The sequence below is a fragment of the Dipteris shenzhenensis genome, chromosome 12 (assembly GCF_047967505.1).
Source record: "Dipteris shenzhenensis isolate YYH24624 ecotype China chromosome 12, Dip_SZ_1.0, whole genome shotgun sequence".
NCBI classification, from domain to species: Eukaryota; Viridiplantae; Streptophyta; class Polypodiopsida; order Gleicheniales; family Dipteridaceae; genus Dipteris; species Dipteris shenzhenensis.
The window spans coordinates 43,834,624-43,895,571 of record NC_141607.1 but is presented as its reverse complement, the minus strand read 5'-3'; the positions used below and the strand labels follow the sequence as shown (position 1 = coordinate 43,895,571).

The window sequence follows — 60,948 nt, the reverse complement described above, 5'->3', positions numbered from 1 at the left end:
AATCTTCATGCAATACTATTGTTTCATCATGGGCTTGAATTGGTGAAGCACAACTTGCACCCACCATCGGAGTTGACACTCCTAATATGACAAACCTTGAGCTTGGTCTCTACACTTGTCAAGGATGTTCTTGATTGAACCTTCCACCTTCTACAGGAACTCTTCATAATGCCCAATTTGCATCATGCACTTCATATTCTTGTACACTCTTGGAATCATCATCCTCAAAACTCTCTGTTGCAAATTTAGTACTAGATTTTGGAGACATGGAGTATCTTTTCTTATTTGCATAACTGTACCCAGGGCGGTGACTATCATCCTCACATATATTTGAAGGCATTGACTTTGCCCTTTTCCTTCGCACAGTCTTGTCAAAACAATTGTTTTGGCACTAATGTTAATCCGAAATTTTGAAGATCTTTTTTTAAAGGTCTCTAGACTCGGTCTCCTTAGGCTTCTCATTTCGACTTCTACAGCTTGCTCTGTAGAGTCATCCTTCCAGCGTCTACATCGGATTTTAAATTCCTCTTGGCTGCCAACTTTTATACATGCCTTTGCATGGGAATGAAGACTTTGCTCCCAATGGAAAAGGCAAGAATGCTCTTTCCCTTCCATTATATTGTCAGGGCCACCATTGAAAGTGGCACATACAGCTCTCCAGTTGGCTTGGGCCTCATCTACCATGAACCCTTTGAAATCTGCATTGTCAAACCCTTCTGAAACCATTACTTTGTTGAGAGTATCCCAAAATATAATTTGTGCATCAGTATCTTCCACCTTAAAGTCACAAGTTGCAATTGTTTGCAACTCTTGGATAAAAGGATTATACACATGGCAAGCCATGGTAGTCCAATCTTTCATTCGCTTCACAAAGTCAAACAACACCCAACAATGACCCAGTTCTCCTCCAGGTCTCATTTTATTTACCAAATCAACCCCTGAACTAGAACCTTGGGTAGACATTTTAAATACATGACACCTGCTGAATGAACTATGTTGCAATTGTCCAGGAAACACTACACTTTGGAAATAATTATACCTACAATGTCTTTTCAAGTATAAAATTCCATCTAGCCCATCTGACATAGGTCAAGAGTCACGTCGACCCTCCTCAATCCATCTTGATAATCTATACACAGACATAAAGTTGGTCAATATTCATTGTAATAACATAATTTAATAAACCAATGCAATAACAAATATTATGGTAATTACCTTCTTTTGTCGAGCAAAGGTTCACATTGTTTTAGCAAATCTTGTAGCTCAACATCCGACATCTTAATCCCATCTTGCACTTTCTTAGACAATAAAGTTTCCATAATAATGTCTTGGACAATTATATTTTGTATCCCTTTAGGGCATACAGCACCACCAACCCTCACCATTTCAGAAACTTTAGTTTTAATGGCATCCTTTGTTCTCCTAGTCAAACCATCTCCAATGGGATGATTATGATAGCCATGGTGTATGACTGCACGAGTCAAATTCACACCATCTCTACATTCTGGCATGCAGAGTAACATTTCACAGTAACATCTCTCCAAGCAAATTAGTGGACGACCACAATGTATACATGATAAGGAGCCATATGATTCAATTGACACATTTGCTGGGGTCACTCTACTCAATCTCCCATCCCATTGTGTCTCATTCTCTATCCCAATTCTTGTTTTATAACCACAAGTTGCATTTATACAATGGAGGTGACCTCCACATTCCTTTCTATGAACCACACCAAGAAATACTATATTTGTTGTAATAGGATCACTCCAAACATGACCATCAAATTTTGACTCCGTACCTTTTGTGCGATGTTTCACTGAAGTAGTTGGTAACTCAAAGAAAACATCACCATCATAAGTAGAAGCAACTCATCCACAATGACGTGCATTTCAACCTTCTCATAGGCCTCACGCAATCTGTTCTTTATAGGTAGTTGCATAATAATCTCAATGACACTATGTTGTTTGTCATTCTCAATGTTGCTAGCTGAATCATGTTTCCTTGCCTCATTATTTTTGTTGCAAACAGAGTAGAAATCTTTTCTGTTTTCGTGCACTAGAGTCTTCTGAAGTTCATTGTCATCAAGCTTGAATCTTTCCCCTTTCACGGTGAAAATATCACCAAACTGCACATCAAGGTGAAACATTTTGTATCCATCGTCATGGACTTCGTACTGCAGCTCCATTGTCAAATCAGACCCATTATCACCAAAGTGCTGATGGACAGATATGGACCCAATTGTGAATTGAAAATGGCTAGTAAGCACCATCTCTGACAACACTCCTCTACCTACGAAAGTGCGAACAAACATATGCAAAGATCTATCCTCATTCTGAATTGTGACAGATTCCATAAGAACGGAATGGTTAAGCTGTGCAACTCAATGAGATGAAGTCTAAAGGGTGAGATCAAGAGTAGAGTGTTCGTTTCAAGAACTCATTTGAAACAAGAGTTTGGCACAAGAAAAGTTGCTCACAAATGCATTGCACAGCTGCCCATTGTTTATACTCACAACTTTGTAAGACATGTCTTGTGAAAGTCGGCACAAGTGTGATAATGGTACTGAACCATGATGTAAATTTTAGCCATCATTTGTTAATAACAATACTATAATACCATGGACTCTTAGACCTTTTAATCCCCAACCTTTCTTTTACACGTATGGGAGTTATTGCAAGCCATTCTCGCTAGCAATGACATTTCATAATTGCTACATATTCATTTCGACAATTTCATATAAGTATTTTAAAGTTGATAGATAGATATAAATTATAATTGTGGTGAACAAGAAATGGTTGATCAGTAATTTTCAAAAACAATTATGAAAAATTATCAACCTCACACAGTAATGATGTTTAATTAAATGATCACTCATCATTGCTGCATTCTCATGAGCAATCGAATTCATATGATAATCATTATAAGTCATGGTTCCTATTAACATCATAGTGCGGTAGCATTTCTATAGCCAGTATGTCATCCCGTCATGGTGAATAAAATAAGCACATTGATTTGTGTGTCATCCCGTCATGTGTGGTAAGGAGTGCTAGCTAATAAAGAGCCCTCATGAAAATGAAAGGCCCATAGACCCCTTTCGTTGAGAGCCCTTAAGAAATATAAAAGCCAATAGACCCCTTTCGTTGAGAGGCCTTTCATTTTCATGAGAGCCCTTAAACCCTTAAGAAATATAAAAGCCAATAGACCCCTTTCGTCGACGAAAGGGGTCTATTGGCCTTTTAAGCCCTTAAGAAATATAAAAGCCAAAGCCCTTAAGAAATGCCAATAGACCCCTTTCATCGACGAAAGGGGTCTATTGGCCTTTTAAGCCCTTAAGAAATATAAAAGCCAAAGCCCTTAAGAAATATAAAAGCCAATAGACCCCTTTCGTCAATGAAAGGGGTCTATTGGCCTTTTATTTTCTTAAATAAACTCATGAAATGAAAGCCCTTAAGAAATATAAAGGCCAATAGACCCCTTTCGTCGATGAAAGGGGTCTATTGGCCTTTTAAGCCCTTAAGAAATATAAAAGCCAAAGCCCTTAAGAAATATAAAAGCCAATAGACCCCTTTCGTCGATGAAAGGGGTCTATTGTCCTTTCATTTTCTTAATTAAACTCATGAAAATGAAAGGCCAATAGACCCCTTTCGTCGATGAAAGGGGTCTAGGGGCCTTTCATTTTCATGAGTTTAATTATCTCCCTCCCTCCCTCGCTCTCCCTCGCTCTGCCTCCGTCACCTCGCCTCCCTCCGTCCCTCGCTTGCCTTGCCTCCCTCCCGTGTGTTGCCTCCCTCCCGTGCCTTGCTCCCTTGCTCCTTCCCTCTGGCTCTTTCTCCCTCCCTCCCTCCCTCCCTCCCTCCCTCCCTCGCTCTGCCTCCCTCATCTTGCCTCCCTCCCTCGCTTGCTCGCCTCGCCTCCCTCTCGTGTGCAGCCTCCCTCCCTCGTCTCGCTCCCTCGCTCCTTCCCTCTCGCTCTACTCCCTTCCTCCCTCCCTCCCTCCCTCGCTCTGCCTCCCTTACCTCGCCTCCCTCCCTCGCTCCCTCCCTCCCTCGCTTGCCTCACCTGCCTCCCTCCCTCGCCTCGCTCCTTCTCTCCTTCCCTCTCGCTCTGCCTCCCTCCCTCCCTCCCTCGCTCTGCCTTCCTCACCTCGCCTCCCTCCCTCGCTCCCTCCCTCCCTCACTCGCCTCGCCTCCCTCCCACGTGTAGCCTCCCTCCCATGCAATGGGCCACAGTTATACATGTAGAAAAGGGTTCTTCCTTATTATGAGGCCATTTTTTGTTCATGGTTGCAGTGGTGGGAGTGATGCATCTGTGTATATGAGCTTTGGATGAAAGACTTGTATCCACACGATTTCATGGAGAGGTAACTACAGACTGTATTGCTGCATTTACACTTATGATTCATGGGATTCCTAGGACGTTAGCAACAAACATGAGACCACTACAAGAGTACTTCGAACACCACTACCCTGGCAAAATATATCGTGTTGTTGTGCCCCCAAATTTGTCTTTTTTTAGATGTCATGGTTGCAAGCAGAGCTTTTCGTGGATTACAAAGAGGATGCAAGTGGTTTTGTGAATATGGCAGGGGCACGAAGGAGTAGGTTTGCGGGGTTGAGGGAGGGTTGGCATTTATGGAAGCTTACTCTAGAGATGCTATTGGTTCGACCTTCCAGGGCTACAGGTATTCGTGATAACCAAGAAAGAATTTCAAGAAGGGGTTGGAAGGTTTTCCAAATTGTACTCTTGATCTAATACAATTTTCATTCTCACGAAAAAAAAGAAAGTAATGTAAAGCCAATTTTATGTTGAGCTCAAAAAAGGCAGTTCTGAGAAAGGCTTTGGAAGGGTGCATGAATTTGTCACTAGTTTCTTACCCCTGAAGTTGCTCCCATTTGATCTTCTTGTCCTACATTAGCCGTGATATGCTGCCAACAACCATCTACCTCCCTCCCTCCCTCTCTTTGTCCCTCTATGTGGCTCTCTCCCTCGCTTGCCTCCCTCCCTCCCTCACCTCTGTACCCTCTTTGTGTCCCTCCCTCCCTCGCCTCGCTCCTTCTTCCCTCGCCTTGTTTTCTCCATCATGTCGTAAGTTCTTCTCACCGATTTTTGTCACGTTGGCAGGATGGTAAAAATAAGAACTTCTGAGAGGAGGGGGAGAGGTGGAAGAGGAGAACAAGGAGGCAGGAGAGGTGGAAGGACAAGTAGCAAGAGAAGTTTGCAAGTGGAATCTACACCAAATTTAGAGATTCAAAAAGAGGTTGAAATTGGAGTTGAAGAGGATAAGGAGATTGAAGACTTTGAAGACACTACTATAATTGTGGAGGAATCTTCTAAGAAGAGAAAGAAAGAGGATAAACAACTGGATGAGGAGTTTGAGCAAGAGTTTCCTGCTGCACTTGATATTGGCCAAGGGAAGGATGTTATTGAATCTCTTGCAATCAATCTTGGAAAGACTGCTCCCTTGATCCCTTTATGTCATTGTGTTGTAAACACAAGAGTGAGAGGCCTACGAACTGATATGGATAGCCTAAAGCAAGCTCTAGAGGCAGAAAAATATATTCAACAGAAAGGAATGTTTATTTTATCTACAACATTTCCGGATGGTATTTCGCAAGAGGTGACAGATGAAATTGAACAATCATGGGATTCTTGTTGGAGGGATATAAATGCAGAATTTGAGGCACAGAATGTTGATGATGATGAATGGTCATTTTTGTCTCGAAAGATGTTTTTTGTGTGGGAGGGGAATCACCGTACTGTTGCATGGATGTCTCTAATTGAAGAGAAATTCAAGACATCAAAGGCATGGCATATTCAAGTTTTAGCAAGTTTTATTACTCTGGAGAAAGAAATAGAAATGAAGCTAATAGCTGCTCTTCAAAGGTTCAATCTGTAAGTGCGAGTTCTTGCTTATATGTGTTACCTTTTTTCGAGCTTTTAAGGGTTTTGTGAACAATTCTTAATATGTTTGAAGCTATGTATTTTTTATTTTTCAGCCTTAATGAAACAACATTTATTTGTGATGAGAATGAGTACTTATCACTATTTTTTGAGGAAGAAAAAAAGACACTTGAAAAGCATAGGGCAAATGAAAGCAGTAAAGGATCAAGTACTTGGTATCCTTTGACATCTCTGTGATGCTACGGAGAATGGTATTTGCAGTAAGTTTCATACCATTTGTCATGGATGTCTTTTGAATTATAACTAACTAATTCATTGTACTCATTCATTTCTTTGGAATATATTTTAGCCACTATATAAGCAAGATTATAAGGCAAAGCTAAAGGAACTTCAGCCAAATTTGAGTGTTGTTGATATGGAGAAGCACTTTAAAGTATTCGAAAGGATGTAAATCTCAAGTATGGTCAAAAAATGATCAAGGTATGGTTAATTTAATGATTCTTAACATAAAGTTGACTTTTTAAAGTGTTCAAGTGTTTTTTGAGATTGGTCATATGATGTTTGTTTACAAAATGATCAAGGTATGGCATATGCATGTATTGTAGGATTAAAAAATACAGTTGAGTGTGACGATTGCATGTATTGTTTATATGTAGATTCTGCCTATTGTCAAACCAACAAATGGTGAATATTGGTTTAATATCTTGTGGAGCCTCCCATTTGATGATAAATCATCCATTGTCACATTGGAAAAGTTGTATAACATCTCCATTGCAAAACTCTCAAAGGAGACACAACTAGCAACCCTCAGAATCTTAGGGTCAGATTCAAATTTGAGAACAAGTTATGGGATGCCAAAAGTTGATAGAGAATTCATAAAGTGGATGGCAAAAGAGGCATGGATGGATCAGTTGCTTTGTGAATTTGAGAGGTTACTCTCTTAGGTCTTGGTTGCTAGTCAACAAGCTAGCTTTGTGCTTCCTCAAGATCCTCTGTTGAGAGAGTATTTTGGGGAAATACAAGCAATGAACAGACTTGAACTTTATGAAGATTTAAAGGATTCAATGACTGTTGCTACAGCTACAATAGGACAAATGGAGATGACAAGGGCATCTTGACGATTGGTATTTAGGTAAGCAATACATGTTTTTTCCTTTTCAATTAAAAATCCATCCTTAAGTATTTTGCTTTTGTACTAAGACTCTTATTGTATGTAGATTCTTGCAATCCTTAAAAGCTATTGGTAAAATTGAAAAATTGTTGCCCATATGTCGAGTATGGACAAAAATTCAGGACTTAAAATTCTGTATGTACTCTCCAAACATGATAGAAAAAGAATGGAAGCAAGTGCTCTCTGAGTGGGAGAGAAAGAACTGCCCTTGGTGGCTCGATATGAAAAAAGGATGTTGTATCAAGGAGGAGGTAGAGTTGTACACACAGCATAAAAAGGGAGAGATGGGTTCATCAAGCTCAAATTCAGTCCACGAGGATGATGCAGTCATTGAGGTTCAAAAAACACTTGAGAAGATGACTAAAAAGGACAAAGATTCAAGTATGGAACTAAAGAAGGGTGGTAGGCCACCAAAAAATCCTGGTACTAATAATGGTAAGTTCTCTGGATCTTTTTTCAAGCTGTTATTTGTTTGTGTAACATATGTTGTTATCACTTTGTGTCTTTACATATGTGGTGTAGGTACAGATGTGCAGGTACTATAGTCTACACCCATTTTGAAAGGATGTAAATGGAAAGATAGGTCTGTCCACTTTTTGTACATTCCATTGACCTCTCTAACTTTGAATCGAAGTGGCACAGGTGACGCTTCACATTGCAAGGTTTGGTGCTATGATTATGTCGAGTTTGGGAAGCAATTGTCTGTCTCAAACTTCACACAAGCCTATATAGACATGAAGGAATACTTTGTGGGTCTTGGAGGTGAAAGAAAAACAAGAAATGATAAGAGTGTTGCTTGGGCTGCAGATTTTGTCATTATTGATCTGCCTACATAGCTAGAAGCTCTTGGAGTAGAGGATTCCACATCTCCATCTTGGAATTTATTAACAGAGGACCATGTATGCTACTCCTTGCTAGTAGCGGCCACAGTTGTTTCAGATTCTAGTTGGATCCTAGTTATGTGTGATCCTCATGTTCTTCATTTGGTTGAGCATTATGCTAGGATCAGTAGATTGGAGTTTGCATGTCGAATGTACATGCAATGCTTGGATGCATATTGTACAATTAAAGTTGGTGGTATTGATCATAAGGTGAGACAATTGTCATACAATGACCTGTTGAAAGAATTTATGCTCTTGTATAATGAAATGGCTTGTACTAAGTATATGTTTAATTCTTTTCTTGTCTTTAGGTGGATGTTGTGGTTTTATACCTTCTTCATTGGGCTTGTATGCCTTGTGTTTGTAAACCTAGAAATGCTTCCGTGGTTGGTACCAAATTGGGCATTGCTTTTGGAAGTAGTTTGTTTCATCATTATTTACCAACAAGTGAGCAGACTATAAAACATGGAGAGAGTATTCCATGGAGAGGTGCATTGGAGAAGGCTCCATGCATGATGTTGTACTTCTTGGAGTTCTTGTGTCCAATTTCTGGACATGTGGTGGACTTAGGTGCTGGGACTGGTTCTATGCAAAAAGCATGCGTGCATTCTGGGAGAGCATGCTTATCTATTGAGAATGATCCTGACATTTGCAATTATATATTGCAACCATTTTTGGATGGACAAAAAGGAAAGGGAAATGTGTTAAGCAACTATGGGACTCTAAATGATTCCAAAGATGTGCAAATGGTTGTTAATCTAACAGACGACTAGTAAGTATGTTACTCTCATGTTTTATCTTTTTAAACCTATTTGTTGGAGAATATTATTATCAATGATGCATTGATATTGATTGATCTATTTTAGCTTTTTGCCTTCTTATGCAGGTGCTATGGCTAAGATGATGTGTAATGACATTGCATTCAATGCCCCCATCAAAGGGACAAGGCATCATCGCAGTATCTATGTGGATGACATCAGTAAAGAAGATTGAGTCTAGTGATTTGACATGAGTTTTTCGCTTCAAGCAATTCATTTTGCTTGTGATGCCCTAGTATTGAACATGCATAACTTTTGTGGTGTCTTGCACCTATTTCATTTGCTAGAGATGTAGTAATCATATTGAAGAACTATTAGTACATCATGTGAGCACCCACCATGAATATTAATCTCAATATCACATATCCAATTTTGAGCATGTTGGTTTCATAAAACTTTTTCTATTTGCTAGAGATGTGACAATCATGTCATATCTTAGTTAAGGTTTGCATGTTAAAACTATGAGTTGTGTACAAATGATCATCATGGTGAATTGAATCTTAAAGTATCTCCTTGATGCAACTAATAAATGATTCGGCATAGATGCATGCAAATTTGCACCCTAAATTCTTCACCATGTGACTTGCAATCATTTCATCGATAAATCACTATCTATCATGATAGTATGAATGATGGATGATATAGGTGGAGGGTGTTGAAATGAAGTAGACATGAAAAGTAGTTTTGTGAATAAAGGGATCTTATAAGCCCTAAATACTATTGGAAAGAAATGTAATTAAATGTATATAACATCTTTGTGGGGTAGTTTTATGACTAAAGGGTGTGTGATGTTAGCGGCATCTTTGTGGGGTAGAAATGTATATAGTATCTTCTTGGGGTAGTTTTATGACTAAATGGTGTGCGATGTTATGATAAAATTGTCTACGAAATCACAATGTAGGCCATGCTCAGAAAAATGTGCTCAGACCAAGACGCTCAGAGAAAAGACGTACCCGTGCAAATACTCCTCGGCAGAATGCAAGAGCTGAAAGGAAGAATGGTACTTTGGCAGACAGTGCTTAGTGAGAAGTATCTTCCAAATCTGTTTTAGGCAGAAGCAATAGCCACTGTAAACTATTTGCTTAATTGGCTTCCTACCAAGCCGATTCAGGGTATGACATCTTATGAAGCATTCATTGGACATAAGCCACACAATGGGCATTTTCGCATATTTGGTTGCATAGCATATGTTCACATGCATGACGACATCGCAGGAAATTGGATGCAAAGTCACATAAATGCATCATGGTTGGCTATAATGAAGATAACAAAGCATACAAGTTGTATGATCCCATTAACCGAAAGGTAATTATCTCTAGAGATGTAATCTTTGATGAGGAATCAGAATGGAAAACGTCAAATACACAGGAGATAGATGCACCGATTACTCAGTCATCTACAGAAAAGATTGATGAAGAAGAGCAAGAATTGCCAGAAGCACCCCGAGATAAACCATAGCAACTTCGACGGTCTACTAGGGAAAGCAAACCTCCTCCATCCAAATTGACATATTCTCCGGAAGGAAAAGCAATGTAGGTTGAAACCACCAACTATGCTCTTATGACTACCACCATGGCTACAGAAGAGCCAGTGTACTTCGAAGATGAAGTAGACAATCCAAAATGGCAAACTGCTATGAATGAAGAAATGGATGCTTTGTACAAGAATAATCCTTGGGAATTGTGCGACCTTCCACTAGGATAGAAGGCCATAGCAAACAAATGGGTATACAAAGTGAAGTACAATCTAAATGGAAGCATTCAAAGATATAAAGCCAAACTAGTTGCAAAAGGATTTGCATAGCAATATGGTCAAGACTATGATGAGACTTATGCTTCAGTATAGCAAATATGGATTCCATACGGGTCTTGATATCATTAACGACACTCAACAGATGGAATGTGTACCAGCTCAATGTTAAGAATGCATTTCTGAATGGTTACCTAGACGAGAAAGTCTACATGCAACCACCAGCAGGTTATGTTGAACCAGGAAAGGAGAATCAAGTTTGCCATCTCAAGAAAAGTCTCTAAAGCACCTAGAAGTTGGTATAATAGAACCAGCAAGTATTTTGCTAATCTGGGATACATGAAATCCAATGCAGATCATAGTCTCTACTACAAAGTTCAAGTGGAAGACATTACTATTGCACTTTTGTATGTAGATGCTCTGATTGTGACTGGGACAATGAAAAAGAGAGAGGCAAAATGAGGCTTATCTATTGGCAAACAATGGAAAGAGGTAGCTTGAACTGAAAATCTCACAAAGAACACATAGGCAAGGTAGGGTGTGATTGGTGTATTGTGAAATGCTATATGGGAAGAATCTTCAGCATAGAATAGCTCATAGACAATCTTAAAAGGACCAATCCTTATTGGTCAAGGCATGATATTGCATCCATCTTTACAGGCAAGGGTTAGAGACACGGCGTTGCATGAGGTTGTTCGTCAAGGCAAACAAGAATGCCATGACAAATGTCAATAGTTGGAGAGCTTGCACATCACCTTCAACTTCTTCCAGTTCTTGTAGTCACCATGCTATTTCTTCAAGGGGTGTGCGGTTTGGCATCTTTCTTTTGAGCAATGTCCTTAAGGACCTTTTTGATGATGTTCCGAAGTCGGTAAACTCGTATCAAATATGCACAACACTTAGTTTCATGATGACCACAACCTTTGCATTCTTTACAAATGATCACCCTCATTCGTGGCTTGCGGCTTTGTTGGGGCAGTGCTTCCACTCATTTCATGCGTGATTGAAGTACAAGCTTCACATGCCAAGAAATCAACAACTAAATTTTGAGCTCGAGGGATATGCTGAATTTTTCCCTCTTCGAATTGTTTGCAAAGTTCCAGTGCTTGTTGATGTCATGGAACCAAGCCTTCGCTCCACACCTTCCACCTTACACTAACTTGTTCACACACGAGTTGGGAATCTCCTCGCACCTCAAGTTGCTTAATGTGATGTGATGTTCTTGCACCTTTTGTAGCCCAAAAATGAGTGCCGAGTACTCAGCTTGGTTGCAAGTACTTGCAGGTGTAGACCTGCTATAACAATACACCTCACCCCCCGGTGAAGTGAGCTTCACTCCCACACCAGCAGCCTTGGTCGAAGGTTTGTATGCTTCATCAAATTAAAGGATCCAAGATGTCATTACACCAAAACTAAAATCCCGACATCCCAGGTTTCTCGATAGTCCAAGATAGGTAGAAGGAGAGGGTGGGGAGAATTCAATACTTGAGTAAGACGTTCAGCACCAAACAAACTCACTATCCTTTGTTGATAGTTTATCTTTCAACCAAAAAGAATTACAACATGAAGTTCAAAATGTGGCGCAAAGGGTTGATTTGGTACAAAGGGATTCCTTGGTCGAAACATCACCAACCATAGCCGAGCCCTAGAAACCTTTGTAGTGAGGTTGAGAAGAAATCATTCAAGACGAGCTTATCCACAGGAATTAATAAACAGATGCGCCAAATCTCACCCCAAGCTTGTGGATCATCCCACCCTTCGAAGAATGTCACCCTTTTAATTACCTCCGATGTAGCAAGTAGCTCGATCACCGCACAATGAGTAGAATTGGAATCAAAGCCCTCCCAGTGTATCACTAGTTCTTCACCTTGAACCATCAACGGTGTATCATCCCACCTGTCGTCTCCTCAAGCAATGCATTATAGAATCAGTTATTGAAGATTGACATGAAGATTAAGAAAGAGATCTCGCCAATTGGTAGCCGTAATGAGCGGAGGACCAAGCACCAAATCCTTGAACCCATCGAATCTGCAATCTAGTATGAGATATGAATAGAGCACATGAAGTGAAGTACTTTTGCTTTTTACAACATGAGGAAACTCCCCACAGTTAGAGAGTTACAGTTCATGAGATTTCAACATATAAGCAATATCATTACATTTTCATCACTTCCTATTTGCTGGCCCATTGGTAAGTCTTCCTTTTGAGAATGGGGAGGTCTTGGGTTCAATTCCCACTCCTTAATAAAAGGAGAAGAGAAGAGAAGGAGAAGGAGAGAAAGAGTATAGGTGGTCGCGAGGTCTGTTATAGATTTTTTTTGAAAATGCGCAGAGACCGCCAAGACACGCAGTGCACATAGGAATCCGGAAGATGTGCGAATGCGCCCGTTACCAGAAGACACATGGAAAATGCGAGGCCTATTACAATTTTTTTTTGAAAATGCACAGAGACCGCGAAGACGCGCGGCACACACAGGAATCCAGGAGATGCGCTCGCGACCAAAAGATGTGTGGGAACCCAGACGATGCGCGACTGCACTCACAAGCAGAAGACGTGCGAGAACCGAGAAGACAGGAACTGCGAGCAGAAGATGCACAGAAACAGAGAAGTTTTGCAATAGTGGGGACAAAGAACCGTGAGCAGATGTCACAGATTGGAAGCGCATAAACAGAGAACCGCGCGTAGAAGATGCCACAAAATCGCACACAGTCGTAGGAGTAACAGCTATCGACGAATGGGTTGTATGCCACTAGCCATGGAGACTTCAAATCCGAGCAACCACACCAATTCTATTAACTAGAAAAGAAATCAAGGCATGAGGCTTGATGCTAGGCATGGCGACGCTCGAGGGCCATAGAGGAAAAGGGAACGTGAGGGGAGAAGTGTTAACATGGGTAGAGAAAAGGGATTAAGAGGGGTGGGAAGGAGCAGGGGGACTATGGCACAAGAGAGAAGGGAGAAGGGGAAGAGGAGCATGTACATGATGGGAGGTGGAATGTAGAGATGGAGACATCAAGGGAAGAGAGTCATGCTTTATTTAAAAGGAAGGATAGGGGGGGAAATCAAAGTACTAGCTAGGTGGCTTTACAAGAATGAGCGTGTCCCATCAAGGAATAGCCCCCTCCTTTTATAGCCAAGAGAGGGGGTCTCTCCCAATAAATGCTTCCTCCCACATGCATGGTGTGTGTGGAGGAATCTCCCCTGTGGGTTAGGTGGGTATGCACTCTCAATTGTATGCGACAACCCTTTGCCTCATTTTTCCACATAAATCAAACCCCATATCCCAAGTCTAAGATACTCCCTTGGTCTCTCCCCAATTTTATAATACGTTCAAACATCTAGGAGGACAAGTGGAGGGTTGGCACAAGGAGTCTTGCCACCTTATCCTACTTTCCCCATTATTTAACTTGCACTCTTGGACTATCTACACCCCCCCCACATGGGCCTATCCTACAAGGAGGGAATAATCCAATATAAAATCCATCTCCACCTATTTTATATTACTTCTCCCATGGTCCTTGGGCCATGTCTCACTAAATACAGGCATGGGACTGTCTAGCTGGAGGGGTGGCACATGGAGGAACCATGCCACCTTAACATTTTATAATATTACTATACCATGGATTATGTACAACACACCTTATGGGTCCTCTTACATGGAAGGGTGGCACATGGTCATGCCCTACCACCTCAACCCTGGGCCCTATGCACACCATATTTTATTATACTATTGCCACACATACAAGCACACACACATATTTATGCCTTTTACCTTGGTTAAATTTATCCATAACACAACTCAGAGATTCTTGTTTGCCACCATAGACTGCCAAAAGGCCTAGGAGTGATGAATCTACACAATGCAGATAGTTGGAGGTGCACTCCATATAAATTAGAATGGAATGACAAGGTATGCTACCTTGAGCTTCTCATATAAATCAACTCTATGCATTGGTAGCATGAAAGTCTCAATAGAACCTATATTGACAAAAAAGCTTTGCTCAAGATGGCTCAGTAAGATCGGCGAGTGATTTCCCAATCACTTTGTCACGTTTAGGTCTCTTTATAACAAGCCTTCCCCAATTTACCAAGAACTAGGATTAGGAATATCAAGAAAATTGCCATCATGTATACAATAAAGAATTCGTTTCATCAAATCATTTTTGGTCCTCAATTCCCTACAAACTACACCTATCTTCTCACATTGATTCCTTTTTAACTCTAAATTCAACCATTCTATCGCACATTGTTGAGGATGTTGTAAATTGCACCATACCTTAAGGGCATTAGGGCCAAACCCTAACCCTGACCCTAAGGGGTTCTCATGCATATATTCATATTTAGATCATGCAATTTTTCAACAAGTCCGTCCTTAGTATGAGGCACTCACATCTTCTACAACATGCAAAGATATATGCCACAATGCTTTCAACTCCTTAGGTGATTCCATTCTAGCATCCATCACTAATGCTTTCACCTCTAACATGAAGCACATCATATCTTTGGACACAGTTCCCATCAGCAGTACACATCAGCAAGCTAGTCTTCAGGACATTCCATTATTGGATTAGTCATGCCATATTGTACTACCCTTGGATCTAGTGATCACCACCTCTTTTGATCAACAAATCATTGCTCAGCATGAGGACATTTATAAATCAGTGCAGTCCTACCACAGTGCAGTGGACATCATTAGGCCCATTCATAGCGCAACATGGGGAACCTCAGTGTTTCAGCATGCACTTATGGTTGTAGTATATAGTCCTTACTTGATGCAGATTAGTGGTTAGATTCAGGACTTCAAATCATTTTCTATAACAACATTCGACGTCTCATTCACCTTAGGGACATCTTATGTATTCTCAATTATATTTCACGCTTCTAGGCCTTTATATTGCCAGCTCCCCCTTGGTCCTTTGATTGATGCTACATCCTATGTTGACTGATGTTTAGTATACATACAACAAACTACCTTTAGCTCATGATAGTTTAGCATACAGGTTTGACAGGCCACCATGCCTTGTTAGTTTCATGGGCCTCTTCTTCAGCAAAGCAATGTATTATACTTGCACCTTCAACCCTAGCTTTCATGCAACCCTCGGATCACTCTGTCCACACCAACTATGCAGTCTTCTTCAACCCCACATCATTTGTTAGAGATTATAGTTCTACTGCAGCAGCATACCTCACACATTGTTGTCAGTTCTTTTGGATTGGTGACGCTCTTGTATGTCATAACCTACCAGATTCTTTTTCCATAGCTACATCAACTAGCTTCGCATCTGGATGCCTCTTTTGTAGAGCAGCTACACAACCCATGGTGACTTATAACATGTTTAGCATGCAGCCATACATACACTCATGTATGAAGTAATCTTTCAATCGACTAGTCTTTGATCTAGGTGGACTTTACTTTCTGTATATTTCCTTCCTCTTCCCTTTGGCCTATCTTCTGAATTTTATTTCCAAAGGTGAAGGATGACCCACAACCTAAGAGGGGGGGATACACGTTATGCATAGGATCCAGTATTGCACTCATTGTATAGGCTTCCACTACATAGTCATTGTCCTCATAGATGCACACACTACTTTGAGTCTTTTCAGTTTTCTTGTCCAATTTTGGATGCTATCATATGCACCAAACGAAATTCAAAAAAAGATCTTGTACATGCACCCTCTACTTATCCACTCTAATTAAAGAGGGCGTGTTGAGGATGGTGTAAACTGCACCATACCTTAAATGCATTGGGGGCAAACCCTAACCCTAGCCCTGAGGGGTTCTTATGTATATATTTATGTTAATGTTTAATACAACATAGTGTATAGGTAGCTATATCATGTGCATTCCTCTCTCTCTCTCTCTCTCTCTCTCTCTCCCCCCCACTATCAAACATAAAAATAAACATTTCTCCTCTTAACCCTTCTCTCAAGTGTATGCCTTTCCTCTCTTCTCTTAAGTCTTTCTCATCCTATTTTGAAATATTTGAGAGGAAATTTTCCATAAAATATAATTATCTAGTTCTTTGCATCTCATCGGCATAAGCTCCTCACTTTGCAATGCAAGGTCATCCATATGGTGCCTCCTCATATCTACATGGCAAATGGATGAATTTTTTATTTTAAGGAGTTCCAAGTAAAGGCTATGGATCCCATCTTTGGAAATTTTGCACTTTTCCTATTGGGTGGCATTATATTACCTCAATCACAATTGAGTTATGAATATTATTCTCTAGCCTTATGTTTGCAATGAGAGTGTATGAGCTTATGGATGCTTTGATTTCTCGCTTAGATTGGGTGGCTCTATGTGTTTGCTGAGATTGAAATTGAAACTTTTATATGGAGTCATGTATGCAAATATCATTAAATTAAATACTCCAATTCTTTTAGCAATGTATTTCTTTATACAAAATTGAAATGCATATTGTGAACATATACATAAAGGTTTACTCTAATTCTTCCAATAAGGTCAAATTTCTTTTTGTTCAAGCTATACTTTGGGTTATAGTGATTGAGATTGTTATATGAATGTACGTTAAAGTAAAATGATAGCCATTAATGTCAAGAAGCACTTGTTTAATCTCCACTTAGAGTTATGGTAATTAAAACACTTATATAAATGTATGGTGCATTCGCATAAAATTATAGCTATTCATGTCAAATAATCATATGGAACAATCTAGTTCCTTAATTGAAAAGCAAAGTGGATTTGTTGCATACTAGTATTCCTATTTTCAATAAGAGTACAAGTTTCTTGTGCCAATTTTACATGTAATTGGGAACATGATTTCATTGTCACTTGAATTCATTACCATGTGATCAATTTAGTTTAAGATTTTGTCAATTGATGTCGACATTAGTTCATTATATTGTTTGCAATAGGGTTACTTATTCTATAGTAGCGCATTATATTGTGTACATGGTCTACACAACAACTTATATAGTCTATAGTAGCGCATTATATTGTGTACATGCTTCACTCAATTATGTATGCAATTAATCAATTATAAACACAGAAATTAAAGCTCAATGAACCGAGAAAGAAAATCAATATATCTGAAAAATTGAAACACTTCTATTCCTCTATCAAACTGATGTCATCCCTATTAGCCTTGTTGCTTTTACAAAAGATGTCAAATGGACACAAAGGCTCTCACACAAACATCATAACGCTCTCACACCAAAAGACAACCTACCCCAAAGCTTATAGCATCGCGCAATGGCCAAGAGAGACTGCCTTATCTCATGCATGCCAGCAACTCCACACCTCCAACCTCTAGCCCTGTGATGACACCAAAGGTTGACAAAATATGAAGAGGGGAGAGGACAAGAGTGGAGATGAGGAGAGAGGGCACAGCTAGAGAGCACACCACAAATGACTAATTGTACACTAGATTTAGTTGAAAATGTAGAATATATCCAATTCCAGTTAGGGTTAGGGCTAGGGCATCTAACCCTTTCCTTTATAGCACTCTGTATGTGTTAGTGCTATGCACATATAATCACATGATGTTGAGCGTGGTCTCTAAACACCTTCCCTCAAGATCAACATCATGAAGTAGGCTTTCTATCAAGATGATGATACTGGGGAATCAAAGAAGGACTGAGCATTACATTCCATCACACCCCTTTAATGGGAATGTCCATCCTTTGCATCAAACCAAGAGCTTGTTGGTGTTTCTCGAAAAGCTCTTTACTGAGTGGTTTGGAAAAGATGTTTGCAACATTCTCTTTGCTATTAATGTGCTTTGTCTTGGAGTGATATACTGGATTCTTGGCCAATGCTTGAGCCGATTGATTATCATAGTATATTGTTGTTGGCTTTGATTCATCAAAGTAATTTGTTTCTCACAATAGTCTTTTCAGCCATACCAAGGAAAAATGCATATCTCTATCGATCTTCTGGTCTCATGATCTCCACCATAGTCACTCTTGTAGTATCCATGCAACCTTGGATGACTTCCTCTATATTCTATTCCAAACTGTCTGGTACCTCCGATGTATCTCAAAACTCTTTCAGCTACATCCCAATGAGACTGTTTTGGATTTTCCATAAACTGTGCTAGTGAGCTTATTGCATAACAAATATTTCGCCGTGTGATAGTCAGATATATAAGAGATCTGATGAGCCGCCTGTAGTACCTGTCATTGATAGTAGGCTTTTCTGAATCTTTAGTAACTTTCAAACTCTATTGCATGGGAGTTGCCTACAATCTTGTAATCTTCCATATGAAACTTCAGGAGACTGTCAACATATTTCAGCTGACTCATGAAGGTGCTGTTTGAATCTCTCTAGAACTCAAATCCAAGACAATAGTGCATAAGTCCAACATCTTTCATGTTGAACTCTAGAGGTAAGTCTTGTTTCAATTTCTTGACGAAGCTACCCTTTAGTGGCCATGCTTCTGGACCGTTTAATTGCCACGCAGGAGGACAATGCCGGATTTCGAGCTCGAATGACTCAGCATGTGCTCGGCTACCTTGTAGCAGGAGCAAGTGATGAACTCCGCCTCAAGCTTAAATGTGAGAATTCAGAAACCATGGTGCTAGCACATGAGATTGCTCAAAAGTTTGATAAATTTCAGTCTGACCCCCCGCTTCAAAGAAGACGGTTATCCCTTCGCAACTCCCTCAATTCTTGCAACAACCTGGGGGGTCCAACTCATACCCCCACCCCCCATCAAGGATGTATCCACCGCCTCCACCTGAAATGTATGGTCCTCCCTTAGATGATTACCCTCAACAAGGTGTATATTCTCACCCCCCGCCTAGAAGATTTCCCCAGCCTCGCCCACGAGCCCCCCTCCTTCCTACTCCCCCGGCCCCTCCTGCTAAAGAACCTAGAGTCAATGACCTAGCCAAGGCCCTGAATGATCTTCGGCTTGAGATGGTGGGCATCAGAAATCAAACCAATTGCCCTCCAAGAGAACGTGCCAATGTTGTGTGCTACGAGTGCCACCAAAAGGGTCATTATCGCACCGAATGTCCCAATATTCCAAGGGTGAATCTTCTAGGTGAATCAGGCACCAAGGATTCTAACGTAGAGGTCCTTGACCTCGGGAAGAGAAGTCGTACCACCTTGGAGCCCTCTCCAAACCATGGACCGAGCCGCCACAGGAAGAAGGTGTTGCTGAGATGGCAGACCCATCAACAGAGAAGACTAAAAGATCTCGCAAGAGTAAGTGGTCGCCCTCGGATTTCCCTATCGACTCAGGGCAAGAAGACTATTCAGTCATTCAGGACCTTGCTCATTGGTCTTTGAGCATCACGCTTCCTCAACTAATAGCATTAAGCCCTAAGGTGAGATGTGAGCTGCAGCAAGGGCTCTCAACAAGGAGGAGCAAGAAAAAGGGAAAGGTACGTGATATTTCTTCTATCTCTGAAGAAATTGATCAGCACCCGCACACAGTAGATGTCATCATAGATGATTGCTGTATCAAAAGTATGTGTGTTGATGGGGGAGCTGCATGTAATCTCATGGTGCCCCGTATCATGAAGAAGTTGAATTTGAAATGCACAAGGCGTTTTCTCCACTCGAATCAAGGTAGCAGATGGTCGACGACTCACCACCTTGGGAGTCATTGAGGATTTGCCCATCACTGTCAATGGGTTGACCACCACCGTCAATTTCTATGTAGTGGACATTGAAAATATAGGCGGGAGTTACCCAGCCATACTTGGGAGACCGTGGTTGAGAAAGAGTGATGCAGTTAGCTATTGGAAGACATGACACATGTCTTTTGGTGCTTCTAAGGAGAAGATCCCAGTGCAACCAGGTGCCATGGAACCAGAAGAAGAAGAGGAGCAAGACAGTGATACTCTCTCATCCTCGGTGTCTGAATCAATGGAAGATTCAGACGGGGGGGAGGAGTTCTCAGAGGAAGAAGTTTACATGATGGGGGTGTTTCCGACCCCGCCACCCGTGGAAAAGGTAACAGCTAGTCCTCAACAACTTGAATCTATGCTTTCTCCAGACCTCACTCCGAGTGAGAAAGACGAATTCCTAGAAATGTCCAAAGGTTTCCTTGACCTCTTCACAACTAGCTACCACCACTTTCGCCATGTGACTACCATAGAACACAAGATAGAGCTAAAGCCTGATGCTAAGCCAATGGCCCAGAATTATCAGAGGTTAGGACCCCTACAAACCGATGCTTTGTGCTCAGAGTTGCGGAAGCTTGTAGAAGCTGGGTTTATTGTTCCGGTTCACAATACTGAATGGGTTTCACCAGTGGTAGTCACCCCAAAGAAAAACAACAAGTGGCCGGTCTGCATCGATTATAAGAAACTCAATGCGGCCACCAAAAGTGACCATCATCCTCTGCCCTTTCAAGACCTCATTCTTGAGAAGGTAAGTGGTCATGAGATGTATAGTTTCTGTGATGGTTACTCTGGGTTTTATCAAATCAGAATTACCGAAGAGGATGTGCTTAAACCACATTTGCCACACCCTGATGGATGTTTGCATTCAAAGTAATGCCATTTGGCCTCACCAATGCTCCTGTTACCTTTCAACGATTTATGTAGATGGTGTTTGCTCCTTATTTGGGGGTTTTCTTGGAGGTGTTTTTAGATGATTTCTGTATATTCTCGGCACGGAAGGAGCACATCATGAAGGTTAGGTTGGCCTTCCAATGGGTCAATGATGCGAATGGCAGTCTCAACCCTAATAAATGCACCATTGGAGCCACTCAAGGGAGGTTATTAGGACATATTGTCTCAACTGAGGGCGTCAAGCCTGACCCCGAGAAGGTAGAAGCTATCCTCAAGCTCTCCCCGCCAACAACCAAACATCAGATATGCTCATTTGTCAATCTAGCAGGATACTATCGCCGCTTCATTGATCAATATGCTGCTTTGACGTGACCCATGACTACGCTATTAAAAGATGGGGTTGATTTCTCTGGGGATGAGGATTGTGATCATGGGTTTGTACAAATCAAGAGTGCTCTAGACTCAGAACCCATTCTATGCAATCCAGATTGGTCAAAGACTTTCTATATCAATCCCAGGTTTGGTGAGCACACTCTGGCGGGTATTCTTCTCCAGCAAGGGGAGGATCGGTTCATGTATCCCATCCGATTTGCTTCTTGACAATTGCTCGAAACTGAATGACGCTACTCTGAGGCTGACAAGCATGCCTTCTCTTTGGTGTTCTACATTGAGAAATTTAAGCATTATGTGGCTGGAAAGTCCTTCATTATAATCTCTAGGAATGGTCTTGCAAAACAGGTTCTTCAATCATCAAATCCCATGGGCCGGTTGGCAGTTCTACGAGAATATGATTTTTCTTTCAAAATTGTAAAAGGGGGTTGTTCCAACTTGAAGAATGCTTTGATTGATTTAGAGGAGTGCCTCGATGTAACCCTTATAGCGGCCATAGAAGTTGGGGATCCATGGTATGGTGGTATCTATAGATTTTTGACCGCTTTCTCCTTTCCTCCAGAAAGTACTAGCTATGAGAGATAGAAGATCCGTAGAGATAGTAGGTGCTATACTCTCTTCGATGGGGTGTTGTACTGTCAAGGCATGGATAGGGTACTAAGATGGCCATTGATGCAGATGAAGTACCTAAGGTATTGAAGCATTATCATGATGGATTTTGTGGAGGCCACTATGTCGGTGACTATACAACTAAGAAGATTTTACATGCTGGGTACTATTGGCCAACCTTGTTCAAGGATGTCACTATGTATTGCAAAACTTGTGAACCATGCCAATTCTTTGGTAGGAAGGATTTGCGTCCTAGGCAACATCATTCAGTGATGTCCATACATCCGTTTCAGAAGTGGGGAATAGATTTTGTTCGACCCCTGCCCATGACTGCCCGCAAAAAGAAGTATCTTTTGGTAGCCACTCAATATGTCACTAAGTGGGCTGAAGCTATCGCCCTCCCTGCTGCAAATGGTAAGGCAGTTTCAAATTTCATATTTGAACGTATCTGCACAAGGTTTGGGACGCCCATGGAAATAGTATCTGACCATGGGAGTCCATTCTTAAATGAAGTAGTGGAGTTGCTCATGGATCGCATGGGTATTGATGATCACACTTCTAGCATCTATTATCCACCATCCATGGGACAAACGGAGTAGACCAACAGCCTCCTTTGTAAATCCATGGGAAAAATGGCCACATGGAACAGGAGCCAGTGGGATTAGAAGGTCACTGAAGCCATGTGGGCTTACAACATCACCCATAAAATGTCTACAGGTCACACTCCTTTTGAGTTGGTGCATAGTACTGAGGCACTAGAGATAGAGATTCCGGCCTTGAGATTGGCACAAGAACAGAGGATGAAAGAAGATGAACATGTAGAGGCCAGGTTGGTACAACTTGAGAAGATAGATGAAACCTAATGCCTTGCACTACATCAAACAGAGATCCAAAAGAATCGACAAAAGGCCCACTTGGATGCTAAGATTCGTAAGGGATGGGAAAGACACTTTGCTGAGGGGGATGTTGTGCTATGCTTTGATAATAGATTGGACCACCAAATGGATAAAAAGTTCCTTCCACTATGGACCGGTCCATACAAAGTCATCAAGGAACGTAGCAATGGGTCTGTACAAGTTCAAGAGCTGCATGAGCCATATGGCAAGAAGGTGATCAACAAGTGTTATCTCAAGCCCTTCTTTGTGCGTGATGGTCCCAGGTATGGAAATGCTGTGCATTCCCTGCCTGGGGGGAGAACTGTTATGGATAAATTTGACCAAGGTAAAAGGCATAAATATGTGTGTGTGCTTGTATGTGTGGCAATAGTATAATAAAATATGGTGTGCATAGGGCCCAGGGTTGAGGTGGTAGGGCATGACCATGTGCCACCCTTCCATGTAAGAGGACCCATAAGGTGTGTTATACATAATCCATGGTATAGTAATATTATAAAATGTTAAGGTGGCATGGTTCCTCCATGTGCCACCCCTCCACCTAGGCAGTCCCATGCCTGCATTTAGTGAGACATGGCCCAAGGACCATGGGAGAAGTAATATAAAATAGGTGGAGATGGATATTATATTAGATTATTCCCCCCATGTAGGATAGGCCCATGTGGGGGGGGGTGTAGATAGTCCAAGAGTGCAAGTTATAAATAATGGGGAAAGTAGGATGAGGTGGCAAGACTCCTTGTGCCAACCCTCCACTTGTCCTCCTAGATGTTTGAACGTATTATAAAATTGGGGCGAGACCAAGGGAGTATCTTAGACTTGGGATATGGGGTTTGATTTATGTGGAAAAATGAGGCAAAGGGTTGTCGCATACAATTGAGAGTGCGTACCCACCTAGGCCACATGGGAGATTCCTCCACACACACCATGCATGTGGGAGGAAGCATTTATTGGGAGAGACCCCCTCTCTTGGCTATAAAAGGAGGGGGCTATTCCTTGATGGGACACGCTCATTCTTGTAAAGCCACCTAGCTAGTACTTTGATTTCCCCCCCCCATCCTTCCTTTCAGATAAAGCATGACTCTCTTCCCTTGATGTCTCCATCTCTACATTCCACCTCCCATCATGTACATGCTCCTCTTCCCCTTCTCCCCTCTCCCTTGTGCGATAGTCCCACTGCTCCTTCCCACGCCTCTTAATCCCTTTTCCCCACCCATGTTAACGCTTCTCCCCTCATATTCCCTTTTCCTCTATGGCCCTCGAGTGTCACCATGCCTAGCATCAAGCCTCATGCCTTGATTTCTTTTCTAGTTCATAGTAGCAAAGATGATTGATGCCTTGCATAGCTAGACTTCTTGTTTATACTCTCTCCTTGCTCTTTGAAGGAAACTTTCCAGAGGCGTTTTCTCCTTTCAGCCATACAACATTTTGGATTGTAGCTAGATGAGATTTTTTGCTTCTTAATGGTCATCTTTTTGGTTGATTTCAAATTTGATTTCCACCCTAAAATCAAGCACTTGCTCTGGCACTGAATCAAGCTTCTAGTGGAAGCGCAATGTACTTTTTTTCCTTAATATAGATGGGAGTGCAAAGTTCTAAGGTCCCTCCATGAGTAGAGGCGAGAATGGCTTCATAAGGGATTGGGTATTGTCCTTAGGATAGTTGCTTCCTTCCATGGACAACCTGAAGAGGATTTGTAGAGGAAATATGCTATAGTTTGGGAATTACTCCTTGAACAAGTGAAAAGAAACATAATTGTCCATGCTCGCTCTTGTAATGAACCATAGGATAGAATTGCTTCTTTTGAATCTCTAGCGAAGGAATGGACTAAAGGGAAGGAAAGCACGAGTGAAGCTAGGGCTGATCGAAAAGCAAAGGGAAGATGTGCATAAATAGAACTTGTGAAAGTGAAAGATGGCACAAAAAGAGAGAAGAAAAAGGTGTCAAAATCAATGGAATTAAAGAGAGGGTGCTAAGAGAGTGAGAAGAGCCAAGTTTGAGGTTCAAAGGCTGAGGCTTGTACTAGATATGTTGAAAGGCACCAAGAGAGTGAGAAGTAGCGAAATTTGAGGTTGAAAGGCTGAGGCATGTGCTAGATACGTTGCAAAACAATTGAAGACGAGAATGATGGAGCTTTCAAGGGAGGAAGGCGAGTGTCAATGTGTGCTGGATGGCAAATCAAACTCTAAGTGCCACGTTGATTTGTTGCCGTTTTGCCATTAAGTTTTGATATAGATGTTTGGAAGATTGTTTATTGTAAAAGTGGTGTCCCTCACTCTCACTTCAGCCAACATTGGGTAATGTTCAGATCATTATTTGCCATTCTCTTTCATATGCTTACTTTTTAAGGAGTTCATACTTCTCTATGCGATATTATTTAAGGATAAACAAGTGCTTCTAGAAGCTTATGACGAACGGTGTGTGCTGAGTATCAAAGAAGGTTGCATCATTATGTTGACCATGCAAAGAGAGGAAAATTGAAAAGAGGTGATTTGAAGGAGGTTTTCACACTCACAATAACTAAGATCCAGTTTATGCAACTTTTGTACAATATGATGCCTAATGATGGCTGTATTCTTATTGAGATGGTAATAAAATTCACTTACACAGAATAGAGGCATTAAATTTGGGGTAGATGTGATAGCCAAAGATGCTTGAGTCCAATCGATTTTAACCTACTATTTTGATTGTGGAAAATATATTTATGTTTAGAAAAAAAAACACATACAATCATGATTTGTTATTGTATACAAAATCATGCATGATTGCATGCAAGATAAGTTTACTAGACATTTTATGTTTGAATTCATATCTTGTATTCCAATGTTTGTAGAAACTGAAAGAAATATGCATGCACGATATTCATTTCTTGATTTGCTCTATGACTACAAGAAAGATTAGCAAATGACATCTAAGTAATATGTCAATATCTTATACATCCACTAATTTTCACTCAAGACTTCTTCAAAACGATAATATATGTGACATTCTCAAACGTGATGCCGAGTGTTCCCTTAAATTATAATTCTTTGGGGAGGGAAGAGTGTTGCCTCCCTGCCACACTATGTGGTTATAATACATATTATGATAAGAATCTATTTTAATTGCTTGTTCTTAGGATATGTGCGAAACTTTGCTCCCTAAGATGTATTCACTTAATCTAAATTCTTTGAACATTCTTGAGGTGCTTGTAATCAGTGTACGAGATCGTTTTCCAAGTATACCCAACTTGCTTTTGTCTACTTTGGTTGATGCTTCATAGCCAGGTATTGTGCTACATCTTATGCTTTCACCTGACTTATAATAATAAAAATCATAATTTTGAAGAAGGGTCAGTTTGCTCGAATTACAATTCTTACAAAGCATCTACCGCTCAGCTATTTTACGTTTGTCCTCGATTTCTATCGTACTGCGTTGAACTCAACAAAACAACTTCTCTGGCATTTTGTGCGACATGCTCCTCTCTGATTATCTTGTCGTTGTTGTCTACTCTCATCCCTAGCTAGTAGTTCCCATGCACAGTAGGTGCGTGCACCGAGGTACTTAGCGCACGCGAAATGAATCCCTCGATGCTCCGGGGGATCGGATTGGCCACGTGCAGAATCCGGGGCAGCACCGGTGAGCGGGGAATAGCTCCTAGGCTGCCTAGAGACCGGATGTCCTTGAGGGTGTAAGGAATATAATTAGAGATGTTTAAACTAGTGATTAAAGGTACAAAGCAGCAATTAAGGAGCTGGTCGTTCGTGCATGAACGCTTCACCGGCTTGCAACTTCGGGATCTCCCAAAAAACTCTGTTGGGAAGCTCCCTCGCCGGATTAATTTGCCACTTTGATTTGATTCTTAGCCACGATTTCTCACTCGCTGCAGCTGTAAAAATCCCAAGCTTCCATCCTCATTTCATTCGGGATTCAGTTGCATTCGATTTCGCACGACTCAGGACTCGAGACGACGAGCTTCGATCGCAGACGCACTTGATTCAAGCTCGGGATCGACTCGTCACTCCTTAGAGAAAGAGGAGAAGGTAAGCTGCGATCAGGAGCTTCTCTTGGAGGAAGTAGCTCGATTCAGGAGCTGTCGTTTTGGGAAATCCGCTCAGCTCGCAGCAGGGGCTGAAGTCGGCATTGCCCTCGGAAAAATCTCGGACCAGCCGTAGAACCTCTAAGAGTATCGAGTGTTGGCAAATCCGTTTCGTTTTTATCGAACCGAACTTGGAAGACTTTTCGTCCTTGCATGTGTTTGCGTGAAGATGGCAGAAGACAAAGAGAGGTTTCGCCGCGCCGTAGATTTCATGAAGATGTTGGGCGTCTCTCACACCGTCGTGGCTCCACTCTTAAGACGATTGATCAAGGTTTTTCCATCGCAAATTTTTGATTGTTTTGTCCTTAGCCTCTACGGATGTCCTTTTCGAGGCCTTTGACAATGCTGCTTATGTAATGCAGCTTTATGACAATGAATGGGCGCTAATCGAGGAGGAAAACTACAGAGCGTTAGCCGATAGCTATTTCGAGCAAGTGGAAACTACGGTATGCAAGCCGCAAAACTGTCCATGCATTCTATCTAGCATCTTTCACGAATCAAATTTAATTACGAGTGTGTGAACCATTTGGGGCAAGTATTACAATTGGACGATTGATCTTGATGGGCTTGATGCAATTTTCTACCATATCCTATTTTACATCTGTTGTTCTCTCCAATGTGGACAGCAGTCCAGAGAGAAGTCACGGATGGTAACCAGAAATAAGGCACGGCAATCAGAATTTTACGATGGCATTTCTAGACCAATTCAAGAGAAAGAATCCGACCCTGTTCCGCCACAGGTAGTCATTCGATGCTCAGAGCCTTTTATACTCCTACATGACGATATCAGCCGTTAAAATACGCGAAGATCACAATGATCTCATGCACGTTTTGTTGCTTGAAAATGAAGACGAATGAACAAGGCACTTCTATGAATAGCGTTCCTTCAAAGAAGAGGGAACTCGACTGTGTGAGGGATGAAGAAAAGCAAGCAAAAATAGAGGAAAGTCTTGTAAGAGCTCCTCGTTCAATACAGGTAAGTGAACAACATAAGAGACCTTACACAATGTCTTGAAGGTTGTACTGACTTATGCTTCTCATTGCGTGCATGCTAATGCATTGCAATACCATGTGACTTAGGGAGAAAGAGGAAGCACCTTTACGTGTGACTCTCCTGGTTCCACTTTACAACTTGACTGCATAAGCTATAAAGAGACGAGAGCTCACAGATTTAACATTCATATGGACGAGACACCTCCAAAGAAACCCAGAATACACGCAACCGCATTACCAGCAGCAACAGGCATGCCTCATGACAAATCGTTGGCGCCAACGTCCACCTGTCTTATAGTGAAAGAAGAGCCTTTAGAGGTCAACCACTTTAATGTCGAGAAAAAAAATGAAATCGTGCTTTTCCAACCGTCCATGTTGTATGATGTGGCACCTCAGATATCTTTATTTCCTTCGAATGCAGTGTCTATGCTGCAGCAAAACCTACAAACTGGTAATCTGCACCCTTTGTTCTACAGGGTCTAAAGAGGATTCTTCCTTTGTCCCCCTTGCATGGTTGGTTGTGTCTGCATGTGGTGTTTTTGGAAATCAACAAGAGATCCTGTTGTATGTGCCCTGCCCCAAATATCTCTGCTTGAACTTTTGGGATCCTCTGCACACAATTTACTATGAATCATTTCCACGTGACATAGATACATTTAGTCGAATATTTCAAAAGGTTATTAGATCTTTGATTTGCTGCCTTTATGAAGGGTATCAATAATGTGTCTGAATCAAAGCAGAAACAGATGGTGAGGATTCTGGCTGGTGGACTTTCTTTTTTATAACTCGGGGGTTTTGTGACAGGTATGCAACGTAAAGAGGATTGTGAGTCACTCTCAAGAATCATAAAGGCTGATACAAGGGAGACTTTGCAAAGTGCCAATGCAAATAAGAAATCTAGAAAGGAGACATTAAGCTTAATAAACCATAATGTAGGGGATGGAGTTCTTTGCCAAATGGAAGATGGCCTGTCAGCTATTGCAGTTATGTATGGGAGTATGTCAGATGAGGGGTCAGAAGGGGTAAAGGATTCACGTTTTCCAAGCTCGCATCACTCTCCTATGGAGAAAACTGATGCAAACGGAAAAAGTTTGGCTGAGACAAGATTGACTTCAGCTGTGAAGAAGGAGCAAGAAACCCTTTTCCACTTAACAAACTCACAGCAGCCAGTTACAAATAATGTGAAAGGCAAAGAGTGTGTTGGAAAAGAATCGATTGTGGTTGTAAAGCAGGAACCCCAGTTGCAGTGCAGAGAAATAGCAGTTCCAACTAGGAAGACCTACAGTAGAAAGAACAAAAGCTGTGGTATTGAAGGGGCAGCTTTTTCAGAAAGTACAAAGTTTAGCGTAGTTGACGAAAGAGATAGATTGGCTATAGTGCCTCAGCAGCTACAACAAAGCAGGTGGGATGATATTGGAACTCACAGGCATAATTTTAATGACATTTCAAGAGGACAGGAAAAAGTTCCCATTCCGGTCAATATCTCAACAAATGCCACACTGCCAGAAGCCTTTTACTACATTTCCAAAAATATAACTTATCAAAATGCATATGTTAATTTTTCATTGGCACGAATTGGTGATGAAGATTGTTGTGGGGCTTGCTACGGTGACTGTTTGAAATCATACCCCCCTTGTTACTGTGCAAGGGAGACTGGTGGGGAGTTTGCATATGACTGTCATGGTCGCCTGCGTGAGTCACTTCTTCAAGAAGCATTAGCTGATAAAAGAAATATAGAGACCTCAAATCGACTATGTTATTGTGAAAGGGGTATTTGCCCTGTGGAGCAGGGAAAGAATCATTCAAATCCGGAACCTTGTAAGGGCCATCTTATGAGGAAGTTTGTCAAAGAATGCTGGTGTAAATGTGGATGCGATATGTATTGTGGAAACCGGGTTGTTCAGAAGGGAATCAGCTGCAAGTTACAGGTTAGTTTGAGATAAATCTCCATGTTTACAGAAGCTGCTTCTAAATTTCTGAGAAGAAACAGTTTTTAAAAGAGAAGCTGCTTCATATTTTCTCTGAATTCAGAAAGTGATCTTAGTGGATAGCAAAATCCCACCTCCAGTGATGTAATTATTGACTTTCATGGTCGTGGAGAATTTTAAACCAGCGTTTTATTTGGATTTATCTGGAAAGAGGTGAGAAGTGAGTGCTCTTTCCTGCTTACCTGGCCAATGTGCCAATTTGTCCCTTCAATGTGTAGTGCTGTCATGCGTTGTGTATACAGAAGCTGCGGCGATTGAAATACAAAAGTAACAAGGGAGGCTCAGTCATTGATGTGTTTTTTTGAGTTTGTCTTAGTAGTGCACTTGCAGCAACCCTTCGTGTTGTCCCCTTCGATTTGTTAGCTAGTTAAGATGAAGCTTTAAGTTCAGGAATATTATTGATGACAGTTGATTTTGATCTTCAAATTTTAAGGAGTTTTCATCAACCTGCAGCCCTTATTCATGCTGTACCTACACAAGAGTAAGTGCAAAGTTATTCAGCCTCCTGATCTTTTCCTACATCCAACGATGCCTTATGGAAACTTATAAAATTTGAAAGGATGTCAGGTTCAAGACTTGTGGAAAATCTACTAAAAGAGAAATAATCAACCATGGTAAGACATTCTTGTGGACAACTACCAAACAAGAGAATCAACCTTAGTATGATATTGTGGGAGGTTCGCTAGCCTGAATGTAAGTGCTTGTGCACATACATAGCTACAAGCTAATCTGCAACAAACAAGAAGCACACATGTATGGATAGGTATATTTTAGGTGCGTAATGCTACTATTTCACTTACTGTGCATGTGTACCTGTATGCTCATTATCTCAACATAATCTGTCTATCAAAATATGTTTTGACTGTAGTATAGAGCAGCAATACCATTGAGTGTCTATTGTCTGGGTGAGAGAGAAAAATTTATGTAGTAAGTATAATGCACGTATGGATCTGACTAAATGTTTAAAGTAATGCAAACAAGTAAACCTTTTCCAATGCAGGATATAGAGTGTTGCTCCTATAATATACATAATAGTGTATGGGTAGGTGGGTGTGCACAAGTGTGTAATTGCGTGAAGACTGGTATGCCTCTTCAATGAGTTTTCTTGGGTGAACATGCTAGCAATATCCTGTACAGTTGTTAGCATGAACAATGCCTATATCTTTTTCTATAGCTCTCAAGGTGTCTTTTGAGGGCTATATCATTACAGTTGGAAGAAACATGATACATTGGCATTTGTGCTGAAACGATTGGATCGTGATGTTACCGATTTTTTTTCTGTTCTGGGTACAGGTCTTCTTTATGTCCAGAGGAAAGGGTTGGGGTGTGCGCACCCTGGAAGACTTGTCTCCTGGCACATTTGTTTGTGAGTATGTAGGTGAGATCTTGACAAATATTGAGCTGGACACAAGGAATAGTACAACGAAGGGGCATTCTGAACATTATCCAGTTTTGCTTGATGCTGATTGGAATTCTGAAAATATCCTGCAAGATGAGGAATTATTGTGTCTGGATGCTACAAACTATGGCAACGTGGCAAGGTTTATCAACCACAGGTGAGTTCTGGAATGTATCATTATTTTTGGCTTTGGTGCCAATACTTCAGGTATTGAAAACTCTCTCTTATTAACTTCCTGATGGAAATGAGAACTTTGACACCTATGACCTGCCTGATGTTTTACTGCAACATCTCGTGGCAATTTCTGCCCATCTCAGGCAACCTAAAGAAACTAAGAAATGCCTTGCTCTTGTGTTTACTGTTCCATTTCCTTACTTTCCCTTGTTTCTGCCTATTCTTTGTCGCCATTGTTGCTCTTTCCTCCTCCTTGCGCATGCTGATTTTCTCTTCATCGATAGCCTGACTCACTTTATCATATCGTTTCTCCTTTCTCTTAATTTTATCTTTTGTTAAATGCATTTAGTTTTCTTGTAGGTAGAACCTGGTCCTCTTGCTCACTATATTTGTTGAAACAGGGGGAGCCATCTAGGAGTTCATCATAGGACAGGTGTACATCATAGGCTAATTAATCACTTCGAAAGGAAGCTACAGTGCAAGTTCAAAATGTAGAATGTTGTGTAGACTATTGAACATGTGTATTAATTTGGTTTCGAGGGGCATGCATCGTGGACTGGACTCATGATAGGGCAAGCATAAGCAGTAGACTCAGTTAACATGTCTTCCATTACGTTAATATGATATGTGCAATGTTGGAAAGCAGCCCCTATATAGATTTTAGGCTGGCTGTCAGAAAATAGCACTAAGTTATATTGGGTTATGCCAACTTCAAAGCGACACATGCGAGCTTGCTATTCATGTTACTACGGTATGCGGAAATGCCACATGGCCACTCTTGTTCAATCGATACAAGTGAATAGTCAATCGTGATCTACTCATGAAGCCAACTGAAAGAAAATACTAATTATGGAAGGCTAACTATTTAACCTCTGTTACAGCTCTCCTTTCATATTACCAAAATTGTCCTCAAAGAGAAGCTGGGTAGGTAGAAAACAACAAGCAGTGCTGGTGTACATCTTCCTTGAAGTAGATCAGCCTTGTGCAGAATTGATGGAGGCTTAGTGTAAATGGAAGTATTTCAAACTTCCATGGATTGTGTCATCCCAACAAGTGAGGTTGTTGCTTCAAAAGAGAAGTTGGTTTCTATAGTTGACTATTTATAAGAAGTCCCCTCCAATCCATGGAAAACCCCAAGCTAATTTGTTTCCCTGAACCAAGTTACCCTTTCTGGAACATACTAAAATTTCCTTTGTTCATTCAGCACAAGTAGTTGTTCACGGAATTGCACGGAATTGCACCATAGGATCCACATCCTTCTTCAAAAGCGAAACATGGAAGACATTATGGATCTAAGAAGATGTGAGGAGCTCCAGCTCATAGGCTACATCCCTTAGCACCCAGTATGCACAGTAGAACCTATGGGAAAATTGAACGTTAGCATTCTTTTCAATGAACTATAATGGGAATTGTGAAGCCTAATCTCACATTATGAGAATCATGTCACAAGCTGTTCATTTAATTGTAGAAGGACAATGGACAGAAAGCTAGCAGGTTCTTCATGGCCTCAGATGTGTGGCACGTTTGGGATACCTTCTGCTCATCAACTGTCTCCTCCATCGATCTTAAATCGACAATAATTGGAGGAAGCTTTTACTGAAAGAGAATTGTCAGATGCAATCAAATCCTGTGGTAGATGGAAATCTCCAGGATGGGATGGTCTTACAGTTGAGTTTTTAAAGAATATTGGCCTCTTTTGAAGCATACTTTGCCGCATATGGTGAATTCTGCTTGGCAAAATTAGAAAATGGTAGACACATGGAAGAGAGGTCTTGTTAAACTCCTTCCAAAAAAGCAAATGTGTGAATCTTTGTCTGATTGGAGACCTATCACGCTTATGCCAGTGATTTATAAATTTACATTGAATAAAAGGCTATTTGCATGATGGGTTGCATCCTGCGCAATATGGTTTTGTTCCTCGTAGGCATATCATAGACACTATTGCTAATGCCTATGTTGGAATAGAATATGCCAAATATATGCAGCAAGATGTTTTGCTATTGCAAGTTGATATTGCCAAGCTTTTGATACTGTCCAGTGGGACATTATTTCACAAACAATGCAGGCCTTGGGATTTGGCACAAAAATGCAGCAAGTTATCAATTGGCTATATTAAGATAGTAAAGCTGCTTGCATACTTTCAGGGGATATTTCTACAACCTGGACTCTTGGTTGTTTTGTTCGGCAAGGCTGTCCCCTCAGTGCTTTACTATTTGCCATAGCCACTCATCCAATTGTTCAATATATGGACCACCTTTTCGACACAGGCATGTTACATGGATTGGAAATTCTTGGCAGTCGTAGCATGATCGCTCAAGCATATGCTGATGATTGTTTCTTTACCCCGAAAAATACTCGGAGCAATCTTTCCTTGATTATGCAAGCTCTTTCCACATATGGCTTAGCTGCTGGTTTTCATGTGAATTTTCAGAAATTTAAGCTATTGCCGTTGCATGCTAAAGACTGCCATAGTCTTTTGTGGCCTGGGGAAATTGTTCCACCTTCTCAATTGATTCGACATCTTGGTTACCCTCTAGGTTGGGGGCTCGTTCGTTCTCAACAAACTGATTGGCTAGCATTATAAAGTCCCTCTTCGGCAACAGCTTTTCCTTTGGCGAGTCCTACTTGGAATTTTTCCATCTGGGTGGTTACTCGCGCATAGACATATTGCCCCGGCTGTTTGCGACCGATGTCTACATTTTGTTGAATCTGTGCCTCACATTTTCTGGCATTGTCCACATACTTGTGATTTCCTTGCTCTCATTCGTCAGGGGCTTCGAGCGAGATTTTCTACTGTTACTTTTGGAAGGTTCTTCTGGTTATTTGGTTTTCATCCCGCTAGACAGGGATTCGATTTATTTTTTGTTTGGGTACGCTATTGGGCACTTTGGACTCTACTCGTTTGATTGATTATGATGTATGTATGGTTTATACTGAGATTTTCGGTTGAGTAGTAGTGATTCCGCTTTTGGAGTACCTATGAATGTAATTATTTCACAGCAATAAAATATTTCTTCTCACTAAAATAAAAAGTGTGTGAGAGAGAGAGAGAGGACCTGCAGCCCTTGCTCCAGCCCTCCCATCAGCTCCTTAGCCTCCTCAGACAAGCCCGTCTGCCTCAGCTACCTACTGCTCCAAATCAGCGACCATAACAGCTGTCTGGGGTCATAATTCCCTGCTGTACAGGCTCGCCATAGCTCCTTACAATTCCGTACAGGTGTACAGACCTGTACAGCCTTTTCCGCCCTATTCAGGCCGCTGCTGCCGGCTCGTTTCTTGCTCCTGGGTTGCTGTTGTACCGGGTTATCTTCTAAATGCTGGTTCTGAGGGTTCTCTCTTCCTCCTTTCTCTCCTTTTTGGTTCCTCGGTCTTGTGTACTCTTTCCATCTCCAGAACTTCTCTTTTTTCTCTGATTTCTAGTTCATCTTGGATCTTTTTCTGGTTTTTTCTATTTTCCTTCTCCAGAACTTGTATTTTCTTCTCTCTAAATCCCTAAATATCTCTTTCCTCTTCTTCTCCTTGCAAATACACTATTTCCTTCTTCTTTGTGGACTGTTTTTCGGGACTGTTTTTTCTCTTTTATCACCTTACAGGTACCCCCTTTTTGGGTTCCATCTTCTTCAGAAGACATGGCTGAATACTCTTATGAAAAAACTTTTCAAAAGGACCGATCGGCTCAATGCAAAAAGCAAAAGTAGGCTGAGGGTCAGCATGACCCCGTGCATGATTCTGTTGAAGCACAACTGGTGTATGATGTCATGCACGAAGGATTTGCAGACACAAGGAAAGAGTGGAAGGACTCTATTCCATCCGTTGGTCTCATGGTTGAAGTGGATGAAATTGTGGATCCAGTAAACAATGCAAGCCTTGGGATTTGGCACAAAAATGCAGCAAGTTATCAATTGGCTATATCAAGATAGTAAAGTTGCCTGCATACTTTCAGGGGATATTTCTACAACCTGGACTCTTGGTTGTTCTGTTCGGCAAGGTTGTCCCCTTGGTGCTTTATAAACTATTTGCCATAGCCACTCATCCAATGCTTCAATATATGGACCACCTTTTGGACACAGGCTTATTGCATGGATTGGAAATTCCTGGCAGCTGTAGCATGATCGCTCAAGCATATGCTGATGATTCTTTCTTTACCTTGAAAAATACTCAGAGCGATCTCTCCTTGATTATGCGGGCTCTTTCCAGATATAGCTTAGCTGCTGGTTTCATGTGAATTTTCAGAAATCCAAGCTATTGCCGTTGCATGCTAAGGACTGGCGTAGTCTTTTGTGGCCTGGGGAAATTGTTCCACCTTCTCAATTGATTCGACATCTTGGTTATTCTCTAGGTTGGGGGCTCACTCGTTCTCAACAAACTGATTGGGTGCTCACAAAGCTGAGGAAAAAACTTGAATATTGGAAGCTTGCAACTTGGCCATTACATGCTCGTTTGCGAATAACGCAATCCATTTTGATAGCGTACATATAATTCTATCAGTCCCTCATTATGTTTACTAAGGCAGATCTAGTTTCCTTTGTCTGCTATCATGGAGATTTTTTGGCGTTCAAAAAATGGCAAGAAAAGTCTCAGATTACTCTCTATGCATCGTCTCTGTTCTCCAAAGATGCATGGGGGTTTGAACATACTCAATATTCAAGTGCATATACTTGCTCACAGGGGAAAAATGATGTTGCAGTTTATGCAAGCGGATCAGCCTTGGGCTTTCATGATCCGCTCTCTTTTGTTGCATATTGATACTTATGCTTTTGGGCATTGACAGCCTACACAGTGGGATTTTCTATTTGGCTCTATTCAAGGCAAGATCATAGACTGTCCTTTTGTCTCTCGTTTGCTTCTTGATTGGAAGCATATTTTATCCCACTTGGAATGGAATGGCAGGGTTTCTTTGTTGGGAAATTTCTTGAGGGCTGAGAATATTTACTGGTCCAAAGAATTCCACCCTCCTTTGGCTATACAAGAACTGAGGCATCCTTATTTTATATCTTTCAAAGGTATTGCCTCTGTGGTGGATGTACTTCAGGATGATGGCACTCTTTTATCTTTTTCTGTGGTTGCTAGCAAGTATAGTTTGGGAGGCCATTATCGTCCTTTATGGCACAAAATTTCAGAAATTCTTCAACCTTTCTTGTCGGTATCTCGTTTGGAACTTCAGGATAGGCTTGAGGATTGGACTCTCCATTCTTCCTCTTCTTCAGCCCGTCCTTTGAAGCTGTCACATATCACAGTGCCTTCTCTGTATAAAGTGTTGTTACCTCCGTCTTGGGTTTCTGACAGAGCCAATTCTGTTTGGGATATGGATCGACCACCAAAATGGTGGAGAAAGCGGCTGCGTCTCCTTTGGCATTATAAAGTCCCTCTTCGGCAACAGCTTTTCCTCTGGCGAGTCCTACTTGGAATGTTTCCATCTGGGCGGTTACTCATGCATAGACATATTGCCCGGGCTGTTTGCCACCGATGTCTACATTTTGCTGAATCTATGCCTCACATTTTCTGGCATTGTCCACATACTTGTGATTTCCTCGCTCTCATTCTTCGAGTGAGATTTCCTACTGTTACTTTTGGCAGGTTCTTCTGGTTATTTGGTTTTCATCCCGCTAGACAGGGTTTTGATTTATTTTTTGTTTGGGTGTGCTACTGGGTACTTTGGACTCTATGGATGGACAGAAATCATAGAGTCTTTGGTGATCCTACTTTTCCATCTTTGGTTTTTCTTAAACGATCTCTGCAACAATCGTTTTATGATTGCTTTCAGATTCCTTTGATTGATCATGATGTATATATGGTTTATACTGATATTTTCGGTTGAGTAGTAGTTGCTTCTCTTTTGGAGTACCTATGAATGTAATTATTTCACAGCAATAAAATATTTCTTCTCACTAAAAAAAAAAAGCGTGTGGATGGGTTGCTAGTGGAGGTAGTTGCATCCTATACCTACTTGGGGGTCTTGTCCTCTGGCCCGATTCTTACAATGCGACCAGCACTACAGGCTCGATTGAGCAAGGGCTACGTTGCGTAGGCTAGACTCGAGCGATAGTACTTTCACTCTCACTTCTAGGATCCTCAGACCAAGTCTCTCCTCTTCAACTCTTTGGTTCGACCCATAGGTATGTATGTCAGCCCTTGTTGGGGGCTTGATCTATCAGAGACATAGTGGGTTCGAAGTGAGAGACTTGAGATTGTCATGCTTTCATGGATGATCCGCAGTAAGCCTTCTGTCCCACAGTAGATAGTCTTGATTGAATTCGGGACATCCCCACTACAGCTTGATGCGACATGGTCATCATATATCTGTTTCGCATTCAATAATATGGATCTTCCACCACAGGGCGACGTACGCTCCCTTGGTTGGCTTTATGCTTCTCCATGACTCTAGCAGTAGAGGGCGACCAGAGGTGCTAGTATGTACGTACTTGCAAATGGTTTGAGAGCCTTGGGCTCAACATAGACAGGCTACCCTCCTTCCAGCATAGCATTGATGCCCTCTCTGTCCCGCTCACATATCATGAGGTGAACCAAGTCATCCGAGAGGGTCTCCTACAGTTACACACATTTAGGACTTGGTTAGCACCACATGAGCTCCCTATGCAGCTCAGCTTCTATAGAGACCACTGCCTATGGATTTCGAGGAGGGCTTCATTGACCCACCAGGATACACGCGGATCCACCTCCCCCACTCCATGAGGATCTTGATTGGGTAGTTCCGGGTCTCATCACACTGCCTTCGTATAGAGAGTGGTCGAGTGGAGGCATACCCAAAGAGGGCCACATACCCTAAGCGATTCCCAAGAGATCGAGTCAAGGGAGCATTTCACTTTAAGATGCCCGGTATACTACGAGATTAGAGGTTAGTACCATTGCCTCTTTAGAGACGGCTTTAGTTCCCTATTGAGCCTCCTATCCTACCTAGACTAACGATGTTTGGTAGCTTTCATACACGAGGCCGTACGGCACATGGAGTGGTACTCAGAGCTCGCGGGGGAGATCATGGCACACATCTAGAGTATGATCACCGAGTTTTACCGGCCAGCTAGTATTGATCAATAGGACTCACAGAGGCGGCAACCACGGGGACTCGAGCTAGAGCCCGAGACACATCAAACTTCCCAGCACATTGAGGCATAGGTCATACTAGGGGACCTTACCTCCATGCTTACTAGACTAGGCGCACGACCCACTGGAGTGACTGTGGCACTTGTTTGCCGCAGGGCTACAACTTTATTGAAAGAGAATTGTCAGATGTTGTTAAATCTTGTGGCAGATGGAAATCTTTCGGATGGGATGGTCTCACTGTGGAATTTTTTCTTGCTTTCTGGGATATCCTCAAGCACACTCTGCTGCAAATGGTTAATTCAGCCTGGGAAAATCAGCAAATGCCTATGTCATGGAAAAAAGGACTTGTTAAGCTCCTTTCAAAAAAGTAGTTATGTGATTTGCTCACTGATTGGAGACCAATAACGCTTATGCCAGTTATTTACAAGATCATAGCCAAAATGATTGTGGATCGTATTAAAAGTTATTTGCATGATGGGCTGCATCCTTCGCAATATGGCTTCGTTCCTCGTAGGCATATCACAGATAATATTGCTAATGCTTATATAGGGATTGAATATGCCAAATACACACATCAGGATGTTCTGCTCTTACAGGTGGATATTGCAAAAGCTTTTGATACAGGTCAATGGGATTTCATCTCGCAAACAATGCGAGCTTTGGGGTTTAGAACAAAAATGCAGCAGATTATTTACTGGCTTTACAGGGACAACAATGCAGCTTGCATCCTTGTTGGAGATCTCTCTGATGAGTGGACTCTTCGTTGTTCGGTTTGTCAGGGATGTCCCCGTAGTGCTTTATTGTATGCCATTGCTACCCATCCTATGCTGCAATATAATGATCATCTCGTGGCTGTAGGCTTCCTTCATGGTTTGGAATTGGATGCAAATCGCAGCATGGTTGCTCAAGCTTATGCTGATGATTCTTTCTTTATCGTGAAGAATACACAGAATGATCTTTCTACTTTGATGCAGGCTCTCTCTGTTTATGGTTTGGCAGCTGGTCTTCATGTAAATTTTCAAAAGTCCAAGTTGCTCCCATTGCATTCTAAAGACTGGCATAGTCTTTTGTGGCCCGGGAAAATCATTCCACCCACTCAGATTGTTTGTCATCTTGGTTACTCTTTGGGGTGGGTTCTCACTCGTTGTCAACAAACTAATTGGGTAATGGTCAACCTTCGCAAAACGCTAGAATATTAGAAATTGGCAACCTGGCCTTTGCATGTTCGGCTTAGGATAGTACAGTCCATCCTTGTGGCATATATTCAATTTTACTTGCCTTTGATAATGTTCAACAAGGCAGATCTTGCTTCTTTCATGTCTGCCATTATGGAAATCTTTGGGCGTTCCAAACATGGCAAAAAAAGTATCAGACTACTTTCAGTGCATCAACTTCTTCTCCTAAGATGGATGGTGGTTTGAACATCATGAATATCCAGATGCACATCCTTGCTCACATAGGAAAAATGTTGCTGCAATTTTTGCAAGGTGATTAGCCTTGGGCTCTTATGATTAGATCTCTAGTTACACATATCAGTATTGCTGCCTTTGGTCACTGGCAAATCAATTATTGGAATTTCTTATTTGGTTGCATCGATGGCACTTTGCCTGGCTGCCCTTTGGTCTCCAGTTTGCTCATTGATTGGAAGCACGTCCTCTCTCGTCTGGAATGGAATGGTTGACAATCTTTGCTGGGGAATTCTTTGCGAGTTGAAAGCATTCACTGGTCAATAATTTCTCAGTGTCCATTGGCTTTACAAGAACCTCGTTCCTATTTTGTTTCCTTAAGGGCATCACTTCTATTGTTGACGTTATTCAGGATGATGGTGTGCCTCACAATCGGCTGTCCTGGAGAGCAACAAGGAGTCCAGCATCCATTGTTGGTGGGCCCAAGATTGCGCATCAGTCAGGAGCAGTCTGAAGGGTGAAGAGCGGTACACTGCAGGATGCTTGACACTGCAGGATCAGAGAAAGGTTCATGGAGAAAACACAGCCTTAGGCTGTTCATTGGAGCAGCAAGAAGGCGTGTGCGTGGGGCGTCACTACAGAGCCCACTGAAGCTCTAGGAGAGCAACAGGCTGAGAGTGTTGGAAGGGGCCATGAGGAGGTAGGAGAACAGTCTTGAAGTCACAGGGGTCTATATCAAGGCAGCACCCTGCTGCTAGATGGTGGCACAGTGTGAACACATTTTGTATATGGTTTTGGTCCATCTTTGGGACCATAGTTGCAAACAAATGAGTTTGTATGCTTTAGCAAAAGTTTGCTAACAGCGCTTTTCCAAACCTGTTATTTATTAGGGCATGCTTCACCTGCAAGAAATGGAGGCGATGAGGATGATGGAGACCATGAGGCATATGACACTAGAGCATGAGTAATGACCTGCAGCCTGCAGGCTTCAGCCCTCACAAGGAGATTGGTAGTACGAGGGTGTTTGAATATTAGTAGCCTGGAGTTGAAATACTAAATGCATCTAAGAAAAATTGCAGGTCTATAAAGTGCTCACATTCGTTTTTGCACGCGATTGCAAATTGCAAACTTTTGCACCTTCCAAACATAGTTGAGCACATGTCATTTACTATGTGCATCTCTGCCTCTCTATGCACTTGTACACATTAAGGAAAGAGGTGGGATTTGATTTAGCACCGTGTGGTTCATGGGCATACTCTTTCTTTATCTTGTGCTCTCCATTTTTGAACTTTGAGTCCAACCATTTATCAAGGCATGTCAACTTCCTGAGCTAGGTTAGGACTGCAATAGTCATGTTAATGTGGCAAGAAAGATTCGAATCGAGAAGGTTCAAAGATGGAAATATTGGAGATGTTTAGGACGTGGTATAGTCACATGGCAGGGCGTACATTGACTGGATCCAAATCTCATGGCTGAGAAAGGAAAGAAGTGTCATCCTATATATGTGGATCCATGGAGACACATGGCATGAGCTTTCATCTCACATCTTTCCACCATGACATTGAAAAAAGGACATGCCCCTAGTTGTGAACTACTTAGATAATCAACTAGCTGACTCTATTGAAGGTGCCACCAGGGGCCCCTAAGCCGCTACTGAAAAGTAAGGGAGTGCATGCAGGTAGGGTTAAATAAAGTTAATATTAAATACACTCGTTGTATTTGGAAATCTTGTTTTAACCTCACCCTGGGTGGCCTTTTATTCTCATTTGTGGTCCAATCTTGTATTGGCAGTGGGCTCATCATGCTGCTCTGGGGCACCACCCGACTGGAGTTCCTCTTTGCCTGCATAAGTCTGTTCTCACAATTGCGTATACGTTTCACTTCAAGGTTTTTATGTCACTGGAGGCCGACCTACATTCTATTTTAATTATGGGGATACTCGCTCAGTTAAGTTGCCTTATTGCTAAGATGTTGATAATTTTACCATAGCATTCATGTTGGACAACTCCCTTCCTGTTTGACGAATTGATGGAACCTCTCCCAAGTATTTATTTCTCTGTACTTTCTCTTCTTCAAAGACTGTTTTGGCAATTGACCCTTTGTAACTCAGTATGGCATTTGACCTTGCTTGCATATGGCCACTGCCACACAAACACAATTCTTCCATGGTGTGCTTTTTGTTAGACTCCACTTTGAGCAGATGGTAATTTGTATTGTGGTAATGTTTGGATAATTCTCATTGTAGCACGTGCTTATATCAGAAGTTTTATTTGACCAATTCTTCTGAGATGGAATGTATATGCATTGTTTCTTGAATACATTGTGGCCTCAGCTTTCACATTCGCATTTTACTCATGATAGCTTCACTTTGCATCAGATTCAAACTGAAACAACTGCGCTGGTTGCAGATGCTATGATGCTAATCTGGTGGATATTCCAGTGGAGATTGAGAGCCCAGATCATCATTACTATCATGTAATATTTGGAATGCAAATTGATTACTAATACTGTTATAGATCATGCAACTGTTCATACTAGCTATTCTAGGATGCACATAGAAAACTAATGAAGGTAAAGCTTAATTAATCTTTCATTCCATGGCTGTCAGATTGCCTTTTTCACCACTCGATTAGTGAAGGCATTTGAGGAGCTCACCTGGGTATTCCTTCTATACCTCCATTAGGCAGGGTGCTTTTAATGGCTGTTGTGATAAATAGCTTTTTGAAGGTGCCAATGCTTTAGACAGGTTAATTAGCTTCCTTATTTTATTTCTAACAGATTGCATTTGTGAATGATGGTTCCAGGATTATTGCATTGATTTTGAAGATTCTTCTCATCCTATTAAAGCATTCCGGTGTCTTTGTGATAGTCAATATTGCAGAGATATTAGCTTCCTTCTTTTATTTCTAACAGATTGCAATTTGTGAATGATGGCTCCAGGATTATTGCATCGATTTTGAAGATTCTTCTCATCCTATTAAAGCATTCCGGTGTCTTTGTGAGAGTCAATATTGCAGAGATCGTGGGCATAAACCATAATTCTCCTTGGAGAACTTCTAAATGCTTTTTGTATGAAAAAGTCTGGTCTATTAAGCGGACAGGTCATGTAAAATATCTGTGGTACTAATCTTGTAACTTAACAAGTTTATGCCATGGCTGTGTTGAGGCTATTCTCGGCGACTTAACACTATCATAAGACATTGTACAGGCACTTTGTTGAGGTCTTTACTTTTAACAGTACTTTCTGTATTTGTGTGTGCTAATGTGTTATATTGGAGACAATCTAGAAATATTAGAGGTTAGGGAGTTGCATCTGTTTGTTTTTTGGGATTTTTATTGATTGTCTGGACTGCTGCATAGATTTGGCATTCCCTTGGGCTATGTTTCTTGAAATCGATAGTGTATACAAAGTGACAATTGGCTTTAATGAGGGATTAAATAATCACATTTGCCCTAGCGTCCCCGTGTGGTTTGTATTGCTTGATAGCAGATGAGATGAGAATGGGGGAAAGTATGTCATCAGATTGCCACATACTATGTGACAATTGAGATGTTTTATTGGTTATTTTATCATCACTTTAACCTAGCCTTCCCTGTGTTCAGGAACTTGTGTTACTTGCAATTGATAACATATGATGAAAGTGGGGGGGAGAAGTAGGTTGTAATATTAGCCATCCCATGTGTTACTTGCAATTGATAACATATGATGAAAGTGGGGGGGGAGAATTAGGTTGTCATATTGTCCACTATCTGTTGTTTCCTTGGATAACATCTTAACACATGCTAGATTCGTATATTAAAGATTATATAGAGCTTGGTTGCTTCTTTTGGCCTTTCGTGGATGTTAATAAATCTCTCTCTCTCTCTCTCTCTCTCTCTCTCTCTCTCTCTCTCTCTCTCTCACCCCCCTTTTGGCCATCCGCAGCCATGCCCCTTACCATAGTGAGAGACGACTCGACAAAGGAAGAGAGTAGCTATCCTCATATTCCATGTGAGGACTTCATGGTGCCCAAGGCACCATGATCGTAGTTAACGACATCTTTGGTTTTTCTCTTAGGAAATTTTGAGTTTCTTAGTATAGAGCACTTAGCAAGCTGTTGCATCAGCCTTTGGTGGCTTGTATGAGACTCTACTTTTGAGTGTACTTTGTCCCATAGGCTTGTGAGGCCTCCATAAGATGTTAATCTCTCTCTCTCTCTCTCTCTCTCTCTCTCTCAACCTACCCCTCAGTCCTCCCTCAGCCCATCCTTGAGCCCCTCAGCCCACCCCTCGCCTCATCACAATCCATTTTGAGGGGTTTTTTGCCACGGTAACTCAGTCGCCTCCCTCCCAATGAACTGAGCTGGGGCTTGCTCCTTGTTTTTTGGGACTTGCAGAGGCTGTCGTCAGTAGCACTGTTCCTGCCCGTAAGGCCAAGGGATTGTGTAAGCCCTCTCCCCTACTGGCGGGGTTGTTCCCCACACCCGTACATCCAAGGGGTTGTGTAAGCCCTCGCCTCTATTATGGGGGATGCCTTCACCCCTTGCTTGTAGCCTTGCCACATTCTCAGAACCGTGCCATTCCGTCAGCAGCACGTCACACCCTCAGCACCTTGTCACGTTGCCCCTTTGTTCGTCTCACCTCTACACGTTGCCATCTGCCTCGCCTTTGCTTCTCAATCACCGTATTGCCTCATGGGTCCTCTATAAAGCTCATTACCGACTCAAAGTCAATTTGTACAAGAAGGTTACATTTCACACCTACAAACAACAAAAGAAGTGAAGCAGATTAAGCAAGACAGTCAAACGGAAATAGATTTCAAGCTAGAGCTCTCTTAAAATGTAAGTCCAATGAGGTCTACTTCAGCTTCAGCCTCTCTTCAATTTCAAGAGAGGTCTCTCATATACAACAATTGTAATTGAGGGAAGAAGGTTACACTCCACACCTACAAACACCAAAAGAAGTGAAGTAGATTAAGCAAGATAGTCAAACGGAAATAGATTTCAAGCTAGAGCTCTCTTAAAATGTAAGTGCAATGAGGTCTACTTTAGCTTCAATTTCATGAGAGGTCTCTCATATACAACAATTGTAATTGAGGGATTCAAATTTTGGCAATTTGAAAATGGATAACTCGTCGGATAAGAAAACATGTGGGGAGAAACAACAAAGATATAATGCCATTGGGGTAAATATCCAAAAAGTGGATGATACGAATGCCAAGGCATGCATATCAGCAACTAAGGATATTATCAAGATACATGAAGCTAGGATTGAGTCATGATCGAAGGAACCAAAGGAGATGGAACTATGCACAAGGTAAGAGACTCTATGCAGAAGGATATCAACAAATGGAAAGAGGAAATGCAAGTAGAGTGGAAAACTTAGCTGAGACAAAAGCAGGAGGATATGATTAGGATGATTGAAGAAAAAGCTAGCCAACATGCCTCGCTTATAAAGAATTTGGAAGGTCAAATTGCCACACTCAAAGCTGATAATGAAGCACTAAAAGCATGCATGCAATGAGAGGAGGGTAAATTTCAGCCACCCTCAATGAGGACCTGAATACCATTGAGGAGAAGGCCAACTTGCTCAAGGCACTAGAAGAAGAGAAAACAAAGAAAGCATTGGATGAGCTGAAAATTTGCAAATGAAACCTCTAGGAAGAAGATGGCTGTAATTCAAGCTAATATACAGGGCAAGCATGTAGAATTTATGCAACAAATAACAGAAGGGAAGGAAAAAATTGTAGAATGGAAAGAAGTGGTAAAAAAGGTGCAGCAGCCCCAAAGAAGGCTTTCATTTTTTATGCATTAGAGGAGGAAAAAGAGGAAGCAATAAAGTCCTTAATGTGCTAGTAAGAGGTTGGCAGTGGTCGATATGCCGATGGCGATGCAAAACCCTCATGACTAAGATGAACATCAATCTCACCTTTCAGGCTGTGTGGCGAGTAGGAAGAGATGATGTACCCACGAGCTTGCTCATGATCAAGTTTAGGATTGCCATGGATAGATCTACTTGTATGAGCATGAGAGCCACTCTAATAGGGACTAAGACATACTTGATGACGATCTTAGCATCAGAAGGAAGGAATTATATGTGTTAAGATAGGTAGAGAGAGGGCAAATGGGCTGTCTATAGGGATGGTAAAGTTATAATATGTGAAAAAAAAGACAAAGGAGAGGATGCAGATGGATATAGTACATGACAATGTCCAAGCCATGGGGGTGAGGGGACAACATGAATTGAAGAAAGCGGTATGGAATTGTAATGGCACCCTATGGTAAGATCCAAGGGGCTTCTTAGAGACCTAGAATGGTAGGGAGATGATTTTCTACACTGAAACACATTAGAGTTCAGAAAGAGGGTTGCCCACAGTCACAGGATATACTTGAGGACCAACTTTTAGACAAGAGATGAGGAGGGACAATGGGATACGAGGCTCTAGAGGGATTGCAGTCTTGTTTAGATCGCATCTAAGGCCACTCATAGCTGTGATACAAAAGAATGAGCACGCACGACACATGTGGGTACGATTCTAGCCACTTGACACATCGCCTTTATTGCAGTGTGCTACTTTCCTCCAGACACATCATCCTATGAGCGTGTGGTCACTACAGATGGTCATAGCCCCTATGAGATGAGCTATGAGGACATAGTGGAGTTTTCCCAACAGGGAGAGGTACTGCTCCTCCATGATTTCAACGAGCGTATGGGGAATAGACAAGTAGAGCTACTTGATTTTGAGCCATATCTTTGTGTGCCAGAGTAGACCCAGAATAGTTCAGGATAGAGAGATACTTAGAGGATGCATCACATGTGATAGGATATGGGAGACATCTAGTGCACATGGGAGCGGTACATGACTTGATAATATATAACGGTCTCCAACAATAGACAATCTGGAGGACTTACATGTTTCCCACATGGAAGGAGCAGCAGCACTCTGGACCTATTTGATGATCTCCCCGACCTTTGTGACACAAGTACATGACTTCATAGTCTCGCCCCGTTGGCGCCGATCTCTCATACCTGTCATTTAGCATTCTAACTACCTTACTCGATATAGTATCAGATCTACCTTCTCCTACCCATGTTTAGGTGCATTTTGATCATGCTCTTGATGCAGTGTGATTGAGGTCCCAGCCCCTTACAAATCTATTGGGAGGAGACCACCCGAGAAGAGGTGTCACTATTGACATGGACCACCAGATACAGAGAGCTTGGAGACCACGCCGTCCACCATAGCATGAGATGACTAGATAGACACAGATACGAGACATTTTTGCATCTCACAAGAGGGCCACCATGTTGGATATGTCTTCTGACTCCTACTCTGAGTCTGAGTGTAGCTATTAGTCACTAGTTTTGGATTTAGAGTCTACACGTTTTGTATCTTTGATTTTAATCTCGTATAGTACTCAGTAAAGGGTCTTAGTGAGCCCTTTGCCTCAGCCCTTTATGGCTTGTATGAGCATGTGCCACTTTGATTTTGTACTTTGTCTCATAGGCCCTCGAGGCCTTTCAAAGATGTTAATACATCTTTCTTTCTTTTCTTTTCTTTCTTTCTCTCATGTTTGTGTGCGCCACATACATGAAAATATGCATGCACACTTGGGCAAGTGGATATGTGCACAAGCACATGCACACTTGAGCACGTACATGCATGCACATGCACATGTAAGTGAATGTATATGCACATGCACAAGTATGTGCTCACACACACACACACACACACACATACACCTATTAATCTTTCTCAACATACACACTCACACACTAGCACCCTTTATATTTGTACAAAACTGATACATCGCTTTGTTTGATGCAGTTCACCTAGATGACATCGTATTGATAATGGTCTCTATGAAAACGTCAATGTAATGTGCAATTTTTCCCAATGACCTTCGAATTTATTGGCACCTTTTAAGCTTTGGAAGATGTAATAGTTTATCGTCGGGACTATGTGGAATCATTTCCCCCTCCCCCTTTTTTTAAAAAATAAAAATTTTAAATATATAATCTTCAATTTATGGTTGCCAAATTGTAGTCACACATACCCCAGTGCGTACTTGGAAGATAAGGCATCGGTACTTTATGGCACGGATAATGTTGATGTAACTATTGATATTTTTTTCAAAAATTTTTAAAGTTATATGGATCCTATGATTTTTTGAGCCCTTTAAGCTTTATTTTAGTATTGTCTCTAAACTTTCCTCATTATAATGCCTAACCTTAGTTGCAATGCTAAACATGGTTAGTGTAGAGAATGCCTACATATGGATAATTTGGATAAGGGAAGAATAATTATTGTACCTACTCTAACAGGTGCCTTTAATCTACTTAGTGGCAGCCTACCTATTTAATAACCCCCCTATCCCCCCACCTAGTCCCCACTACCTAAGCTTCCTGTTGCTCTCCCCCTTGTTGCCTATCCCCTTACCAGCGCGCTATGGCATCCACTCAAGTTTGGTCCTGATCCATTTTCCCCGCTACTGTCGTCCTACTAGCACGTTCGAAGATGTCGCCCCTGCTCTAGTACTTACACCACTCCTTGGTATCTGCGTATCCCTCCCCCTCTATACTTCCTATTCACGCTATGCCCATTGCCCACCACCTTCTAGCTCTCTCCCCTGACCTCTTGCTCGCAGCGCCCTCCTCCGTAGCATTACAAGTTATAGATGCAGATCACTAACCGTAAATTCTTGGTAGCCATATGCGGCCACCCTAATCGCTCTCAGCTCGTGGACATCATAGGTGCTGCTTAGCTCGTCGTCCCTAGTCCAGTACTTGTCTGGTCATCGCGTACCCTTTTCTTTACAGTTACGTGTGAGAGAATGCTATGTATGCTTCTGCTCCCTTAAGCTCCCACTGAGTGTGACCTCTCTAGCTCTCTTTCGCCATGTCCTGCAATTTTCTTCCCTCAAGCCCACAAACTGAGAACCAGTAGCACTACATGTGCATTCCCTAACATGATAATAATGCGTGTAGCAGGACTTCTCATGCGCAGTGTGGTTGTTAACCTTTATAACTATTGCTACGTACCTTCTCAGGTCTTGTCAACACTTTGGTTGACTGTAGGATTTTGTATTCATTAATTAAGGTTTTCATTTATGATTTTTTATTTAGTCTACTAATTCTTTTTTTCAAAATAAGTATTCTTATAACCGTTTGCTTATATGATTATTGATAGAAAATGTTGGAATCGAACACCCCTTCCTATAAAAGACCATTAGAATGTCTGCTTGCCTGGATCCTATTAAAATATACTTCATCAACCAAATGATGGAGAAGGCTTGAAATGATTCTACAAAAATTAAAGAAAATCTTAGGACTAGACCGTACCTTAATAGAAAAGCCAAGACACTTCTAAAATAATGGTGGATTTCCATAGACACTTTTCCTTAAATTCTCTCTTTTGCTGGGCTAATTGTTTAACTTGTTGTTTATTATTTGTGACAGCAATAATAAGTGTGGAGGGAATGCTTGGATACCTGTCACCTATTCAATGACCATTAAAGTTCTAACTTTGATCATTGTTTGGTTGGTTGTTGGTAGGTATAGTTTCTTCCTCCTCGAGTAGTTGGCATCAAGGACGCAATTACCCTGGCCACACTACGACTTTCCCTTTGTTATTACCTTGATTATTATATTAATCCCACCCCTTTTTTTTGTAATCAAATACTGATTTCCTTTCTTGTAATCAAATATTGAGTAAATATTATCGTTTTTCTCTTCTCATTTTTAAATAATAGTATCTTTTAATTTTTAGTATTTTGAATTAAAGGTATGGTTCAATAGTGTAATGGGATAAAAAGATATTACTATTTTTGTGTACATATTTCTTTTTCCCCCCCTCTTTATACTTGCTATGCTAACCTTCTCCTCCTTTGCAGATTCCTTGGATCCCTTCTCTTGTTAAGGTGGGATATGTGGCAACTAATGTCAATCTACCAATTCCCCCTATTGGCACTCAATGCATCTTGTCTTGTTTTAAGGGACCGGATGTCCATAAAAAAATTTTAGATTTTGAAAAAAGAGCTTCTCTTGAAAAAACCCGCTCTGCCTTTTCTATTGCATCTGTTAATGACTGGATTACATTGTTGGTTGCCTCCAAATGAGATCAGTTAGATTTTCTTGAAGCATTCAATAAACTACTCTCTTCTCTTCCTATTATTGATTACCAAGATTCTTGTGACCTTAATTTGTATTTCTCAACCCTCCCTTCTATTGTCAACAAACTCTTTCAATTAAATAACATTCCTCCTATCCCTTTAGAAACAAAAAATGCTCATGACATTGTTAACCCTCTTGTTGACTTTGATCTATTGGAGGAAAAAGAAGCCCTTTCATCCCTGACTTCCTAGCCACTGTCTACTTCTTCCCAGAAATGTATATCCCAAGCCTTTTCAGGTGTCATTCCTCTCCTTCCCCCTTGTCAACTTAAACTAGACTCCATTCGGTTAGACCATAGGTTATGGGATTTTGGAGGTTATAAATCATAGGGCCCCTTTTTCTAATACTAGTTTCCCTTCTGAGTTTGTTGATTACTGTAAATCAACAGCTATCCAAGCTAAACATCTACTATCCAATGATTTTTGCTTTGAACTTAGCCAAATTAATGCCGTGAACCCAAAAAGTTTCTCAAAAATTGCTAGAACACATTTAGGCCCTTTCTCAAGTGTCAATGCCAAAAAACTAATTCTAATTCATCATGCTTTGCTTCTATCATTTGGTTTGATCACCTCTTTTGGTATGTGTTTCAAAATCTCCCCTACTTTTTTCCTTTCTCCTCTGGACCCAGCTCTAGTGTATGCATTTATTGGTTGGGTGGCTTCTTTTCCATTCGAAATTCATACAGCACTCTTGGTATACTTATGGTTCCATGAATACATGTTAGCAACCTTGCTTTGTATACCCCCGACTCCCCTTTGCTTCCTCACTTACTTAATACACCGGTTTCCAACACTATTGAAGTAATTCTCAAACCAACCAAGGGAAAGAATCTAAAAGGTTATGCATTACCCCTAGCTCTATGGGGCCTACTTCAAAGAAGCCAAGGATGTTTTGAGGATCGGAAGAATTCAGTGATACTACCATAGCACTTGACTTCAATCTGGACAATGATAAGGTAAGATTTCTTACTAAAAGACCCAATGGGCTACTAAGCCTTAAGAAAAAGAAAGATAAAAGCAAAAGATTTATCCATATTTTTTTTGTAAATAAATTATTTGATTTCATTCTTCCAGAGAAAGTATTTAGAAGTCTTTGCATTAACAAAACTTTTTCTGCATTCAATATTGGCTTTAGCTAGAAATACTCTTAAAACTTAGTTTATTCACTTTATAAACTGTTTGACACTTTTTCTAATTATGATTCTACCCCCCTCTCTTGCATTTGCTCTATGTCTAAAAGATTTCAACCTTTTACAAAAAAAATTGATAATTTTGGAATCCACATATTATCTACTGATCTTGCCTTATGTAGACATCTATTTCTTCAAGAATTTATGAGAAAAGGATTGAACCATATGCCTCATGTTCCCATTAACACCTATCTAGTTATCAAGGAATTAAGTTTGGCATGGTCAAAACTTTGTAAATGGATGTTCATTAATGAGATCTTTGACCACTTTAGTTTTATTAGAAAAATTGTCTTACGAGAATTTAATGATCACTTCCCTCTACATAGATTCAATCAAACACCATGGTTTCTTAACCCTGATTTTATGGATGAAATTAGATATCTCATTAACCACCATTTCATTTGCGGTTTTGATAAATCTACTCAGACCCTTACCTTCATTTGTAAATCCCTCATTAGAAATGGTGCTCTACAATGACTTAATTCCCCTGGATTTTATCTTTCCTCTATGGATGAAGATCAAATTTTGAATCTAGTTTCCTCTTTTTCTCATTCACTGGAGATTAAACTTCCCACTAGTAGCTTTATCCCATACATTATGGGCACATACAAAATACATAAAAATTCCTTTAGATGGCTGACCAATGCTCATAATTGTGTATTGTCTAACATCATTGATCATATCACTAGACTACTTAAAGCCTTGGACATTGGTATCCAAGAGTATACTGAGATAGGCTCCATAAAGATTTATATACTTTTTCAAGAGTGAGGACTAATGCTTATTGGATCATTCAAACTCAATATGATTTCCTTGTGAATCTACCTAAACATATGTACTCTATTTTCACATTTGATGTTACTTCTTGCTATGAAGCCATCCCACATCATGGAACTAATAGTCTTATGGAGGGACTCCATAATTTTATTAAAACAATACAAACCCTTGGCTATTGTGGATTCAGAAAACATAGAAAATCATTCCTACTAACTAAGAAAAACAAAGAATGTATGATTTCTTTCAATGATTTTATTTCTTTAAATACCTTTGTTTTAGATAATTGTTTTTCTAAACATGGTGATAAAATATATATCCAAACTAAGGGTATTCCTATGGGATATTCTTGTTCACCCCTGTGGTGTAACCTTAAGGTATCTAGCATGGTTTGAATTGATGTTTATTCAAAGGCTTTCCAAATTAAAACAAAGTGCTATGATTAAATGTTTTTACCCTTCATTTAGATATATGGATGACATTGCATTTGCCAACAATGACTAACAAACAGATTGACTACAATGACCCATTTTGTATTTATCCTCTGGATATTATTAATATCAAACCCACTTATGACACTTCTTCTACCACTTATCTCAATACATCAATTTCACTTATTAGACCTTTTATTGGTGACTTTGAAACACACACATGTTGGAAAAAAGATAAATTGCCTTGCCCCAATATTTCATTCATTCATGCCAAAAGTAATAGACCTAATTTAACTGTGCCTATAAAGTATGTGTATCTCAAATCCTACCACTTTTGTATAATGCATCACATTGCACCTATGCTTATATTGATCTTCTTAGATTAATACACCTTTTTGAGAAAAATGGATTTAAAGCAGATATTATTACCACAAACATTCTAAAATAATACATTTCCAGGATTACACTATAACATTAATCAACTTATTAAATTACTAGGTGGGGGGTAAGTTGCACATGGTGGGCTTACCTCCCACCTTGTGGACCTTCCCTCAGGGATGGGGGTGGTGGGCGTGCACACACACACACACACACACACACACACACACACACACACACACACACACACACACACACACACACACACACACACACACACACACACACACACACACACACACACACACACACACACACACACATACACCTATTAATCTTTCTCACATACACACTCACACACTAGCACCCTTTATATTTGTACAAAACTGATACATTGCTTTGTTTGATGTAGCTCATCTAGATATTGATAATGGTCTCTATGAAAACCTCAATGTAATGTGCAATTTTTTCCAATGACCTTCGAATTTATTGGCACCTTCTAAGCTTTGGAAGATGTAACAGTTTATCGGGATTATGTGGTATCATTTCCCCCCCTTAAAAAAAAGAAGAAAAGTAAACATATAATCCTCAATTTATGGTTGCCAAATTGTAGTCACACATACCCCGGTGTGTACTTGGAAGATAAGGCATCCGTACTTTGTGGCACAGATAATGTTGATGTAACTATTGATATTTTTTTCAAAAAATTTTTAAGCTATCTTATATGGATCGATTTTTTGAGCCCTTTAAGCTTTATTTTAGTATTGTGTCTAAACTTTCCTCATTATAATGCCTAACCTTTAGTTGCAATGCTAAACATGGTTAGTGTAGAAAATGCCTATGTATGGATAATTTGGATAAGGGAAGAATAATTATTGTACCTACTCTAAGAGGTGCCTTTAATCTACTCGGTGGCTGCCTACCTATTTAATAACCCCCCTATACCCCCACCTAGTCCCCACTACCTAAGCTTCCTGTTGCTCTCCCCCTTGTTGCCTATCCCCTTACTAGCACGCTATGGAATCCACTTATGATTGCAAAGAGGTTGCATTGCTTGCTTTAGCATTAGCTGAGACCCCTTCTTCTAACCCCTACCTCTTGGCTCTCCTACTTTGATTCATGTTCTCAGTCAGCTTTGTTAATCAGGAACTTAGCCTAGTGTGCTTTCATGTTCTCAGTCAGCTTTGTTAATCACTAAATTAGTCTATTGTGCTATGCTTTCTCTGCTATGAGATTTTTACCCACCTGTTGGAATGGGTATCCAACTAAACGTACAAAAAATGCACTAGAAGAGAGTGGGTAGAGGCCCAACTGGAACTTGTGTTTACACTTGCATTAGCTTACATTAACATTTACTTACATTTGCATGGGTGCAATACATTGTTTTGTGTGAGCGTCTGGTATTTTATTGCTTTTCTTATCAGCTACTTTTATACCTTGGTGCAAATTGGGCAGCTTCTACTACTAACCCGTTCATTGCCTCCACGTCCATCTACTTCTACAACTTTAGTTTCACAGACTTGTAGGATCTTCTACTTGGCTCATCACTTATACTTACTCCTCCTTGTCGATGTCCATGAATTCATCGCTTCAGATGCCGAAAGCAAGAGTTTATTGATGCAGCATGTAAAAATATCAAGCAAAATAACTACTACAAGGACTTACTATGTCTCATACTTATCCGAATTGTTAGTTGAACAAATCCTTGATTTGTGTAATGAGGATCACCATGAGAATGGCTTGCAAGGAGGAGCGAAAGAATGAGTTGAGTGAAGATGGTAAATTGGAGAAGAAAGGATTTACTTGAATGGATTCCTTGTTATTACGACTCATTTATGTGGTCTCCTGCTTCATTGCAAGCTACCTGAAATGGTAGTTTTCCTGATCACCTCAGCTCTATGGCTCATAGCTTAACACGACTCCTTTATGACTCTCCCCTACCTTCCATCACTGATTTCTTTGTGTCCATGCACTCCCTAGCTTTAGTTTTATATTGCCATCTCATCCTCCCCTTAGTTTTCTCTACATATGTGCATCTCCCTGCTTTACTTTTTCCTTATTCCCTTACTGGCCCATACTTGTGACACCTCTCCTCAGCCTTCTTGCCCATAGAATGATCCACTCTCGTGTGACTACTTCTTCCTATTTTTCTTTCTTGTACACCTAGGTGATAAATTGGGTTTTGAGATCCTTATTGTCGTTCCTTCGACACCGTTCTCTTTGCTTTGGTTTAGTATATTGTGAAGATGGTTTTGAGCTCTTGGTCCCACTTTTCGTACCTTATTTCGAAGCATTCCCTCTACCTTAGAATTGATTGGAGGACTCTCTGTGTGTGTGTGTGTGTGTTTGTCATTCGAGCCATCCATGGCTTTTGAGCTCAACCCACCTTCTCCAATTGTATCCCCTTAGTAGCTACAGAGTTTCTCACCCAGCACAGTCACAAGCCATTGACCTGACTGATGTACTCAAATGGGGCACAAATATTTTTTGTGGTTCTTTATTACTTTAAAATGTACCCCTTAAGATAGTATCGGTTATTTTTCCTTTGTTATAACATACAAAATGTAAGATATATTAGTTTCTATTATAATTTATTAATTTGAAGATTCTCCTTTATTTGAAAAATAATTTCAATAGGAAATATGGTGCACTCCCTAGGAGTTTCTATAATTATGTCCTTTTTCATCTCGCCTAGAATAAGTCCTTGCCCTACTTTTCATTTCTAGTGTAGTAATAGCTATATGCCTCCCACTTACCCGTAGCTTGTTTATGAGTTTCTAATCTTTTCATAGGGATCCTAATAAGGGGCTTGATTACCATCCCATAGATACGTTTTCACAAATATAGTGATGTCTACTCAAACACACCTATTACTTCATACACATTTCACCTTCTACTTTTTGAATTTGGAAGGTAGTTTGGTTCTTTGGTAAAAGCTATAACAAGCCAGGGTAAGCAAGCATTACCTGTCTACCCAATCGAAGCTATGATGTTCTAACATGTAGTTTCTCTTGGATGGTGGTAGGTAAGTTCACTGTGACCTTAGAGTTTGGAATGTCTACTTTTTGCTAATGATGGACATTTATTTCCTTACTATACATGTGTTGATTTGCTTAAGATTTTTACCAGTTTAAGTACCCTTGCTTGGTAGTTTAAGGCCTAGGATAATCTACTTCTACTCAAATTCTCATATAAGTTGCTATTACTTTGTAGACTTTATCCAAATGATTGAATTAACTGTATGGTTCAATTATGACGGGCTAATATAAGAAAGAAAGGGTGCAAATAAAGGCTCAAGATCTTGTCTCAGACATTGCAAGTTGTGTTTAGAAGGGTAATAGTGTCCATTTTTTAATGTCACCAGACTAAATGAAACAGAGTTAATGTGAGAATTAAATATTGTCTAAAGCACGATGATGACCAAGAACTATTGTTTCTTGTACAAATGAACAAGCTTCCTATTTATGGGCTTTGTTGACTGGGTGGTAGATGACATAAAACAATTCATCATCATTAACCAAATGTTACTACCCTTGGATCATAAAAAATCCAAGGCTCCTTGTTATCTATGTGCTTTTAGGAGAGGCCAAATTTTGCTCTAATGGACTAGGATGTCCATGTAAACACAAATGAGCACAAACTTGAGAAGGGTTTCAAATATGTACATCTATATTTACCTATTTCAGAGATGCTAGGTGTCACTCAAAGGTTGTGCCACATGGATCTTAAAGAGTTGCTCTCTTCTCCTTCCTCTTTCCTTGTGATTAATTGCAACATGGGCAATCTTTCTGAACCGCCATCTCCCTACCATGGATTTGCTCTCGTGAATCTTGCTAGCCTCCTTGCACATCTATTCTTCTGTGGCTTTCCCTAGCATGGAAATTCATGAAATCTTGATTGAAGAAAATTTGCCATTTACCATGGATGTGCTTCAAGGACTCTCCTCATCGCCTCACGCTCTCCACCTCTTGCAACAGGAAGAGTACATTCTAACTTGGCCTCCAAGCCATCATGAGCCACAAAGCCAGCTGTAAAAGAGGTAGTAGGAATGATAGTCCTGTCTTTGTTGGCCATATGAGGGATTGAGCCTCCAAGAGCAGAGATCATTAGAAAAGAAAGAAAATTCAGAGGGATAAAAGGGAGGAAAGATGGAAAACTACGATTACTGGGGAGAAGATGATCATGGAGAGGCTCGACACAAGCATTGGAGTAGCTAGATTGAGATCGTAGATAAAGTGCATCAACAGATCATACCTAAGCCTGCAATCAAACTTCCTTGCGAGAAGCAGCTACCTGGCTACATCTCCATAGATTCTGAGGTAAATGAAAATGCAATCACAGTCCCATAGATTTTAATTTACATGAAACTGCAATCATAGTTTGAGAGCCCAAGGAACAAAGGAGTTGTGCTGGTGCTCCCTGACTATGCCATGTGGGATAACAAAATCGAGCGATTGGAGGGAAAGCTTGGAGGAGGTGAGAGAAGTTGTACATATAGGCAAGTGCATGGCGAGGAAGATTGGCATCAAAGGCAAGGGGGAGGGTAGTCTATGGCGAGAACGATCCGTGTTGTGGGTAAGAGGGAGGACATAAAAAAGGGAGGGGAGGGAGAGTATTGATTTTATTTGATGTTATATTTTTTGGGGGTGTTTAACTTAATTTAATCATTTGTAGCCTAGCTCTATGTGTATGTGTGTGTGTGTGTGTTTTTTTTAATAACAATCCAGCGCTAATGATGAAGGGAGTCACTTTTAAAGCTTCTAAATTAATTTGTTTAAAAAGGCTTCATAATTGTTTTGAGAGAGAGAGAGAGAGAGAGAGAGAGAGAGAGAGAGAGAGAGAGAGAGAGAGAGAGAGAGAGAGAGAGAGAGAGATGCAACATGCATTTATATGCATGTGCGTATGCCACACACATACCAATGACACACACATACAAACACACATTTTTAATTGTAGGCACTCGTGTTTCTAAAGCTCTTGTAGCAATTTCCTTAAAAAATATGCTCTTGATGGGCTAGATACAATTGATTGAACTTGATGAGTGTCTAAGGAACAAGCCTTGTTTTCAAAGATCCTAAAGACATTTGTTTAAGCAATTTTAAAAGAAAACTTTTCTTGATGGGTAGGGGACCTTAATTCGAGTGGCTAGAAGTTGAGTGATAGCATACGATATATATATACTGGCCAGGCGGCGAGGGGGGAGAGTCCATGGCGACAACGATCGACGTTGAGGGCGAGCGGTAGGACAGAGAACAAGCGGGGGGGGGAGACTATTGGTTTTTTTTGGGGGGGGGAGGGGTGTTGAACTTAATTTAATAGTGGTAAGGGAGAGGCTTTGCGAGATCCTCGGGGAGATCCCAATGTTCAACTTGAGACATGATAAAGATGGGTCTCTAACCTGTCCTAGACCTCTCGCATAATACAATAGAAGACACATGTTTGGCGACATCGACGAAGAAATACTGGTTGGCGCTCCTTTGTTTGCAAACTTCGATGACATCAATGTCGAAATAATGGTTTCAAACTCCTGAACTTGGAGACTTTCTCATTCTTAGAATTGAAAACTTGGAGCATAAAATGGTATTGGGCTTGCAAACTTCGCCGAAATCAATGTCGAAATAAATGGTTTCAAACTCATCGACTTGGAGACTTTCACTTGTAGACTGTAGTCATCGTTCTCCGTTTTTGTTTATTCAACTTTATTCGGTTGTCGAGTTTTCCCAGGGTTTCCAGGGATGGCAATTGTCCTGTAAGGCAATTGTCCTGTAAGGCAAATTGCGCTTTTGTCAAATTGTCTATGCAGAATACATTACGTCCGGCGGAGACGGATAGATTGAAAAGAAAAATAATTTGCCCGCAGTCTAGATCCAGCATACGTAATCCTATCCCCTATAAAGGTTCATGAAAGACCACTCTCCAATATAGCCCGAGTTCCTGCTGATTCGCTTCCATAGTGAATTTGAGTCGTAGCTTTGGTTGATGCAAGATGTTGATCCAGATTTCCTCTACATGCCAGGTTGTTGCATATTAGAAGTTTTCAAGCGTGCTGCATCTTCCGTTGGGTAACGAATACATCGACTTCCGCTGATCTGTCCATTCCGGCGTTGCTAGCTTAATTCGATTGTTGTTCTTTCTTGTTTCGTTCCTTGAATGGCACGTTACCTGACGTGCAGCACGATCATGATATTCCTTTCCCGGATCAAGCTTCGACACAATGAAGCGCGAGATCATGAAGAACTGCCTGCTTCTTGCATGCGTCATGCTAATGGCAACGACCGCGCGTCAGCAACTAGTCTGTGAACAGGAACGCCTTGTCCTTAGAGAAATACAGTGCGAAGCAGCGATTAGTAAGTTCGCTGGGAGTGACATAAACTCGTTAGCATGGGGGGAAGTTAGTTCGGAAGGAGTTGGCGACTGTCAAGCTGAGGTTTTAAACACTGGGCCGAACGACGTTAATGTACCTCTGGCTGACTCAGACATTCAGAATTTCTTCGAAGCCATACGAATGAATGGCCAAGGAGGGTCAGTTGCGATTGGCATCAACGGAAGCCAAGTAGAGTTCGCGTTGTTTGCCTCGGCATTTAGGTGAAAGATTAAGGAACAATTCGCTACTGTGCCTGAGTTTGTTGTTGCAGATGCTTATACCACAACAAAGGCCTGATCTATAGCCATATGAAATCACAACGATTCTACCTGGCTTACAACTCTCCAAGAACTAAATTGACAAGCTCATAAAACGTGGATCATGGATGCATCCTGGTTTCTGGCCATAGGCATTTATGGAGTCATGGCAAACCCTCTGCAAACCACTTATATGAATCTGCCATAGGCATTCAGTACCATTGCAGGCCATAAGGGCGCTTTTATTTTCTATATCTTGGAATTCCTTCTCCTCTTATAGTTTGCTATATTGTGAACTTTGTTGATCGACAACTTACTTTCCTCTATAGCGTATGATTTCTAAATAGGAAAATTTAGCACATATCTCCACTTTAGATTGCTTGTTCCAAGACTCTCTTAAATTGGTTCAGTATGATCATTTTACTGATGAATTGATATTGCATACACACAAGAAATCTATGATATAAGTGCACATGAAAAACATAGTTCTAATGCTCCGTCTGATGAGCTCAATGTACTAAGTGTTACATTTTTTAAATGAAATGAAAGAAACAAAGCATTTGTTTCACCTTGCAAGCTTGGACATCACTATGGACATGTATAAAAGATGCCTTAAAATTGCTTCTCCACTCTCCTCAAATGCTAGCCCACCAACCACCGATGTCAGAAGCAATACTCAAGGAACCAAGTCCCACGATACTTATTGGCATTCAACCCCGATCATATCAATTCTTTGATGATAGACAATCCTACGGGGATGGATTCGGACATAGATTCTCACAAGGGTCCTAAATGCTAGAGCAAAGGGGGGAGCGGTGTAACCTCGAAGGCCCACAATGTGCCCCTTATAGGCCTTTGCTTGCAGGGAACATACCACTCCCTAGAGGACCTCCAGTCCAACCTGGTAGACCCAACCCGACCCAATTCACAAGGCAAGTGCCTAGTGGGCCTGGATCCTCCCATCCCAACCTTGTGCCATCAAATCCATGGAACCATTCATTAGGACCACAAATGTATTCGGATAGGGCCCATCGTTCCACAACCTCCTCTTGCATCACAAAAGGTCCTTATTACGGACGAAGCTATGAGAATCCTAATGCAAGCGCTAGGAAGGGGGGCTGCAACGCCACTTCCAACTATTCTAGGAAGGGATACCAACTCCTCAAGGAGCAAGCCTGTCACAATCTCCAAGCTAATCACTTAAGTTTATAGGAGAAGGAGACCCAATCTCCCATGTTGAGAGATTTAAACAAATTTGTGAGACATTTGGTGATATAGGAGATCTAGACAAGGTCAATGCTTTTGGCTTGAGTGTTGATGGCAAGGCTGGACAATGGTTTAGAGCCTAAAACCCTGAGGAGAAAATAAATTAGGAGACATTGCATAAATCTTTCATTGTG

General features: G+C 41.0%; 3 protein-coding genes across 3 annotated transcripts; all 3 read left to right on the top strand.

Annotated features, from left to right (window-relative positions):
• The first annotated feature begins 5,125 nt into the window (after positions 1-5,125).
• Positions 5,126-6,141, top strand: LOC147896261 (uncharacterized). Its single transcript, XM_087382247.1, has 2 exons — positions 5,126-5,895; positions 6,000-6,141. The coding sequence occupies exons 1-2, from the start codon at positions 5,126-5,128 to the stop codon at positions 6,139-6,141; spliced, it is 912 nt and encodes a 303-aa protein (XP_087238373.1).
• Positions 6,142-7,212: 1,071 nt separating this feature from the next.
• LOC147896260 (uncharacterized) lies at positions 7,213-8,949 on the top strand. The gene is made up of 4 exons (XM_087383250.1): positions 7,213-7,510; positions 7,604-8,166; positions 8,268-8,728; positions 8,823-8,949. Exons 2-4 carry the CDS (start codon positions 8,035-8,037, stop codon positions 8,947-8,949), a joined length of 720 nt encoding a protein of 239 aa, XP_087239376.1. The 5' UTR covers positions 7,213-7,510; positions 7,604-8,034.
• Positions 8,950-27,150: 18,201 nt separating this feature from the next.
• On the top strand, positions 27,151-43,203 carry LOC147896259 (uncharacterized). The gene is made up of 10 exons (XM_087382418.1): positions 27,151-27,252; positions 27,344-27,427; positions 27,611-27,721; positions 27,832-27,957; positions 28,062-28,425; positions 28,779-29,902; positions 31,256-31,518; positions 42,412-42,478; positions 42,612-42,662; positions 42,944-43,203. Exons 1-10 carry the CDS (start codon positions 27,151-27,153, stop codon positions 43,040-43,042), a joined length of 2,391 nt encoding a protein of 796 aa, XP_087238544.1. The 3' UTR covers positions 43,043-43,203.
• The last annotated feature ends 17,745 nt before the right edge of the window (positions 43,204-60,948 follow it).

Coding starts and splice junctions, on each gene's coding strand:
- LOC147896261 (XM_087382247.1), top strand. CDS start 5,126: ATGGTAAAAATAAGAACTTCTGAGAGGAGGGGGAGAGGTGGAAGAGGA. Junction 5,896..5,999: donor GCTCTTCAAAGGTTCAATCT/GTAAGTGCGAGT, acceptor TTTATTTTTCAG/CCTTAATGAAACAACATTTA.
- LOC147896260 (XM_087383250.1), top strand. CDS start 8,035: ATGTGTGATCCTCATGTTCTTCATTTGGTTGAGCATTATGCTAGGATC. Junction 8,167..8,267: donor TTGGTGGTATTGATCATAAG/GTGAGACAATTG, acceptor TCTTGTCTTTAG/GTGGATGTTGTGGTTTTATA. Junction 8,729..8,822: donor GTTAATCTAACAGACGACTA/GTAAGTATGTTA, acceptor GATCTATTTTAG/CTTTTTGCCTTCTTATGCAG.
- LOC147896259 (XM_087382418.1), top strand. CDS start 27,151: ATGGCAGAAGACAAAGAGAGGTTTCGCCGCGCCGTAGATTTCATGAAG. Junction 27,428..27,610: donor TCGAGCAAGTGGAAACTACG/GTATGCAAGCCG, acceptor TGTGGACAGCAG/TCCAGAGAGAAGTCACGGAT. Junction 29,903..31,255: donor GAATCAGCTGCAAGTTACAG/GTTAGTTTGAGA, acceptor TTCTGGGTACAG/GTCTTCTTTATGTCCAGAGG.